The sequence below is a fragment of the Pelmatolapia mariae genome, linkage group LG8 (assembly GCF_036321145.2).
Source record: "Pelmatolapia mariae isolate MD_Pm_ZW linkage group LG8, Pm_UMD_F_2, whole genome shotgun sequence".
Taxonomy (NCBI): domain Eukaryota; kingdom Metazoa; phylum Chordata; class Actinopteri; order Cichliformes; family Cichlidae; genus Pelmatolapia; species Pelmatolapia mariae.
The window spans coordinates 26,133,668-26,205,756 of record NC_086234.1 but is presented as its reverse complement, the minus strand read 5'-3'; the positions used below and the strand labels follow the sequence as shown (position 1 = coordinate 26,205,756).

General features: G+C 41.7%; 2 protein-coding genes across 2 annotated transcripts; both read right to left on the bottom strand.

Moving 5' to 3' along the window:
* Positions 1 to 14,432: 14,432 nt before the first annotated feature.
* Positions 14,433 to 28,935, bottom strand: LOC134633307 (sulfotransferase 2B1-like). The gene is made up of 6 exons (XM_063482182.1): positions 28,741 to 28,935; positions 18,088 to 18,299; positions 17,239 to 17,365; positions 16,943 to 17,037; positions 16,651 to 16,831; positions 14,433 to 16,087 (listed from the first exon to the last, which is right to left on the bottom strand). The coding sequence occupies exons 1-6, from the start codon at positions 28,877 to 28,879 to the stop codon at positions 15,978 to 15,980; spliced, it is 864 nt and encodes a 287-aa protein (XP_063338252.1). The 5' UTR covers positions 28,880 to 28,935; the 3' UTR covers positions 14,433 to 15,977.
* Positions 28,936 to 38,901: 9,966 nt separating this feature from the next.
* On the bottom strand, positions 38,902 to 54,034 carry LOC134633305 (ras-associating and dilute domain-containing protein-like). The gene is made up of 3 exons (XM_063482181.1): positions 53,894 to 54,034; positions 40,004 to 40,143; positions 38,902 to 39,927 (listed from the first exon to the last, which is right to left on the bottom strand). Exons 1-3 carry the CDS (start codon positions 54,023 to 54,025, stop codon positions 39,834 to 39,836), a joined length of 366 nt encoding a protein of 121 aa, XP_063338251.1. The 5' UTR covers positions 54,026 to 54,034; the 3' UTR covers positions 38,902 to 39,833.
* Positions 54,035 to 72,089: the final 18,055 nt, after the last annotated feature.

Sequence of the window (72,089 nt, the reverse complement as noted above, 5' to 3'; positions counted from 1 at the left end):
TACATATGAGCGGGTAGAGGGAGGTTTGGAGTCTTCTCACACCCCCGGTCTCTGCGGCATGCTGGAGCGGGGGGGCTAGGAGGAGGAGTTGGCCGTCCGACTGGGGTCTGGGGTGTGGGGCCTCCCTGCTGCTGCGGAGTCGGGGCAGTCTGCTTCTCCCCACTGCAGGGAAAAGGGTAACACCACCTGGGTCTGGGTGCAGTTTCCCCCTCCAGGGGCAAGGGTACCTAGACCCGGTTCTTAGAGTACGCTTGGGGAGTGTGATTGTGTGTACAGCGTCTCTTTATGTCTGTCTCCACGTTGGTTGAGTGTGGAGTAATTGCCTATGAGAGCATGAGGGTGGGAATGGATGTTTGTATTTGAGTGTGCCTGTATGTCTGTGTCTATATGTCAGGTTGGGTATCAGACGCCACCTCTCTGGGGACATCTCAGGCCCTCCAAGGTTTGGAGGCCTATCTCCCCCCACCACTTCCCCTGCCGGTGGCGGACGCCCTCAGACATCGATGCGTTGGTGGTTCTATGTGTCCGGGGGTGGGCGTCCGGGTACACACCGGCTCACTCCTTGGTGGCTGCTTATCGGGGCCTGGAACCTGGGGCTCGCTCGGGCCACTTCGGGGGTGGGGTGCCCTCGGCCTCTCGGCCTGGGGCTCGGTCACTCAGGCACAGCTGGCTGCCGGCGGAGCTCACGGGCACGTCACTGCAACCCCCCCTGGCTTCTGCTCCGCGGCTGCTGAGTGATCCCTCATCTGGGACTCTCCTCAGCTCTTTCTGGGACAGTGGCGCGGCTGCCCCTCTGTTGGTCTTCCTTGGTCTCTTGTGTTCTGGGGGCCTCTGGATGTCTGGAGTTTTGATCTCCTCCATACCTGCTTCATGCCCTGGAGGATGGGACTGTGGCCCCCCACACCCTCTAGCAGATCATTACATTAAGGAACCTTTTAAATACAAGCGCGCTCATGCTCACAGGTGTACACACAGGTGATCACACACACAAACTACACCCTTTTTGGCTCCTACCTCAAAGCACACTGTGCGCTGTCGATCTTACGTGCTGCACAATAATGTTTAATATTAAGTATGTAGTGTTATATTCCCATATATCATTGTGATGTTGTTTATTCTATTACTCTCGTTTTCTTCTGCTTGTTTTCTTTTTTCTTTCTCAACAGGTGATCCAGGTGATCGATATATGTATTTTTTGTCTGCTTATTTTGTTGGTTTTTGTTTTTTGCCCTTTGTCCCCGTCCCTCTTCTCCGCTGTTTTTTTTTTGTTTTGTTTTGTTTTTTCCCCCCTCTTTCTTTCTCCCTTTTCTTTTCCCCTGTCCCAAAAAAAAAAAAAAAAAAAAAAAAAAAAGAGATTCACCCTATAGCTGTCAGCAATCATGCTCCTGTATCTTTAACACTAATGCACAAGAATAATACTACGCCAAGTAAAAACTTCAGATTTAATAGATCACTGCTTAAAGATGAAGACTTTATTAATTATTTTAAAAAAGAATGGACTCTATATTTAGACTATAATGACACTCCCGGAACATCAGCTTCTGTTCTATGGGAAGCAGGGAAAGCTGTGATGAGAGGTTAAATAATTTCTTTCTCGTCACATAAAAAGAAAAAGGAAAACAAAAATATTCAGGAATTAGAAAAAACCATCAAATCACTAGAAGAACCCTACGCGTCCCACCAAGATCAGGAAACATTGAACAAAATACGCAAAATAAAACTAGAATTAAATGAGATAATTGATAAAAAAACAAAATTCTTAGTACAAAGACTACGCTTACAAAATTATGAACATAGCAATAAATCCGGTCAATTTCTAGCAAACCAGCTAAAAATAAATAAAGAAAAATAAAAAAAATAAAAAAACAACTATATGTGCTGTTCAAGACTCATCTGGGAACACAATATATGACCCGAAACAAATAAACAACATTTTCAGAGATTTCTATAAAACGCTGTATTCACCACAAATAAACCCATCTAAAAAGGAAATTGATCAGTTTTTGGACAACATAACTCTTTCAAAATTATTAGAAACTCAAGCAATGGCACTGGATTCACCACTGATGCCAGGTGAACTCCAGGAAGCCCTGATAAGTATGCCCAATAATAAGGCTCCAGGCCCAGACGGCTTTCCTGCAGAATTCTACAAAGAATTCTGGACGATTCTAGCACCAGTTTTTTTATAGAACGTTGTTGGAAATCAAAGAAAATGGCAGATTTCCACCAAATATGAATTCTGCAAACATTAATCTCCTGCTAAAACCAGGCAAAGACCCTGTATATCCCTCAAGCTATCGTCCAATATCCCTTATAAATGTAGACCTTAAAATAATCTGCAAAGCTCTCTCAAAGAGACTAGAGAAAATAACCCCCCTCTTAATTCATCCTGACCAAACTGGTTTCATAAAAGGTCGGCACTCATCAACAAATACACGTAGATTACTTAATTTGATAGACTACTCATACAGTAAAAACCTTGAAACTACAATATTTTCTTTAGATGCAGAAAAAGGCACTCATCAACAAATACACGTAGATTACTTAATTTGATAGACTACTCATACAGTAAAAACCTTGAAACTACAATATTTTCTTTAGATGCAGAAAAAGCATTTGACAGAGTTAACTGGAAATTTGTATTTGCAACTTTACACAAATTTGGTTTTGGAACCTCTTTCATTAACTGGTTAAAAATATTATACAATTCCCCAACAGCTTGTGTCAAAACAAATGACCAGACATCCTCCAGCTTCTGTCTCCTGAGGTGCACCAGGCAGGGATGCCCACTCTCCCCTTCACTGTTTGCAATTTTTATTGAACCACGAGCAGCAGCAATTAGACAGAATTCAGTAATTAAGGGCATAAAATGCAAGAACGTGGAACATAAAATCAGCCTTTATGTGGATGATGTGTTACTTTTTCTCCAGAACTCACAAACCAATATCTCTGGGGTGATTGAATTGATAAACTCTTTTGCAAGAATATCAGATTTCTCAATTAATTGGTCAAAATCTACAGTCCTTCCGATTAATTGCTCCTTCTATAATTCTTCTTCTACACCACTGCAATCGGGAAATATAAAATATTTAGATCTGCAAGCTTGGGAGAAACATTAATACCTAACTAAATTAAACCATATCCCACTTTTAAAGAAAGTAGAAGGCGATCTGGCTAGGTGGAAATGTCTACCCATATCACTCATGGGTAGGGTTGCCGCTATAAAAATGATGGTCTTACCAAAAATAAATTATTTATTCTCAACGATCCCGACTAAACCACCACAAGATTGGTTCAGATCTCTAGATTCATATATGTCCAAATTCCTTTGAAAAGATAAACCACCACGTATAAGCTTAAAAACACTACAAAAGACCAAGGATAAAGGAGGATTAGAACTACCTAACTTTCAGCACTACTTCTTAGCCAACAGGCTTCAGTTTATCTCAGGATGGCTAAAACATACCCTCTTAGATGAACCTTGGCTAGATGTAGAACAAGCACTTTGCAATAATCTAGAGATTTCAGACCTACCATTTATCAGCTCAAACATCCAACGACATGAATGCTTCAAAAGCGTCAACATCAGCTCTTCTCTGACAGCATGGTGGGAGTTTCTAAAATTGACAGCGTCCTCATTAATCCCATGCAAACGTACACCTATCTGGAACAACCCTGACATATTACAAAACAATAATATGATAAACCTTCCAGATTGGAGTGGTAAAGGAATCAAATACTTAGAACATATATTAGAAGGAACAGAATTTATTCCATTTGACAGACTAGTTACACAATATGGGATCAACAAGAAAAGATTTTTAGAATATCAACAAATTAAATCATAGTAAAAAAGAAATTTAAACCGGGTCAAGTTGAACTACAAACACCACCAAGTGTGGTACAATTTGTTACTCTTAAAACCCCAAAATTACTTTCCAAAATATACAGAATGCTTTCTAAAACAGATGAATCAATATCACTTCCTATTGCAAAATGGGAAGCGGATTTATCAGTTAACTTAGATCAAAACTTCTGGTCTCAGATATGCTTAAAAACCTTTCATTTAATTAGAAATCCCAGTCTTCAATTAATTCAATACAAAATACTACATAGAGTGCACTATACAGGTCATCGGATGTTCAAGATGGGCTTTATGTCTACCAACAACTGCTCACACTGCCAAACCAATTCACCGGACAATTATATCCACGCTCTTTGGTTCTGTCCACCAGCTCAGAAGTTTTGGCGCGAGATATGTGAAGACTTATCGAAGTGTCTGAAATGTAACATTCCAACTTCCCCTTTAGTGTGTTTGTTGGGCAGCTTGCCCAGCCCTGGCGCAGGGTGCCGCCGGTGCATCGAGCCACCTGGGGGGCTCTTCAACTGGTGGGGGAGGCTGTTACATCTTGCAGGAGGTCTCCTCTCTTCAGGAACTCACTCTGCAGGAGGGGGAGATATAGGAGAGGTGGAGGAAGATCTCAGCCTGGGCGTCTATTGTCTTGTGTAGTCTGGAAGATGAGTGGATGACGGGGTGGGTGCAGTTTTCTCTGTGGTGGGGTCGGGTGGGCTGTCCCGGGCTCTGTGGGGCCGGGCTGCGCTGCTGCACTGGGCCCCGGTCCAGATGGGCCTGGGCCCCCTTTCCCTGGCGGGTTGCAGAGTATGGGGGTGCCTAGTGGGGTCAGCAGTGGAGCTGGCCCCAGGGAGGGGTCACTTGCCCCTCCCTTCCTTCCCTCCCCATCTCCAGCTGCCTCCCTCTTCCCGCTCCACCACAATCACCCACACATGCAGGGCCTTGGGGTAAAGGTGTGTCACCAGGGTGCAGGGGAGGCATCCCCCCCCTCTGTCCCCTTCTGGCTGCCTGTGCCTCAATTTTATCTCACAACTTTGACATTCGCATTACTCACACTCTCATAACACATACATATAGGATCTTGGGGGTGGGCACGCTACACGTAATCCAAAAGACCATCAGGGTGTACAGCCTCACCCCTGGCGTCGTTGCCCACCTCTCAATTTTAAATACATGTAGACATTGAGGGCTAGCAGGAGGGGCTATGCGCTTACCTGCTGCTCTCTGGCCTCCATGCCCTCCTGGGTTTTAAATGCACCTTAGAACACACATGCATCAACACTACATATGAGCGGGCGGAGGGAGGTTTGGAGTCTTCACACACCCCCGTTCTCTGCGGCCTGCTGGAGCGGGGGGGCTAGGAGGAGGAGTTGGCCGTCCGATTGGGGTCTGGAATGTGGGGCCTCCCTGCTGCTGTGGAGTCGGGGCGGTCTGCTTCTCCCCACCGCAGGGAAAAGGGTAACACCACCTGGGTCTGGGTGCAGTTTCCCCCTCCAGGGGCAAGGGTACCTAGACCTGGGGCTTAGAGTACGCTTGGGGAGTGTGATTGTGTGTACAGTGTCTCTTTATGTCTGTCTCCACGTTGGTTGAGTGTTGAGTAATTGCATATGAGAGCATGAGGGTGGGAATGGATGTTTGTATCTGTGTGTGCCTGTATGTCTGTGTCTATATGTCAGGTTGGGTATCAAACGCCACCTCTCTAGGGACATCTCAGGCCCTCCAAGGTATGGAGGTCTATCTCCCCCCACCACTTCCCCTGCCAGTGGCAGACACCCTCAGACATCGGTGCGTTGGTGGTTCTTTGTGTCCGGGTGATCCAGGTGATTGATATATGTATTTTTTGTCTGCTTATTTTGTTGGTTTTTGTTTTTTGCCCTTTATCACCGTCCCTCTTCCCCACTGTTTTTCTTTCCCTCTTTCTTTCTCCCCTTTCTTTTCCCCAGTCAAGTCTGTCCTGTATTTAGCAAGTGAAAATAAAATAAAATAAAGAATAAAAGGTGAATCAAATAGACCATTACGGCAAGGCTGGGATGGTCCATTTGGTAAAGTAAATCCGTTGGGCATCTTTCTTCGCCTTTAGACAATAATTCTGATGGCAGAAGAGCCAAACGGGACAGGCAAAAAAAAAAAAAAAAGGAATAATAATCGTAGCATCAGCACAAGGACTCAAAAATGTCAGCAAGTTCCTGAAGCGAGATTGATGAAATTACGGGAATGAATGTACAATGATGTGGAAAAACTTGACGGACAAATATGTTTGCCCCTAAAAAAATCTGACCACAACACATAGTGGGGACCCAGGAGGGAAAAATTCCCAGCATTCCCACAAGCACCCACATAAATCTCCAAAAGTTGAATCTGTTCATCTGGACGTAGCGTTTTGTGGGAGAAACGTTTCGTCACTCATCCAAGTGACTTCTTCAGTCTCAGCTGACTGCAGGTTTCCCCAATCTTATAAACAGTACATTTGCATAATGACTGAAACCAGCCCACTGAAGGAACAATGGGCTGTGAGGTCAGTTCCTTAATCATAATTATGCAAATTCTCATGACCATTGATCAACAACCACTGAGAATTTGCTTAGCAACAGACTCTGGACAAATTCAGTTTCAGTTCAATTTATATAGCAGCAAACCATAACAATAGTTCCCTCAAGGCAACTTTTACTGCAAGTTTAACACCGTACAATAATAGACAATAACAGACTCCAACAATCAAACAGCACCTCATGAGCAAGCCCTTTCAATTCAATTCAATTCAATTTTATTTATACAGCGCCAAATCACAACAAAAGTCACCTCAAGGCGCTTTATATTGTACAGTAGATAGCACAATAATAAATACAGAGAAAAACCCAACAATCATATGACCCCCTATGAGCAAGCACTTTGGTGACACTGGGAAGGAAAAACTCCCTTTTAACAGGAAGAAACCTCCAGCAGAACCTCAGGGAGGGGCGGCCATCTGCTGCGACCGGTTGGGGTGAGAGAAGGAAAACAGGATGAAAGACATGCTGTGGAAGAGAGACAGAGATTAATAACAGATATGATTCGATGCAGAGAGGTCTATTAACACATAGTGAGTGAGAAAGGTGACTGGAAAGGAAAAACTCATCATCATGGGACTCCCCGGCAGCCTACGTCTATTGCAGCATAACTAAGGGAGGATTCAGGGTCACCTGGTCCAGCCCTAACTATATGCTTTAGCAAAAAGGAAAGTTTTAAGCCTAATCTTGAAAGTAGAAATAGTGTCTGTCTCCTGAATCCAAACTGGAAGCTGGTTCCACAGAAGAGGGGCCTGAAAACTGAAGGCTCTCCCTCCCATTCTACTTTTAAATACTCTAGGAACAGCAAGTAGGCCTGCAGAGCGAGAGCGAAGTGCTCTAATAGGGTGATATGGTACTACAAGGTCATTAAGATAAGAAGGGGCCTGATTATTTAAGACCTTGTATGTGAGGAGCAGGATTTTGAATTCAATTCTGGATTTATCAGGAGGCAAATGAAGGGAAGCCAAAACAGGAGAAATATGCTCTCTCTTTCTAGTCCCTGTCAGGACTCTTGTAGTCCAGCCTGGAAGTAATAAATGCATGAACTAGTTTTTCAGCGTCACTCTGAGACAGGATATTTCTAATTTTAGAGATGTTGCGCAAATGGAAGAAAGCAGTCTTACATATTTGTTTAATATGTGCGTTGAAGGACATGTCCTGGTCAAAAATGACTCCAAGGTTCCTCACAGCGTTACTGGAGGCCAAGGTAATGCCATCCAGAGTAAGAATCTGGTTAGATACCATATTTCTAAGATTTTCAGGGCCGAGTACAATAACCTCAGTTTTATCTGAATTAAGAAGCAGAAAGTTAGCGGCCATCCAGGTCTTTATGTCTTTAAGACATTCCTGCAGTTTGACTAATTGGTGTGTGTTACCTGGCTTCATGGATAGATAGAGCTGCGTGTCATCTGCATAGCAGTGAAAATGTATGCTATGTCTTCTAATGATGCTGCCTAGGGGAAGCATGTATAATGTAAATAGAATTGGTCCTAGCACTGAACCCCGTGGAACACCATAATTGACCTTAGTGTGTGAAGAGGACTCTTCATTTACTTGAACAAATTGGAGTCTATTAGATAGATATGATACAAACCACTGCAGCACAGTACCTGTAATACCTACAGCATGTTCTAATCGCTCTAATAGGATATTATGATCAACAGTATCAAACGCAGCACTAAGGTCTAGCAGGACAAGCACAGAGATGAGTCCACTGTCAGAGGCCATAAGAAGATCATTTGTAACCTTCACTAAAGCTGTTTCTGTGCTGTGATGAGCTCTGAAACCTGACTGAAACTCTTGAAATAAGCCATTCCTCTGCAGATGATCTGTTAGCTGTTTGACAACTACTCTTTCAAGGATTTTTGATATGAAAGGAAGGTTGGAGATTGGCCTATAATTAGCTAAGACAGCTGGGTCTAGAGATGGCTTTTTAAGTAAAGGTTTAACTACAGCCACCTTGAAGGCCTGTGGTACATAGCCGATTATTAGAGATAGGTTGATCATATTTAAGATTGAAGAATTAATTAATGGCAGGACTTCTTTGAGCAGTTTTGTAGGAATGGGGTCTAAAAGACACGTTGATGGTTTGGAGGAATTAATTATTGAAGTTAACTCAGAAAGATCAATTGGAGAAAAAGAGTCTAACTTAACATCAATGGTACTAAAAGTAGCTGTAGACGATATTACATCTGTGGGATGATTATTGGTAATTTTTTCTCTAATGATAAAAATTTTATTTGTGAAGAAGTTCATGAAGTCATTACTAGTTAACGTTAAAGGGATTGTTGGCTCAGTAGAGCTCTGACTTTTTGTCAGCCTGGCTACAGTGCTGAAGAGAAACCTGGGGTTGTTCTTATTTTCTTCAATCAGTGACGAATAGTAAGATGTTCTGGCTTTGCGGAGGGCTTTCTTATAAAGCCGCAAACTATTTCTCCAGGCTAAATGATGATCCTCTAAATTTGTGACATGCCATTTCCTCTCCAGCTTACGAGTTATCTGCTTTAGGCTACGTGTTTGAGAATTATACCACGGAGTCAGGTACTTTGGATTTGAGGCCTTAGTTTTCACAGGAGCTACAGTATCCAGAGTCGTACGTAGTGAGGAGGTAAAATTATTAACAAGATAATCGACCTCTGTTGGAGTAGCGTTCAGATAGCTGCTCTGCTCTATGTTGGTACAGGGCATTGAAGATGATAACAGTGGGTGGATTATATTCTTAAACTTAGTTACAGCACTTTCAGAAAGACATCTACTTTGATAAAGTCTACTCTCCACTGCTGTGTAATCAATCATTGTAAATGTAAATGTTATCAGGAAATGATCAGACAGCAGAGGGTTTTCAGGAAACACTGTTAAATGTTCAGTTTCTATGCCATATGTTAAAACAAGATCTAGAGTGTGATTAAAGTGGTGGGTGGGTTCTTTTACATTTTGAGAGAAGCCAATTGAGTCTAATAACAGATTAAATGCAATGTTGAGGCTGTCATTTTTAGCATCTACATGGATGTTAAAATCACCCACAATAATTATTTTATCTGAGCTGAGCACTAAATCAGATAAAAAGTCTGAGAAATCAGAGAGAAACTCTGTGTAAGGCCCAGGTGGACGATAGATGATAACAAATAAGAATGGTTTCTGAGTTTTACAGCTGGGGTGGACGAGGCTAAGCATCAGGCTTTCAAATGAATTAAAAGTCTGTCTTGGTCTTTCGTTGATTAATAGGCTGGTGTGAAAAATTGCTGCCACACCGCCCCCTCGGCCTGTGCTTCGAGATTTCTGGTAGTTAGAATGACTCGGGGGTGTTGATTCATTTAAACTAACATAATCATCCGGCTGCAACCAGGTTTCTGTAAGGCAGAGTAAATCGATTTGTTGATCAATTATTAAGCCATGTACTAACAGAGACTTGGAGGAGAGAGACCTAATATTTAATAATCCACATTTCACTGTTTTACTCTTTGGTTCAGATGTGGATTCTGTATTGTTCTTTCTTTGTGATTTTTTTATGTTTAAGTTGTTTATTGCTGGTTTTTAGTTTGTTTTTTGTCTGTTTGGGAGCTGACACAGTCTCAAAGGAGATGGGTTTTTGGGGGGGTAGCAGGAGGAGAGAAGCTGCAGAGAAGTGTGTAAGACTGCAACTCTGCTTCCTGGTCCCAACTCTGGATAGTCATATTTTGGGGGGTTTAATAAATTGGTCCATATTTCTAGAAATGAGAGCTGCTCCATCCAAAGTGGGATGGATGCCGTCTCTCCTAACAAGACCAGGTTTCCTCCAGAAGGTTTGCCAATTATCTATGAAGCCCACATCGTTTCTGGGACACCACTCAGACAGCCAGCAATTTAAGGAGAACATGCGGCTAAACATGTCACTCCTGGTCTGATTGGGGAGGGGACCAGAGAAAACTACAGAGTCCCACATTGTTTTGGCAAAGTTACACACCGATTCAATATTGATTTTAGTGACCTCCGATTGGCGTAACCGGGTGTCATTACTGCCGACGTGAATTATGATCTTACTGTATTTACGTTTACCCTTAGCCAGCAGTTTTAAATTTCCATCAATGTCGCCTGCTCTGGCCCCTGGAAGACAATTGACTATGGTTGCCGGTGTCTCTAGCTTCACATGTCTGAGAACAGAATCACCAATTACCAGAGTTTGACCCCCGGCGGGTGTGTCGCAGAGTGGGGAAAAACGGTTAGACACATGAACAGGTTGGTGGTGTACCTGGGGCTTCTGTTTAAGACTATGCTTTCTCCTCACCGTCACCCAGCCGCCCTCTTTCCCCAGCTGCTTGGGGTCTGCCGGGGAACAGCTAGCGGGGCCTACGCTATCTTCGGCTGCACCAGCTGCAGGGGCCTGGCTAGCTACGGGTGAATGAAGGGTGCGAAGCCGAGTCTCCAATTCAGTAATCCTGGCCTCCAGAGCTGCAAATATGCTACATTTGTTACAGGTATCATTACTGCTAAAGGAGGCCGAGGAGTAACTAAACATCTGACACAATGAGCAGGAAAGTGCAGGAGGGACAGGTGAAGTAGCCATGGTGCTAACGAGTCGGCTACGAGCTAAGCTAAGCTAGCGAAACAGTACAGAGACAGTGAGTGAATACTTTGGCTATAAATTAGGTAGTGAGCACTAGGGCTGCCACGATTAGTCGACTAGTCACGATTACGTCGACTATCAAAATCGTCGACGACTGATTTAATAGTCGACGCGTCGTTTGAAGCTTTGTAAGATCACAAAAGACGCAGGAATAAGTAGTAGGATTTAAGAGTGTAATAACGGACTGAAACAGGAGATGGCAGCACTGCATGTACAAGGATGCCAGCTGCCGTTAAACCCTGAAGAAGAAGAAGTAGCTCTGTCCCAGAATTCATAGCGCAGCCCTGCACAGTTTCCAAAAATGGCGGCAGCTAGTTAGTTTTAATATTACTCTTATTATTCTTTCTGGGTCACAAAATAAACGTTTAACATATTTTCAGGGGAGAATGTAACTGTGTAAACCTCAAATATCTGCTCAGTTTATCACATATTTTCAAAAGCGCTCCGACATTTTCGGAGATGTCTGTTAACCACTAGCTCGATAGCTAGCCAGGGGCAAGGCTCACTAGAGCCCGTGAGAACACCGGACTCCCGGCAAATCGTTTTCAAACCCACCGCCGTCTTTCGCTACTCAGGTTAAACATACATAAGTCACTAGATAACTTAAAAATGTTATTGTTTGGCTTTTTTTTAGTATTTTATTTGTTCCTGAGTAAATCGGTTTGGCTGAGATTAAAGTTATAGTTTTTACACAGCTGAATAAACGTCAAGCAGACAACTGATTATCAGAAGTGTGAGATGCTCGAGAATATACTCCGGTGTCCTGTTATATTTTAAATAGCAAGGAGTTTATTAAACTTCACCGAAACAATCTGCAAATTTCATTAAAATTTAATAAACTATCATCTTGTCTTTATTTTTAGTTAGCACATACTTTAAACACTTAAAGCTGTAAGCTAATGATAGTTATATAAGAGCAGATGCATGCTGGTGCAATAAGCTGTACGTTTTACGTCCAATGGATGCATGATCTGATTAGTCGACTAATCGCAAAAATAATCGGTGACTAGTCGACTATCAAAATAATCGTTTGTGGCAGCCCTAGTGAGCACACAGAAAGGGTGATTCAGATGAAGCACGTTAAGATTATACTATGAAAAGCGGATGTATCAAAAGATTTAAATTAAATTGCTAAGCAGAAAAGCTACTCAGAAACACCACTGTGTTTGAGCAGGAACAGGGAGTGATACTCTACCACAAAGTGAGCGAACACCAAGTGACAGCGCCACCACTCTGGTTGGCAAGCGGTGGGAAGGAAAAACTCCCCTTTAACAGAAAAAAGCCTCTGGGACACTCAGGGAGGGGCAGCCATAATATAATAAGGATAAAAAATAGGATAAAAGACAGAGTGGAAGAGAGCCAGAGATGAATAATAACTAATGATTAAACACAGACTGCTCTATAAACACATAGTGAGTGAAAAAGAAACACACAGTGCTTCTTGATGTCCCCAGCAGGGGGAGCTTCAGTGTCACCAGATCCAGCCCTAAATATATGCTTTAGCAAAAAGGAAAGTTTTAAACCTTTTTTTGAAGATCGAGAGAGGGTGCCTGTCTCCTGAATCAAAAGTGGGACCTGGTTCCACGGAAGAGGGATCTAACTTCCCTCATTTTTTAATTAAATAAAATCTGTTTGTGCTCTAATTTGTGACCATTTCGTTGTTTGAACAATTATTCAGTAAAATACTGAAATCATAAAGGGATGGCACAGCTGATCTTCTGCTCAGTCCTACAATGATTTCTGTTTCAATTTTACACAACTCAACAATCCTAAAGTATTTCCACAGCCAATGGCAAATTTTTTTTGGGGGGGGGGGATGGAAAAATATATGAATTGCTTATAATTGTATTATTATAAGATAAAGCAATAAATTGAAAGAAAAGCTGCTCTAACTCTAACTCAGTTAAGTTTGTGTACTGTTGGCTAATACAAAGTCTTAACAGTGGAAAACTTATTTTACAATGGGGCACCAAGAAATCGCTAATGTTTTAAAATTTTAGATTGAAACAAATCAAACACTTTAAGTCTTCTACACTTCTGACAACACTCACTGCATTTTTGGGAAATGGAAACCACATCAGTGTCACCCTGAAACGCAAGCAGGATGTGTCATCAGGGATACATATGCATAGGTTACAACATACTCCAATCCAAGGTGTTATGAACTCAAACCCTCCCATACATTACACTGTAATAACTGGTGTGACACAGAATGAGGGGCTAATTGGACAACTGTAGAGACTGTTCACAGTCTTTATGGATGTAAAGATCCATTCATAAAGACTGTAAAGAAAGGTTTGCGTTTGATTTATCTTCATGTTAGATTGTCAAAAATCGCACACCGTTACTGAAGTGAGCTGCTTGGTTGATGAATATCCCCATTTTAAAAGAGCGAGTGCAGGGTGATGTTCTGCTTAATTTATAAAGAAAGTAGAATTTCAAACTGTCTCCATCTGAATTCCAGAAGGTCAACAGCGCGCGTCCTTTCGCAGTGGGACATTATTTATAATTCGACAGCTAAACAGAAACAACAATGAAATGTTGAGTTTATGTAGCACTACACATGCGAGTTTGTTCATTGTTTATCATTTTTGACTATGCTAACCTAAACTTAAAGAATCTGTGAATGAAAATTAAGTTCAAGTTATGCAGTCAAAAAGCACATATGGGAGTATATCTTAATATTTAAACTGTGGAAATATTTGACTAAAAAGAAAACCTCAGGAAAGGTTGGAATACCAGTTCTTTGCAAAGTAGCAAAAGGACTGTTTACTGCAGGACAAAGCACAGTAGTTTTCCTCTGACTTTAAGTGGAGCAGAGGAAAGATTTTGCCAGTGTGAGTAAACGAAAACAGAAAAAATTAAGTCATTAAATAGTTACATATTTACAAAGATTGCAAACTGTTAATGTGTCCAGGAACATTTGAAACAAGAAAAGAAAAGCGGTGGAAACTATGGGGGGGAAAGAGGCATTCCATAATCGTTACTTATGATTAGTTTTAGTAAATTCTTTCCCTATGCACCCACGTGAAAGAGCAAAAGAGTTCATGTTCTGACAAAGAAAGAATTTTACAGATAAAGATTTCCCTCTAAACTCCACCCTGCACTTAGTTATTAGAAAAAAGGATTTGCAGTAGTGATTCAAACAACTACAAACAATTATGGAACAATCTTGCGTTCAGTTACTGCCAGCTTTTACAGCATGACCTTTCAAAGGCTGTCTGTTCAGAACCACACAAGAAAACCCTGCCTAAACCATTTTACTGGTTTATGAGCCAGAATGACTTCATAATGTTTGCTTAGTTAAGGTTTGTAGCTTGCTACTGAAGATTAAATAGCAAGCTAAAGAAGCAGATCATTTTGGGTCTGCTAATTCTTTCTTGACAGTACCATCTTTTCTGTGAGGCTGAGCAATCCCACTGCTGTGAAAGCAAACATGATAATCAGTATGACACCATTAACCGTCACTGGTTTTATCTTCTCATACATTTTGTGTTTTACTCTGTGTCTTTATGGTCACTTCACAGCCTGTCATGGCAGATGACTGAGTCCGGTTCTGCAAGATGTATTTTCATGCTGAAATAGAGTTCTTCCTTCCCACTCTCTCCAAGGGCTTTTTCATAAGGGATATTCTGATTGTTGCTGTTTTCTGTCTTATACTGAATGATCTTTACCTTATAATCTAAAGTGCCTTCAGATGACTGGTGATGTAAAATTGCATTGAACTGAATTATGATTTACACCACTTTATCATTGATGTCCCATACACTGCTAGCTTGTACCTTCTTTCTAACAATATTGTACATGTAGTAACATTTAGCAAACATGACTTAGGCAAGATTTTAGGGCTTTAATCTGGCACAATGAACACTTTAACAGACAACAGGATGTATGATCTGAGCTACAGAGGGTAGCATAACTCCTTGCGACGCTTCGGAGCATTTGACCAGAAAAACACACAGCACAGGAAAACTTCCATACTTGTGCAGACCTGTGTGTGGATGCAAAAGTATTATATGTAAAGTTGCATTGCACCCAAATGTAAAAACTGTTTCATATTGAATAAAGGCATAAATCTACTTAACCTCCTAGGACCTGACATCACATTTTGGGTTATTTAGATCAAAATACTCAGTTTTGCTCTACAAGGGCCTGATATCCACTTACGAGGACATTATACTGCTACTGTTCTATCAAAATTTTAAACAAATATCCTCATATGTGGCTCTTATTTTTCTTAAAAACAAAATTAAGGTTAAAAAAAAAATCTGGTAATTCTTTGTTTTTACATTCATCAGGCCCCAATGTGACCAAATATCAAAGAGAAATTAAAAATGCATGCCGTGGAAGAGTTCAGGTCTTAGGAGGTTAAGTAATGGAACAAATGTTTGAGCATTAGAATATACTTTAATTATGCAGAATATATGCACTATATTACTAGATCATAATTTTTGAATGTTTATATCACATGCTTTTAATTACTTGTGCATGAGGGGGTAGCTTTATCTGTAACAATATAGCTTTTTTATCACATTTTATGCTTTAAAATCTGCAGAATAAGCAACTTAAGAGTTAATATAAATGGTATTGAGTTAAAAGTACATCATTTGAAAGTTTGGAAGCAGAAAACAAAATGGCATAGAATAAACAAATACATGTTACATTTTACTGGTCCTATCGTCACTCTCATTCAGTGACATTGGATATTATAAGTTTCACAGTTCTCTAGCCTAGTGGAAAATTATTTCGCGGGCTCTTTCAACATCACCACTGAAGTGCGCCGACCCTGACAACCCCCTCACTCCACCAGGGTTTCACTTAAACAGAGCTGATTTTGGTTTTGCACCAATCAGAATGCTGTTACCAGTTTTATGTTGATAACTACAAAATTACCTCATGAATACATATCAACAAACCATTTAATGCTCTACTTTGTTTCTCTAATTCTATGATGAAATGACTTTCATTTAGTCTTTTAATCCCAAACAAATTTATATTTGACATCTTTCATTTTGTCTTTGTAAACAGCATCAAAGCATTCTGCTTCTGCCTCTGTTAGCTGATTCTTCCAGTCTCCAGCAATTCCTGAAACACAACACACAGAGAAGAGTTAAACCTAAATTAAAGGAACTGTTGTGTCCATTATTTTAGACTTTAAATCTAAAATTCTGTTACAGTTTTTCTCAGTTCCTTACGTACTATTACCAGGCTTATAAGCTAAAAATCGAAACCCTATCTCAGGTGATCATTTAGAAAGTTGTTGGTTCATTTCTAAAACCTAGGTAGCACGTCCAGGTGCAAACACAGAGTCAAAACTATTTGCGCACCAATTAGAACCTTTAAAAGTCTGATAAAAGAGCGCTGGGTCAGTGATGCAAAGGAGGAACACAATAATCCAAGGTACTCCAACATTTTCCTGCCTGCATACTTTCATTTTAAAACCTATGTCCACATTCACCTCCTCCCAGAGTCCTGTTTAGACATGCCAGTCGAGGCTATAGGGGGGGTAAATAAGAGATATAACTCATGCTATTTCACCATACAGTACAGCTTCAAAACCAACATAATTCGGGGGGGGTTTGACGGGGTGGGGGGGGGGGGGGGGGGGGGGTGCGGTAACCATTCTCAGTAGTATTACAAAAACACACCTTTCCTGAAGAATTCAGACTTGCTCTGGTCCATCAATTCTTTAGGAGCAGCCGAGTAGTTTGACATGCTGTTTTTCTTCATGTTCTTGAACAAGCATCGGTCTGCTATCTTCTCTATTACTTCAGTATCCAGAGATTTCTCCATGAACTGAGCGATTCTGGTCACAGAGTCCTTCAGGTCCTGCACCGTGCAGACAAACACCGTTCAGCTCATGTTCTTACCACGACTCTCAGTGTACGACTCTTTTTTTCATGTTTAAATTATTTGGAAGGCATTTGCAGTTCTTCTCACCTTTAAAAGTTCTTCATAGGAGATGTACATGATGGACTCTTTATCTTTAGCATTGAGCCAACCCTTTACATGGTCAAACCAGGAACCAAATATAACTAAAAGAAAAAGAAAAGATTCCCTTTGAGTTATTATGAATACAATAGCAAACGTCTCTGCACTAATGGTTCAACTTCAGCAATCCTTAATCCTCTTGTTACCAGTTGTAAAATACAACTGAATAAAAGGCTAAATGTCACCTGCTGTTCTAATACAGAGTAAATGAAGATTGTATGTTCCATAAGTGTAACAAGAACAACCTTCTCCATCTAGGAACTTCTGGAGGAATTCGCTCTGTGGGCCTGGTTTCACCAGGAACGAAGTTGACCCGAAATAGTGAAAAGCAGACGTAAACACATCTTTGGGGTTCCTCATGACATAGATGACCTGGAGTAATGACAAATCATTACTTCACTTTAAACATTCAACATTTAAGTTTGTAGCTTTATGACCAAATAAAACTACAATGTATGTTTTACACAGACAAAGCACTTTGAGTTCATAACCTGTCCTTCACATGCAATCACAGACCTTCTCACTGGTGATTTTTTTTGTATGGTTGCTTACTTTGCCATGCCAGACACTTGGACACAGGCACAGCAGAATACAAACCCTGTATTTCTTATAGGAACTACTAAGTAATAGCCTGAGGTCTCATAAGAAGCTGTCAGTGGTGAGTAATGAAAAATCCCCTGTTCTTGCTGTTGTGTCTTTTAAATTGTGTTGTAATGTTCTTTCAGCTACTTCATTTTCTTTCCACATCAGTTCTCTGTGTGGAGGAAACCTGACTAAGACTTTCACATTTTTCTCCGACAAGTTGTATACTCAGTGTTTTATCTTCTTTCAGGCTAATATTAGGGGCTGTTGGTTACATGTCTTATATTTTACAAGTATTCTTATGTTGGTTGCCTGTGCTACATTCATATTTTAAACCACTCAATTTAGATTATGCCTGGATGAATCACAGCATAACTATGCCAATTATTTATTATTGAGGAGGAGAAGCTGCTACTCTATAGCAGGAATTAAAGAGACCCATAAAACATCCCCTTTCACATTTAAATGAACAGCTTTAATGACCCACGAACCAAACTATGTGGCAGACCTACCTTTGGTTTAACTTCAAAGAAGGATGGCGGCATCATGCTGTAGTGGAAGTGAGTTGTAAACATGCGTGGAGACGGCCTCTTTTCAAGGTTGAGGGTGCGGGCTCGATTCTCCTCCAGCCATGGAACACGGTCCCAGTTGTGAAGAGTCTCTACGGAGGCCGGATCCCCTCCGCTGATGATCAGAGGGAGAATCTCCTGCATCCATGTCGTACCTACAAAAAAGAAACAATCTCATGTTTTGATTTAGCTTTTATTTGGGCCTCCCAATATTAGAGCTATTAAAGTGTCATTGTACACCAACTTCCTAAAATACAGTGTCAATTTTGATTAAGCATGCCTCACTGTCCCCTTGGTAACAACTTCAAGTTGTTATTTTGAAGCCTCTATTTCAATAAACAGAAAGAAACCATGGCTGTCACTGTCACGTCTACGCTGGCAGACGTGGAGTGGAGAGAGTGTGAGGACCTAAACGCAAGCATTGGAGAGAGAACAGAATTTGAACTGAAAGTGAGCCTTTATTACAGCAGAGCAGAGTACAAACAAAAGCAAAATGTGACAATGACTAAACTAGTAAAACCTGAAAAAGAAGTACAAAGAAACTAAAGACCTGAGCACCTGAGATGTGGAACATGGAAACCTGGAGCATGTAAAACAAAAGCAATGGCAAAATGTGAAGCAAAAAAACCCAAAAAACAAACAAACCCACAGAGTGGGTTCACAAGACACGACAAGTCTACTCAGGAGGTCAACCGCAAGACAGTTCAGGGGGTCAAATGCATGGGAAGTGGCGGCGGCGGAGACGAAGTAGGTCAGGAGGCCGACTGGGAGGGAAGTGGCGGCAGGTCTGGAGTCCACCTTTCTAGGCTATTAATTGTGAGTCTTCGCCGTCAAAGTGGCTGGTGTTGACATGACTTGGTGGATGGACGTGGACGGGCAGGTGTTAGGAATAAAATGAGTGCAATGAGCACACATTGCGATGTGCTCATTAAAGAGTTGGCACTCAGTTTTGAGGGTCAAATCTTCACTCAGCGCTTTGACTGAATTGAATTATCTTGATTAACATGTAGAGTGCAGAGGGTTTTTGCAACACGCTTACACATCATACTGGGCTGAGGGTGTCCGAACAGAATTTCCCAAACTTAAATAATAAATAGAATCAGTAGCATGCTATTAATAATCAAGGCAAGTCAGGGAGGCGTCTTCTGTTATTCCAGGAAGAGGAGCAGATACGAGGTGAAGTCAGACGTGGACGGAAAGAGGAGAAGATCCGGCAGGGAGACAGCAGGACTGAAGAAGACAGTCATAATAATACATTTTATTGTTGTGGTATAAACTGTATGGCGCGACTTGAGGCAGGCAATGGCTGAGCGGACTCAGCGGACCCCTGCAAGCCTCCAGCTGAAACAGGAGGCTGCAGGGGCTTGGCTGAGGCGAAACAGGGCCAGCAGGGGCAGAAACCTCTGGCTGAAGCAGAGCTATCTGGAGCTGTGCAGGGCACACAGCTGGCTCAGGATGCAGCAGCTGGGGCTGCGCAGCCCATGCAATCTGATCGGGATGGCTGGCTGGATGAACTCGCCTAGCTCCCAGCTGACGGAGGTGGAGAAGAAGGCTGCACTGCCTCCAGGAGTGCAGAGCCAGCTGAGGTCACAGACTCAGCCTCTGGGGGGAGTTTCAGTTTCTGAGGAGCCCTATTCCACAGTCACAGTCTCAGAATAAACAATCTTTGGAATTATTATTCCAGACCAGGGAGGAGCGGGAGTAACACAGTTCTTTAAGTCCTTAGAGCAGATGATTCTGTCTCTGAAAACACAGACTTTAAATTTCCAGGCTCAGGAGAAACGTAATCAAAGGTCGGAGAAAGTCCACTACCAAGAGGAAGCTGGAAACCAGGCTTTGTAGCCGGCTAGCTACAATCTTTATGACCATCACGGTATTCCTTATTGGACCTCTCCAGCCACTGATGGCACAGTAAATCCACTGTGTGAATTAAGTCCTCCCGGAGCTCCTCACAAGGAGCGAGTGTTGGGTCCATGTTGTGGCTAGATTGTTCTGACACTTCTACGCTGGCAGAGTGTGGAAGGGAGAGAGTGAGAGGACCCAAACGCAAGCATTGGAGATGGAACAGAACTTGAACTGAAAGTGAGCCTTTATTATGGCGGAGCAGAATACAAACAAAGCCAAAGGTGAGAATGACTAAACTAGCGAAACCTAAACTGGGAGAAACCTAAAAAACAAGTACAAAGAAACCTGAGACATGGAAACCTGGAGCATGGGGAAACACGAGACGTAGAAACACAAGGGGAGATGCGCAGATAATCCGGCAGCAAACAGAGGAAGACAAATGGCTTAAATACACAAAGGGATAACGAGGGAATGAGACACGGGAGGACAGCACAGCTGGGAGTACTCAAACATAACGAGACAGGGAGGAAGCAAACCTAAACACACTAAGCACTACACAAGGAACTATCAAAATTCTACAGTAAACATTAGGCACAGACTAAGACGCGGATTTGACTCTGAGACCAGGAGATATGACTGACTAGGGAGAAGGAGGGAACATAGTCTGGACACAGGAGCTGCATGAACATAGAGAAAAGGGTGAGTAGATATGAAATGTGGAATACAGCAAAGGCATACAAGCAGAACCTAAATCCTAGAAACTACAGAAAATAACTAAGAAACAAGAAATACAAAGACTATGACATGAATAACACTAAATCAAAGAATATTCAAAAACCAGAAAACGCAAACCCTGCGTCCCCAGACTCAGTACCGTGACAATAACCAAGGTTTAGAAATTAGTGAGTTCCAGAATCTTTCACCTTAATGTACTAGACCAGATATATGTTTCACTTGTTTGCCTTACCTTGTGATTGTGCATAGTATGTTCAGGACAGTCTGTGGGCATTTTATGTTCTACTCACGAGTCTGTTACTGAAGGGTCTTTTGACCGATCTTTCTGTACAAAGCGAGCTTAATGCAGTATTCAAATATTTACTATAGGCCCACAGTTGTCAGCAGAAACTCGCTCACCTCATTTCGTGACACTGGCAAACCTGAGTGAAGTTGGCCGCCCACACATTCTTCAAATTTAAAAAAGTTGATGTCAAACATTTGTGCTGATTTGTGCTGCAAAAAGTTTCGTTTGTGCTGCTCAGATCTGTCTTGCCATTCTAGCAAAACTGAATGCTGGCTTGACAATGAACCAGTTGTACACAGTTCCCTAAATATGCATTCTTCTCTTGTAATAATGAGAAAGCTTAAACTAAAACACAATAAGCCATCCATTTTTCTTCAGTTAGCACTGTATTTATTTAACTTTTTAAATTTTATCCAAGCTAAAGTCCCTGTCTAAGACAGAGCTGATCTATGGGGATCTAGTCCACTTCCTGTCCGTCCTTTTAAATCCATCCATCGCCCGCTGATTGTTTTTGGTATTCACAAATAGTTTGTAGAGAATATGTCCAAACTCTAATAAAACTTCACTTGTATTCCTCCGTTTTTGCAAGTAAAAAACACCATTCTGGTAGTGAATATCACATTTTAAGTTGTAAATACACTGATTCTCATATAGATTCTCTACTCTCCCAGAGTATTCAAAGCACTCCATACAACATACTACACTCGCCAATTCTCACAAGCACTCTAACTACATTCACACTGATGGATGCATCAGAGAGCAACTGGTTAGTTAGTAGGGGTTAATATCTTGCCTATGGATACTTGATATGCAGACTGGAGGAGCCAGGGATCAAACCACCAACCTTCTGATAATTAGGTGACCTGCTCTACTTACTGAGCTACAGCTACCCCCAGCTGCTGGTAGAAATGCTCTGCTGTCTGTGGCTTTATGACTAAAAATCAACCGGATGTGGTGACATGATTCATTGTGCTAAAAGGGCAAGTAGCATGTAAAGTCATATATCTATTGTCACAGCACCTTTAATAAAAACATAAAGAAAAGTGCCAGAAGACATTCTTGAGCCTTAATACTACGCAGCACATTCATATAAGGTATACAGGGTCAGTCTCTTTGGAAAAACCAGCATTGTTCCAAAAAGTGATTCTGTGATTTTTTTTTTTTTATGTTATTGCTCATCTTGATAAATAGAATGTACTGAAAATATTTTACAAGGGGTTTGTATATAAAATGAAGAAAGGATGCAGGTATAATGCACTAATACAGGTACAGTTGCTCTGTGCAACTATACCTGTATTAGAATCAGTCCAGTCCTTTTTGCTCACTTAAAATCTCTTTAAAGACCTGTCATTTCATATTTGTCGCACTTCTGCTGCTCTCTCGATAATATCAAAGTCACTATGCTAAGAAAGGCCTGCAGCTGCTAGCTTGTAACAGGACTGTTTAAAAACTAGTGTTGTGCCAAAAAAGTGACTTCCAGTATTTCCCAGAAAATGATTGTTATAAAAGAATTTCTTCTAATCTGTAAAACATATTGTAACCCGAATCAGATTTGTGGGTTGTGCTGCTGAATAAGGTTGAAGGTGTAATTTCCCTCCCTGCCACTAGGAGGCGAGTATGCCTTGAGATGACTTTCTGTTAGCTAACATTTCCTTTTGTGAAAGCCATTACTGTGCCCCCCCCCCCGACTGGCCACTCCAGGTGCCACCCCGAAGCTAAAACAAGAAAATTCAATGAAATATGAACTGTACGATTATGGGTTCACAGTGAAGCTCAGATATCTGAGTGTATGTGAATGCAGCATGGGCTTCTGCACTATGAGCATCATGTTAGCAAAGGAAGGAGAGCCAAGCACGAAAGACAGCACCGCAGAAAACAATTTTTCGGCGAAAGATTAACAAGTTAACATAGCTGGACTGGCCATCGGGCATACCGGGCATTTGCCCGGTGGGCTGATGACTTATTTATTTATTTATTTTTGTAACGGCATGAACAATGAAAGGTGGTGGGTTGGCCAGATGCTGGCCGATGTGTAAAAATAACTTAGTTGTTTGGTGGTGGCTATGGCGGAGCTTCCACAGAGGCCAGCAGGTGGATGAGGGAAGGGGAGGCAGGAGGAGGAGAGACCCAAGGCGGCCACCGGTCCGAGTATCAGGTGAACTGAACTTCAGGTAAGAAGTTATGACCTGCAGTCTATCTGGGTCAGATATAAACCAAGTTTAGGGGTAGTTTATTTTCGTTGTGCTGACTTTTTACAGTCAGTTACGATAACTCGTACTGCGTGCTAGCTAGCATGATGGAGTTTCTACACAGGTGGGTGCTATGATTTTACTGATAGTGAACTTTATTTTATTCATAAGGTTAGTTAGTAGAGATGCCAACGGCTCCTTAAAAAATGGAATGGTCCCTCATTCAGAGAAAATATTACACGTTTGGTATTGAGCTGAGAAGGGACGCAGTTTGTCCCGTACTTCAGCTATAATGAAAAAAAAGACACAAAGCTGGAGTTATTCTGTCGTTACGCTGCACAGCTGCCTCTTCTCCTCTCATCCTCTCCCCTCCCTCTCCTGTTCCTACTTCAATCGTGAAACTGATCAATGATCAGCTGATCGGCTTTTCTCTCTTGTTTGTTTATCGCCCACTTTGCGCCAGAAAGAGGAAACCAGCGGACGTCGCGTTAAACAACAGCAGCACGTTTAAGCTTGGTCAGCTGTTGTTAGAATTTATTTAATATTAATTTCTAGTATCAGCTGATGTTTGCTGGAGCCACAGCTGTAAAAGCTGCTGGTCATGATGTCGGTTTGGATATGTGGTGAGAGGGAAACATGCAGATGAAACCAGGAGATGTCCTTACTGAATCATCAGAGCTGAACAGGTGATGGAGAAACAGGTTTACCTTTTAAGTGACATGGATGAGTTGAAGGGAAGTTATGAACTGTTTCTGAGAGACAAATAACACCAGGATCCTTTTCTAAGTAGCTGACAGCTGGTAACTGTGCAGGGGCGGGTCTAGCAAAGTTATGCCAGGGGGCCAGGTAGAGCATTAACAGGGAGAGGGGGCACAAAGAAATAATTTTCTTTCTTATTCTCATTTAAAATATCTAGCTTTTATTAAATAATTATCTGAATCTTGCGAACAAAGTTTTTATCTGATGTAAAATGTATAGAAATCATACATATACCAAAAAGACAGTGTACATCACTGTCACAACAGCGTTTGTTTTCATTCAAAGGCTATATGGCTTTAATACCTGGTGGGCCGGTCTGTAGTCAAAATGCCCAATTTTTTGTCCCAGTCCAGCCCTGCAGGTTATTACTGGTGGTGTCACCATGCCAACTGACTGTATTTCATCATCAGCCAGTGTTGTTCTTTATACATCAATATTACCAAAGTTAACCATAAGGCAGCATAGAAAGTATTTACTTGCTTTCAGGTTTCATTCTAATGTTAGTCTTTTCATTTGTTTCCCCACTTTTTTCCTGTTTCAAAATCAAAGTTTGTAAGAAGATTATCTTCTTTTTTTAATAGGCAGATAAAGTTTTGCATTGGTATTGGCTAATTTGCTAATTGTATGTTAAAAATGTTCGTATTTTAATATTCAAAAATGTTTTTGCCCAAAACATATGTGCACTATATGTCAGTAAAAATACTATGCAAATATTGCTGTCCTTGAATGCTGAATAAACACTGACAAAGCACTGATTGTATCTCTTGTACTTTATCAACGCAGTATCTAAAAACTTTGCACCGTAGTGCAAATCTCATTCTAGTTAAAATCTCATTCTAATAAGAGTTAAAAGTGCATTCGATTATTAGGTTTATAGGGTTATTGAATTATGGTTAACGGTTGGTAGGATCTTTTTTTAACATTATCTGCCAATTACATCTGCCACCCTTCTCCAAATCTGTGCCCCTACCTGGCCCCCCCAACAAAAATTTTCTAGACACGCCACTGGGCAACCGCCAAATTAGCTGAAAGATCCCGGTAAGGAAAGCTAAAATAAAAGTTAAATTCGCAATTTATCTTCACATACTAGTAGTTAATAGATGGCTATTAATTAGGATCTGAAATCTGTGAGATACGGCCGTGGGAAGCTGCGTCAACCGGGCGAGCTATCTCACCACGAGCTCCGGTAAGGGATGCCACATGAATGTTAGCGCCATAAAGACATGTCGTTGACTGCTGTTAATCTATTTCCTGTTTAAAAACAACCAGTCGGAGTTGTGATATTTATGTTTAAAGTACTGTAACGTCACTGATTTGCAGATGTTTAATTTTAAGTGCTGAAGAATATATCAAAATGTGCCCACCTAACCGCTAGTATTAAGCTACTGCTTAGCGATTTCTGTGTATTTCTGTGTGTTCTAACATTACTGTGCTCTACCACACCCACCCACACACGCAGGGCTTGGGGTGCAGATATGTCACCAGGGTGCAGGGGAGGCACTCCCCCTCTGTCCCCTTCTGGCCACCTGTGCCTCAATTTTATTCTGCAACCTAGACATCCACATTACTCACACTCTCACATAACACATACATATAGGGCCTTGGGGGTGGGCACGTTTTACAGCATCCAGAGGATGGTCGGTGTATTCCAACCCACCTCTGGCGCTGGTGCCCTACCCTCAATTTTAATGCATATAGACACTGAGGGTTTTCAGTGTCTATATGCATTAAGGGACCTGGGATATAGAGTATGTTTGGGGAGTGTGAATGTCTGTGCAGTGTCTACTTGTGTCTGTCTACACGTTGGGTAAGTGCCGAGTATTTGGTTGTGTATATGGGGGTAGGAATGCACATTTGAGTCTGCGTGCGCCTGTTCGTCTGTGTCTATATGTCAGGTTGGGCCTTAGACTCGACCTCTCTGGGAACATCTCAGGCCCTCCAAAGTACGGAGGCCTATCTCCCCTCACCACACTCCCTGCCGGTGGCTGATACCCTCAGATGTTGGTGTGCTGGTGGTTCTTGTCGACTGGTGCTGGGTGCTCAGGTATGTACCGGCTCACTCCTGGTGGCCAATTGGCGGGGCCTGGCGCCTGTGGCCCAGCTGGGCCCTTTCCGGGGCGTGGGGGGCCCTCAGACCTCTGGTCTCTGGGCCTGAAGCTCAGTCCTCTCTGGCGCGGCTGGCTGCCGGCAGAGCCCGCGGGCACGCCACTGCAACCCCCTCTGGCCTGTGCGCTGTGGCTGCTGGGTGACCTCTCGTTTAGGGCTCTACTCAGCTCTTCCCAGGAGGGTGGCACGGTTCCCCCCCTTTGGTGGTCCTCCTTGGGTCCTCGTACTCTGGGGCCTCTGGATGTCTGGGGCCTGGATCTCCTCCATTCCTGCTTCACGCCCTGGGGGACGGGGCTTTGGCTCCCCACACTCCCTAGCAGATCGTTACATGGAGAAACCTTTGGAATACAAGCATGCTTATCCACACAGGTGTACACACGGGTGTTCACAGACACAAACTACACCTTTCTTGGCTGCTACCTCAAAGCACATTGTGCGCTGTCTATCTTGCGTGCTGCACAATAACATTTAATATTTAGTATCTACTGTTATCTACTGCTAGCTAGTTTATTGTGATGGTGCTGTATTTATTATGTTGCTCTTTTTTGTTTGTTTGTTTTCTCTTCTGTTTTTTTTTCTCCATACAGGTGATCCAGGTGTTTTGTTTGTTTTCTCTTTCTTTCTTCTCCCCTTTCTCACCATCTCTTCTCCCCTCTATTTTTCTTTCTCTCCCTCTCTTTCTTTCATTCTTTCTCCCTGTCCTATCCCCCAGTCATGTGTGTCCCGACTGTAACAACCGAAAATAGAATAAATACATATTTATAATAAAGGTCAGTCAAATGAACCAATATGGCAAGGCCATGATGATCCACTTGGTAAAGTAAATCCGCTTGGCATCTCTCTTGGCCTTAAGACAACAATTCTGATGGCTAAAGATCCAAACGGGACAGGGAAAAAAAAAAAAGTTAATTCATTTGATAAAGATGCAAAAAGTTCATAAAATGTGATTATAAAATGTGAGGGATCTCATTACTCTGTTGAAGTATTAATGTTTTAAGAAGTTGATATATTTTTCTGAGAAATAATTCAAGTTGAAATATCTTAAAAAGAAGAACAGTTAAAAGCGAGCTGTTAAAAGGATAAATATGTGAGAGTGAATCTTATTTATTCTTAAAAGGGTAAATATAAGGTATATTTTCTGTTGCATTAAAACCTTGTGTGATGTAACTCAAGTTATTTCATGATGGTTGAGACATTGTATAACTAAAATAATTTGTTATACCTGAGCAATACTTGACTGAACGATGAGTGATGGAAGAAGCATAGATAAAATAGTAATGTATGCACTGTGCACTGTGTGCATAGATTGTTTTTTGACCAGGACTAGATCATTCGAGATCTGAACCCTGTGGGTTCAGTGGCGAGCCAATCCCAAGAGAGTGACTGTAGACGGACCAGAGTAAGGTGTGGCCAGCCGTGGGATTCATCTTCAGCAAACCTCAGGACTATAACTACATTCCTTGACACAGATAAGACTAACACTTTAAAAATCTACCCGGGTAGTGTTAGAACCAGTGGACCGAAACACACACACACACACACACACACAAGGAACTCTAATTTCTCTTTCCAAAGAGAAGTGGACTGAGAAGCTCTTTAATTGAAACTCTTTGGTGAATTTCCTTAAAGAGGATGTTTGGTTTTGATTTTATTTTTGAGCCCTTTAATGTGCATTTGTGCACTGTAGGAAGCCGGCTTTACACAGGCAGGGTTTGTAAACTTTACAACTTTCAATACAGTTTCTATCCAAATCACATCTTATCTATCATTGTGTGGTTCCTTCTCTGCTGATCCTTTCAAGGCTCCATAGTCTTACCTAGAACTTTCTGATACTGGTCCAAAGTTGTCTAGACGACAATTTAATGCGTATCTCATATTATTTAATTGTAATACCTGTTACAGTATGCCAAACACATCTCTCATGAATGAAATCCAGTCATTTTGAGCTAGAAGGAGCATTCCTATCACGAGGCAGATTCTTCATTTATCCAGCGTTCACTGACATCATTTATTTATTTATTTATTTATTTATTTATTTATTTATTTATTTATTTATTTATAAGAGATCTTGCCAACAGGGCAGCAGAAATTACAAATACAACACTACAGTTCTATAGAGATATTTTAAGTGGACTAAAATGACTGGACTAGTTATACAATAACACAGAGTCATAAATATACTCATGAAACAGGTAATTTATGTGTTTTATAACCCTCATACATTGCTTCTATAGACTGTAGTCAACACAAAGACATTAGGCATAAATACACACGGAAACATCGGCAATAACTTAGTGGCAGACGGTCACTGGTGATCCAGAGAAATGAGGTTCTCAGGTTTGGGGTGAATTGCATAAATATTTAGACGCCGGGCATCTCTTACCTGTTTCTACCGGAAACTCAACGGACAGTCGGGGATGAGAGCTTTCCAAAAAGGTTCCCACATTTAAAATAAACCCCACAATGAAATTTAATGCTAAATACATACCATTAAAATGGTCGCATAAAATGAAGAGCAATCCTTGTTTTAAACGACGTAACGCCAGGACGATTATATAGTGTAATTGCTGCTAATAATAAGAAAACGACAGGTTGAAAAATCCTCTTCCAGCCCACTAAAACAAACCCCTCTTTAGCATAAAAGAAACCATTTGCCGTCGAACTGCAATCACTCACCAGACTTGGGGTACGTTACAATAAGGATGTCATCCGGACGAAAAGTAAACTCCTCGTAGTACCTGAGGCTCTCGGGCGGATGGAGACTTGAAGGCACATAGACGCCTTTGTGCAGCGTGTATAACTCTGTCTCAGTCATGCTTCAACAAGCAGAAGCAGCTCACTGAAAACAGCTCTGAGAGCTTCGAGCTGAAAAACTGTTGGACTTTGTCTCAACTTAACGCACTATCACTGTTTTTGTAGCTCGAGGCTGTAGCGCCACTCCCGCTTCTTCTGTGGTCTCGCGCTCGCTTCTGTTTGCGTCACTTTCCAACAAGTGTGCGATTCTTCGTCAAAGCTCAAGTATTCATGACCAAGTAATCATTGAACGATTCGTGTAAAATTCAAGGACTTAGTAATACACAATATATTATTTATTTATTTTTTCATTGTTTGTTGGGATAATAGAGCTGTTATTAGAGCTGTTAATAGAGCTTATATTGTAATATTCACAATTATAAGTCAGAGAGCCGAAAATAAAACACTGCCACGCAAGCTAAGATCCAAAACTTTATTTCACAGCTGGCACTTTAAAACGAGGATTACAAACAAAGGCTGAAGGGAGGCCACCTATGGAGGGAGGGCAAAAAAACAGCACACTTCAAATGGATCTATACAACCGAATGTAAATGAATGGCACTGCAAACAGTGAAAACCATTCTTTAAAAACCAAAACTAGGTTGGAGCTCCGATTACACCTCCCAGCCTGAACTTGGATCATCTCTCCCCGTCTACGTTCTCTCCGACAATAAAACAACGATACTGATCTTACAGAAACACCAGACCTCCCTTGGGATCTGATCTGGTCTGTGTTTCAGTGTTTTTTTATGTGTAATGTCTTTACTTATATTTGTAAAAAGACTTTAGTGTACATGATTTGCAAAGGGCTTATATATAAAAATAAAAAATTACATGTTTTTTAAATATGTTTGTGTTATTGTACCTAACCAATCCCGTCCTTTTTGGCCACTTAAAATATCTTTATAGATCTATTGTTATATTTCTGCTATCCTTTGGCGGGATTGGTCTTAAAAATACATTTTTAATGTCAATCAGATGTTGTATGGGTTAAATAACGGATATATTAAAGTCACTCTGTCAAAAAACTGATTGTGGCTTCTACCTTGTGACAGGAATGTTGTTTGTGGTTCAAGATAACTTGATATCATTCATGAGGGATACATTTAATGTATGTTTCACATATGCATATACATAGGCCTAAAAGTTATTTATAGCAGTTTAACTTCAATCAATGACTTTTTGGCGCTACAATGGCAACTAAAGTCTGCAATGACTTATAGGTGGCATCTTATTCCCAGCCCTATACTAAGTAAGGAAGGGAACTAGCCTCCCCTCGTCACACTAGAACACCAATCCCCTTTCTATCTATCTTCATCGCCGGCAGCACCCCTCATCTATGAATGCAAAACTACCATGTCTGTCAAATGCGTTTGTTAGGGTTTGTGAGGTCAAAACCTCACAAAACCTAACAAAACCAAAAGAAATTAGCAACTAGGGCTAAAGAGTCAAACTAACATACTGACAACACCCAAGAATATGCATAGCCCCGCATTTTCTGCTCTTCACTCCCATTACTATACTCTTGCAAATCAGATTCCCCCTTAGTAATACAGAACCAAATTGATTTAGGTATAATGGAATGTGATTCCCCTGTAATAACCAATACAAACCCACCTAATTTACCATCGATGCATTCAGAACTTTCTTTAGCACTTTCCGAGCTTCTGACAGATACCAAAAGGGTTGGGATGGACAGGCATTGGGCCCTGTGCACACCTCCTTTAGTTTCCTGGAAATAAGGGCAATTTCACCATATGTGTGGACTACAGCCACACTACCAACACCCTTCTCCTGTTACTGGAACTAGCAGGCTGAGGGAGAAGAGTGGGAATAACTGTGGGAATAGAAGCAAAATGCATGGGCTCCAATTTCAGGCACTGAACCGCTCTCTGCCAGGATTTAACTTCTTGCCTCAGTCCTTCCACTACACCAAATAAAACTTCCAGCTGCTCATCCCTCTTTGACTTTTGTTCTACAACCCCCACACATTATTATCCTGAGCCAAGTGGCCATTTCGCAAACCTCTAATAAGTTCCAATTCTGCAGTCAAATTTATTGCAGCCACTAATGTTGCTGGTTTAGCACTGCTAAGAGTAAAATGCAAAATCCTACATCCCACATGTGTAATAAAATGATCCCTCTCTACATACCAGCCTATGTGAGGTAATGCCAAATCCCTGGACTGTTTCATTATGTAACTTCCTCCATGTAGAATAATTCACACAGTTCCAATCTTCACTTTCACAAGGATCCAAACACCTCCCCATAGCATCTTTCAGGAGAGTATAATTAGTTTTAGATTAACCGGACAAACCACTATAAACTTCATGAGCTTGTTCCAATTTTAACTTCATCATCTCATCCCAACCATTTACCTCCACTGCCATCTCAAACTGTTCCGCCCTTCCTCAGTCTCCAGCATAAAAACTCTCTAGGGCATACAGTTGTTACTTGAAATACTTTGGGAGAGTACTTAATCAAGACCGAAGCAACGGGGTGCAGCAAATCATTGTCATCCTCTGACATCTTCACAGTGAATATCCCATACGTTAATGCAACATCTGCATGCATGTCCATTTCATGTTTCAGAGTTAAAATGTGAAATTGACACGGTGGATGCGATGGACTTGGCATGTCTATTATACGTTTTGCTGTGATATATATCCTACAGGAGTTTCTATAAAATGTTTTTGTTCACAGTAAAAAATATTTCAAATTGTTGCTTAACACTCGAAGAACATTCCCGAATGATGACTACACACGCATTCCTATTGGTGGAAAACACTGAGCTGAACAGATCTGTTTCGTTTGTGTGTTTGCCTGTCTTAATACGTGTGCCTGCACTGTAAAAACTGTGACTAGAGGTTACTTAAAAAACCTATGGCAACAAAGTGACACTTAATTTACTTAAGTAGATTTTAATTTCAAGCGATTTATGTAAAATTTATATAAAATGTTAATTAAATTTCAACAAAAAACAAAAATAGATATTAATAACATTCACTTGTAAATATGTGTTGGATTTAGGGACAAAATCTCAAATTGAAGGTTAAAATTGCCTAATTGTAACAAAAAATTGATTCATTTGAAATGAATCTCTGAGTAAAATTACTTTGAATTTACTAACAATCTGGCAAAGGTTTAGTAAAAAATGACTAAAATATGCATTACAAAGAAATGAAAACTTTTTGTTTTTAAGTAAAACTCAAATTGGATTCAATAATTTTCCAATTAAACTTTATAAATAATGACTGAATAGTAAGAGAAAATCAAATTAATTTAACTTCTTTTCTGAGTAAAATGAATCAATTTCACAAAGAGAACATTCAAACAGTAATTGTTTTTATTGTGGAATATAAAACGTATACAAAATTTATAATATAACATTTTTCTGATTAATTTAGATTGTATGCACTGAAATTCTTCACTAGTGCTTGGAATAATAATATAATATTATAATAATAATAATATAATAGGAAGAATAGGCCATAATTGAAAATACAGTTTCAGCCAACTTCTCGAGAATGTCAGTCTTTACTTTGGAGGTGGGCAGAAGATTTCCATTCTTTTTATACTCCTCAGTGGCTCTGTCCAGTTACATTTCAGTTTCGTATGCTGACTGTGGAATGGGGAACAGCTTCGGCCAGGGCTCACAACGTTCTGTGAAGTTCTGCCTTTTGAGAATAATGGTGTCCTGAGAAGTGGTTGCAGCAGAGTCTGCATTGGATACAACTGGATTGGATGATGAGTCATAGTCAGCTGACAGTTGATCAGAGGGGCTGCCGAAAACTGGCAGGATGACCAGGGTGATGCCAACAACCTTCACAGTGTCTTTGTCTTTTATCTGGTCACTTCTGCGAATAGTGAAGTAGTCCTGAAATTTTGGTTTAAAATACTGAAGACTGAAGTCATTTGAAATCCCAAAGGTATCCTTCACAACACTTTGCAGCTCCTCTACTGTTGGTGGGATCCCTGATGGAAGAACCAACTTCTCGATTTGGTCATCAGTGATTACATGGAGCTCTATCTCGTTCAACCTAGAATAAAATGTAAATGGGCAGAGTTAACTTATATTAAGCAGGGTCAACTTAGTCATTTTCTTCTGCTTCAATTTCAAAACTAGTAGTTTAATTCAATACAATCATCCATAGACCCTATTTTCTGTACCGATTTGGTGATAGATCATGACATGAAATAACACTATTTATGTATTTATATACTGTATATATCTTCCTATATTTGAAAAGACGTCCTTTTAATCAACACAATATCATCTCTGTATCCAAACACCATTGGGTGTTAAACATAGAAATGATGAAAGACTTATGTCAGATTAAACACATATTACTATATTATTTCCTGAATGTACCTTTGTCTTGAAGATCGTTCTACAGAAACATAAACATCGTGACTGAGCATGGGTCTCACTGATACACCGACCAAGTTTAACTGGAAACTCGCGTCATCCTTCTATGTGAGCTATGCCTGCACTAAAGTCACAGGGCTCCGGCAGCATGAAAATGAAAACCAGTTATGTTGCTGGACTGAGCCACTTTAGCTTAATTACCACAACTGAAAAACACTGCGTGGAGACAGTGACAAAATCCTGCACAAATGATTTTAACTACATCACTCACCACTGAGTGCAAAACTTTTTCATAAAATTTTAAAAGTAAATGAGGGAGGTTACAGCCCATCGAAATACATCATTGATATATTTTTTTAATGTGGTAAAACATGTGGTTAGTCAAAGCTCTGAAGTAACACAGCCGGGAAGGCTTGGAAAGTGACCTTATGCTAACAGTCCACTTCGTGCCATTTTGCGTAAAAATACAATACTGTCATTACAGTGGTCATTATTAATCTAATTTTGACGTATCATACTGTTTAGAACTTTTACTCAAAACTGCTATACGTTATTGTTTAAAACGTGTCGTATATTCGTACAAATTAAGATAAGCTTACCTCGGACAAAATGGAGATCATCCACTTCTGAAGCGTGTGTCCTGCACGTGGCACAACTGACTACGGACGGAAGTGTAGAATGATTGAAATGAAAATGCTTTCATTAGTTAAATCTATTAGATTTCTTAATTTTTCATGGTACTCATACATTTTTGTTAAATCTGCTCAACAAACTATTGCTTAATTTACCCCAAACAAAATTGTGTAAATTTAAATGACTGAACATCTCAAAAATGTTTAATTTTGCTTAGATTTAATTAAAACAACACATACATGTTTTTACTGAGTAATAGTTACTATTACTTTCCTATTAGATACTAATTAACCCAAATCACAGTTTTTACAGTGAATGTATTTACATTGATGTTGCTGTGCATAGTATAGACAGGATATAGCATGTGGCCATTTTATTTGTTTATTTATTTACTTTACTGATAGGTACTTTGACTTATACTTTATTGGGTATTCAAATATTTACTAAAGGTATTCAGTAGTCATGAGAAGGTCCTCAGTTTTAGGTCAAAGTACCCTGTGCCCATATACCTCATTTCAGGGTTACTGGCAACTGTGTTCACCCTTGTCCTTTGCTCTTTTCAGCTTCATCCGTGCCTTCTTTATTAAATTTCCATCTCTTCAAGTGCTCTCTGAAATTCCATTAATTCCCTCTTTGCACAGATGAATACATATACAGTGTTAGGGATGTCGCTGATGAACTAAACAGAAGCATTTGTTTTACAGTAGCCACAGCATTCCATACATTTCTCTTGCAGTGCACTGACAGAAAACTTTTCAGTAGAGCGCACAGCCCTATCTGATCCGGTGGGGGGATGCCTGATCTGGCATCCCCCCACCGGCTCTCCTCTCTCCTGTCTTGTCTCAGTTGACTTACTTCTGTCTATCACCTTTTCTATCCCTTTGAAGAAGTGAGGCTCCTTAAATATTAAAGGGTAAGTATTAATTTTCATTTTGAACTGATAGAAGAAAATAAATTGTAGTTAACTAAATAGAAGAAAGTAGAAGAGAAATAACAATCTAACGTAAATCAGTGACACACTCTTGGGCCTGATCAACTTTGGCAGGGCCTTCCTGGATGAGGGTGTCTAGTGATAATGGCTGAAACACCCAATGAATCCAAGGTCCACTACTGATGATGTGTCCCAAATTTAATATTATAATAAGTGCTGTCAGCGTTAATATGACATTAACGGCATAACTGCATTAACATGGCAAATCTCTGTTAGCGAGTTAGCGCAGATCGCCCCGTGTGTGGGGCTGCGTGGCGCTAATGTGGACCGTGTGTCAAAATGACAGATGCTACACTGGTTTACAAAGGAATTCCAAATTTACGTTTAATTTTGTAATTCTTATGTTTTGCGTGACTAGCAATCTCCGTACAGGAATTCAGAATGTATTCTCCTGGATAAGACTTTTGATAATCTACAACCATTTTTTATTAAACTATGTGAGGTCAAAAGTATTGCTTGGCGACTGTCAACATGTTCTCAAAATGAGTACTTTTTTTCTTCTAGCAAACAAGATGCAGGTTGTAAGGAAAAGTGAGGGGTAAAAATCGCCCTCCTCCAACAAGACAAGCTCCAAGTAAATGACGTACAGAGTGAGACTTTGTGTTGCTTACAAGGGATCAAGATAGCTGTCTCTATGAGACTGGCTCTGTGGGAGGTTTCCTCCTGTTAAAAGGAAGTTTTTCCTTCCCACTGTCACCAAGTGCTTTGTCAAAGGGAGTCATTTGATTGTTGGGGTTTTCTCTGTACAATTACAGGGTCTCTAAATTACAAATAAAGTGTCATGAGGTGACTGCTGTTGTGATTTGTAGGTAGTACAAAGTAGTAGGACATATGCATCCTTTGGCCATAAGGATGCATATTCCATTATACCTAAATCAATGTCCTACTAAACAACTAATGTTATTTCATATTTCCAGCTTGTGGTGTGTTCACTCAAACACCAGTTCTGTAAGCTCTGATATTTTTGGACACTTTTATTTGGGGTGGCTGTAGCTCATTTAGCAGAGCAGGTCAGCTGCTAATCAGAAGGTCAGTGGTTTGATCCCAGGCTGCCTGCTGGCTGCATGCCAAATATCCTTGGGCAAGATACTAACCTCATGTTTGCCTACTGGTGGTGGTCAGAGGGCCTGGTGGCGCCAGTGTCCGGCAGCCTCGCCTCTGTCAGTGCGCCCCAGGGCAGCTGTGGCTACAACGTAGCTCGCCATCACCAGTGTGTGAATGGGTGGATGACTGAATGTGGTGTAAAGCGCTTTGGGGTCCTTAGGGACTAAGTAAAGTGCTATACAAATGCAGGCCGTTTACCATTTATTTTTATTGTTCCAACTTACAAATTGTATGCTATTATAGTGACAAAGTTAGGACATAGAGTGGAAATGTAATGGGAAATTTGTGTTTCAACTCGTCAAACCTCTGTGTACTAGTGGTATGGAATTGTGACTTTCTTGTACAAAGAATGAGTATGCAAACATGAAACATGCTGCAAACATGCTGTGGCCAAGGTCATGGCACACTATATGTGTCCTCATTATCAGGCTGGTGCCTACATGACTGTGGAGACTGAGCTATCTATAGCTGGATAGACAAATTTTGTATTCCCACACAGACTCTTCTCTTCCTTTGATAAGTCAGACCACCGTTGTGTCTTCCACACACTTCATGTTGGAGTTGCTCTGGTGGATGATGATGCAACGTGTATGTACAGAGTGTACAGTAGGTGACTCGGCACAAATCATGTTGGGAGCTGATGTTGTTGGGAATGTTGGGAAGACTCTCTGTGGGCAGTCGCTGAGAAAGTCCTTAATCCAGAGGCAGATGGAGTGTGGGAAGCAAATTTTGTTGCCAGTCTGTTAGGAATAATTGTTTTAAATGGCGAGTTAAAGTCAATGAAAATAAGCCTGGCATAACTCTCCTTCAGTTCCAGATGGGTCAGGGTTGTGTAGAGTGCTGTGGCTATGGGATCCCCTGTCAACTGGTTATCCCTTGTAATGGAAAGTTTTAGCTCGGAATGTCAATTAACCTCAAGTCTTTTGTTTATGAAGTCGTGCTTTGCCTCGTGTTCTACATGTCAACAGTATAACCTCCTTATAACTTTTGCCCTTAAAGAGACCAGGATGTAATGCAGAACACGTCATAACATAACCTGATTAACATGTTATCTGCTGACTGTGAGGGGCAATGAGCAGAGCAAGCTCCTGGCACACAACCCCCTACTGTTTCATAGATAATGCAAAAGTGGCATAGTGTGCTATGAGTGCGTCATGATACCAGAGCTTATGTGAGATGTTTGTGTGATGCTATAAAAGAGGCGCATGACTATGCAACCATCGTGTTGGCTGTTTGCTCTCCCATCCACATGGTAACAAAAGTATTGATTGCAACTGACTGTGTCTGCAGACTTTGTTAACAGAAAATTCCACAACACCCACACAGGCAAACCAGTGTGGGTAAAATGTGGGTGGAATTCTTTAAATGATGTGTGATGTTACAAGTTTCTCAACTATAACATAACTAGCAAAGCAGCAACGTGTAACTGGACTGGTTCTTATATAGCGCTTTTCTACCGTATCCTGGCACTCAAAGCATTTTACACAACTTGTACATTCACCCATTCGCACAAGCATGTTTTTCTACTGTTTCTAAGTGCTTCCTACCTAACATCCACACACATTCATACTCCGATGGATGCATCGGAGAGCAACATGGGGTTAGTATCTTGCCTAGGGATACTTTGCATGCAGACTGGACCAGACTGGGATCAAACCACCAACCTTCCAGTTAGTAGGTGACCTGTTCTACCAATTTTATCCAATTCAGGGTATCAGTTGGGCTGGAGCCTATCCCCACTGTGGCCATGTAGCCAATTACCAAAGGGATAACAGAGAGACAACCCTCCACACTAACATTCATACCTTTAGCCAATTTGGAGTTACCACTTAAACTAATGTCATGTCTTTGGATTACACAGTTGGAGTACACAGAAATGAGGGAATCTTGTAAATTTGATTTTGACTTGCTTTGAGGTGATGGCTCAAAATGTTTAATTACAATGAGGGCTCTCGGATCTCTGGGACCAGGACTCGGTCTGCTCTGGCTGGCCGGCTGCCGGCGGAGCCTGCATGGTCATCGCTGAAGGCCCACTGTGGCTGTTGGGTGACCCCTGTCTGGGGCTTTCCTCAGTTCTTTTCTAGGTGCCCCTGTGGTGGTCCCCCTTTGGGCTCTTGTCTGCTTCATGTCCGGGGGGGGGGGGGGACTATGGAGAAACCTTTTGAACCTTTTGAATACAAACACGCTCACAAACACAGCTGTGCCCACGGTTACTCACAGACACACACTGTCTGGGTTGGCTGCTGCCTCTAAACATATCGTGCATTATTAGTACTGTGTGCTGCTCAGTAACATGCAGTATTTATTATTTACTATTACTTATGCATATGTTGGTTGTTGCTATGATTTCAGCGTCTTTTCTCTCTCTATCCCTCTTCTCCTCTATTTTTCTTTTCCCTCTCCTTCTGTAAACTCACTTCCCAGCTTCTCTTTCCTTCTTTCTCTTTCCCGTCTCTTGGTCCTGTCCATTCTCATTTAAAATTTAAAAAAAAAAGTATATATAAACATGTGAAGGAGAAATTTCCAATTATGATTGAAGAAAAATAAACAACTTTCTCTTAAGTTGAGTTTGATCTTTCTTTTTACAAGTTATTGATATGCAGCCATAGACAATATAAAAAATAGACAGTCTGAAAAAGTGAAGGCACTGCAGAAGTGGCTTTTAATCTGCATATTTTATTTTAAAAAAGGGGTTTTCTGCTTTTGTTTTTTTCTCCACTTTTGCTGCAGTGATATAATCCTAACTGTTTATAGACACATTAGCCAGTCAGAAACCTACAAACATTAGCACAATTTGTCATCAAAAAGGTGTACAACTTTGACATTGCATGACAAAATCTTTGTTTTTCTTGTCCATATATAAATGCAAAAAAAAGAATGTCTGAAAATCTAAACACTGACATGTGAATGAAGGGCCAAGACATATACAATTAGAAAAAACCTTTGTTTCCAAAGTATTCAGGACTTGTTCATGGTAAAAAATCCAGACCATCCAGTAACATAATGTTGTAGATGGTCTCATTTCAGATGTTCTCTTGACTGAAGTTTTGTCCATTTTCAAAGCCTTCTCTTTAACATGTACAAAAAGAACAACTGAATCCACATCCTACATCTTCACTGAGTTGATATGTTTATATGTGCTTTATTGTCATAAGTAGCAAATGATCATATGTCAACAAGCCTCACTTCACTAACCCTCCAAACATTGCTGGAATTGAGATTTCTGTCTTCATTTACCTTTACAGTTGTTGCAGTGGGCTACATGTTAATTTTTTGTTCGTTGTGTTTTTAAAAATATATTTGAATCAGAGTATGGTATATCAACTATCAACATGTAAACTATCTAGCTAACTTACTTCTGGTTACGACCTCATAAATCGTCTTTGTCATGGATGTCTGAATGTTAAATGTTATTGCAAAACCGGGGAGAACAGCCACAGTTTTTACTCCCAGTAGTGCCTCAGTGCTCGTTTGCTTCTTTTGAAGTGAAGAAATACTTGGATCCAGAAATGTCTAATGATGCCAGACTAAACAAGGGAGTGGAACTTTGATAACACTGTGAAAAATGTTCCTTGTGTGTTATTGCATCAGCTTTCTTATTCCTGGGGTGACGGTGTTGTATTTGGAGAGAGCATGGAGAGAAAAGGTCTTGTCTTCTACCAATGGAAATGATAACACTAATGTAACCTTGACCACACACAAAAAAGGACTATGATGCCACTGTGATGTAAATTAAAAAGCTGCAAAACATCTAAAACCTGATAGAAGATTGAAGATTTTCTTTAAATTGTCCATATCCTTTAACTTGAAAATTCCAAAAGCTCTCAGAATCATCTTTAAGTGCTGATGGTTGTCACAAGTCTCTCAGCAAATGTAGCGTCAGCACTCATTCTGTATAATCTTAGCCATCCAGTTTGATCTGGACACGAGTAACCTCAGTCTGGCCCCTGATGACTGGATCAGCTCCCTCCCGCTGAAAGAGGGAAAGATATGAAAACAAAGTAGGTCATGCCAAATTCTTAAAATATGAGATATGATAGATTTCTTACTTTTGGTAGTCCAGTCCAAGAAGGCTGATTCCATTAACAGCCAAGATCCTGTCTCCTGGTAACAGCTTCTCACACCGGGCAGCTGGAGAGTCTGGGACCACTGCACGAATAAAGATGCCCTTCGCCTTCAAAGAAGTGTCCTGAAACATGAGGTGTCGAGTTCTCGATTAAACCAAAGATTTCACAGTTTCTGACTGTGAGGTTTTAAAAATGGTCCTTATTTTTACCTGCATTATATTTTTTATATATAAATGGCATGAAGTAATATAATTCATGCCACAATACATAATAATATATAGTTATTATGTATTATACATATATTTTTAGTGTTACACATCTGCTGTTAACAACTCAAGTACAGTTGTCACACAGTGGAACTTTGTATTTATCTTTTATATTGGTTTTATTTTGATTTTAGTGTTTATTTGCGAGTGTAGTTTTTATTGCATGATTTTATTATAATGTTTAAATTGCATGGTTTTTAGTGTTTTATTTGACATTGTTTTAATCCACTGTGGATTGGCCAGGACAACTAGCTGATAGGGACGGACTCCGGTGCAAAATGCGAGGTGGGCTGGGATATGACGGGCCCAGTGAAGGGACGAGAGGGGGACAGGAGGCTCCTCCTCGTCATTCTGGGACGAGGCTGGCGTGGACCCCGCTCTGGAGAAGGAATTTCTGGCCTGCTGGTATATACACATCAGGGGATTTTAGTGCATGTAGAAAATGGTATTTTTAAGGGTTTTAGAATTGTTTTATCTAGTCTCCGTGGGAATTTTAGCATATGGAGAACATTTTATTGTATACTTTTTTCTTAGTATTTGGGTTGTTTTATTTCTACTGTCTGCTTCGGGAAATAAACTGTTGTTGATCAGACCTGCTTCATCTTTGTGCCCTTGGTATCTGACTCCCTTCTCACCCTTGTATTTAAGGAATCGTTCGTATGACATTCTGGCGCATCAGCTTTAGTGTCTGCGTTACACAGTACTGTACTCTGCTTCAAAGAAGCCAAACTTTAAGTGTTTTTGAGTAATAGCTGTTCAGACTTTCAGAAGTTCTTTCAAAGTTTTTCAGAGGATATTGGGTACATTTTCACTCATTTTCATACTTAGCAAAGAGTCATTTTAAATTGTATTTTTAGGCACTTCATTATTAGGTTGGTTGGTGGCTCAATGCTTACTCAAAACGTATTTCTTTTCATTGTAATAGCTGTAAAGGTTTACAGCTATGTTAGCAGAGATAAGATAAGATAAACCTTTATTAGTCTCACAGCTCGGAAATTAGTTGTGTCACAGCAGAAAGTGGACTGTGCAAAGTAACAGCAGCAAAAAAGAAAAATAATGGAATAGAATAAGATAAGAGAATAACATTTTTTATTGTGTTTTACCATTTTTTATTTAAATGGTAAAACACAGTTTTTTAAATAATTATAATGTTGCAAATGTTTAAACAAGTTTAACATATTACTAATAAAAAGAAAAACAAAACATGAAGCTGATTATTAACTCAGACAAAATGATAATCAGTAGCATGTTTGCTAGCTATTTGTCCTTATCCAGCAACAACGGCTAAATTCAATCCTTTTTATTCACAAGATTTTTTTCCTGTGTTGGAAAATACAAATATTTAAGCAGTGAAAATTGAATTCTAAGACGAGACGGAGGTAAGTGACGGAAGTGACGGGGTAAGGTAAGCGACCCATGTTGTAGGTGACGTCAGACGCCGGAGATTTGACGGGAAAAAAAAACGAATGGTAGCCTAGAATTTAACAAAGTTTCTTTTATCTTCAGTACTGCCAAATAAACTAACCAACTGTCATATAACTAACAACATCTGTCCTATCATCTCTAACACCCTGGAGGACAACGAGGAGAGTTTAGACGCTCTCCAAGAATACATCGACCGGTGCTTCGAAGACTTAGTAATGAAGAAGGCCCAGAGCATGTCTTCCCAGGCCAAAACTGAGACGCCGTCATCTAAAAGATATCGCCCGGCAGACTCCCCCGGCACAACATCGCCTGCCGGCAAAGATATCGTCGACATCCTGGAGTCAATCGATAAGCGATTGTCCAGTTTTGATGCGAGGCTGTCCCTGGTAGAGATTTTACACCGGGAATTTCAATCTCTAAAAGAATCCCTGGAGTTCAGCCAGAAGCAGGTGGAAACACTTGCTGCAGAAAACGCCACGCTACGGGACTCGGTCAAATCTCTAACCGAAAATGTGACCCAATTAAACATAGAAAATAAAAAAATAAAAGAGACCGTTATGGATTTACAAGCCCGTAGCATGAGAGATAATCTTGTGTTTTCTGGCATTCCAGAGTCTGCCGGAGAGGACCCGGAAACGACCGTGAGAAGCTTCATTAAAATCCACCTGAAGCTGCCGGAGGACACGGTGAAAAACATAGGGTTTGAAAGAGTGCATCGCATCGGGGCTCCGAAGACAGGAAGTGGGAGACCGCGTCCTATTGTGGCCAAATTCGGCCACTTTAAGCAGAAGGAGCAGGTGAAGAGTCGCGGCAGAGAGCTGAAAGGAACGGACTTCAGCGTGAACGACCAGTTCCCCAGAGAGATCCTGGAACGACGCAGGGTCCTGTTCCCAGTCCGACGTAGTTTTATTCAGAAAGGCTCCCGGGCTGTCATCGCCGTGGACCGGCTCTACGTGGACGGACAGCTCTACCGCGACCCCGGCATCACTCCATGGCTGTATTGACGGCACACCAGATAAGAATCCGCTACGCTATTCTCTTCACTCACACTCTCTTGTATTAACTTTTGCTTAACTATGTAATATCAGTTTGCTAATTTAGTATAACGTCACCGTCACTCTCCGCCAATGCTTTAATTGGAATGTTTCCGTTTTTATTTCTTTTTCCCCTTTTTCTCTCTCTTGTCGCTCACCTTGCTGTTTGGTTTCCTTGCTTCTCTTTTCTTTCACTATGTCGATCACCTGTTTCCCTATCCATCCACAAACGACACTGTCTATTTCTACATGCTCACTCTGCACGATCACGCACACACATGCGTTTAAAGGCAACACATTTACAACAGCCACACAGTGCACACAGATATAGGACACACACGCACACATTTGCTCATTTTAGTTATTATGCACACACATAGTCAGACCTATGGAGCTTCTCGCTGCGCATTTTCTTCGCTTTATTTACAAAAAAAAAAAAAAAAATGATGTGTTTCCATTTTCCTCACCCGTCTAAGCAAGACACACAGCGTATGTCATTAGCCACAAACACACAACTATGGGCACGCTAAGGTTTGTCTCATGGAATGTGCATGGAGCTGGCTCTAGGGAAAAAAGGTTAAAAATATTTAACCAACTTAAAAAACTACAGGCAGACGTTTTATTACAAGAAACCCACATGCCTGTCACAGGTTTGAATAAACTTAAAACACCTGAGTTTCCTAATGTGTTCTCAACCTGTTATAATTCTAGACAAAGAGGAGTAGCAATTCTAATACATAAAAATATTAATTTCACAGTACTCGATACAGTTATAGATCCAGAGGGCAGATTCCTAATAGTCAAACTATCTATACTTAACCAAAAGCTATGTATTGTAAGTATATATGGTCCGAATGTTGATGACCCCTCATTCTTCCACGGTTTTTTTAGTACACTCTCTGAACACCTAGATTGCACAATTGTTCTTGGGGGAGACCTCAACCTGGGACTAAATGAAGAAATGGATAGGCTCAATACAGCAGGAACTCAGCGTAATTGGCAGTCCACAAATATAATCAAACAGTATATGAGCGACTTTGGTCTTTGCGATGCATGGCGCTCCCTCCACCCCAACAGTAAGGAATATTCTTTCTTCTCACATGTTCATCACTCCTACTCTCGTCTGGATTATTTTTTGGTCAGCAGCTCACTGCTGAGGGACATTTCAGACACTGAGATTCATCCTATAGCTGTCAGCGATCATGCTCCTGTATCTTTAACACTAATGCACAAGAATAATACCACGCCAAGTAAAAACTGGAGATTTAATACATCGCTGCTCAAAGATGAAGAGTTTATCAAATACTTTAAAAAAGAATGGACTTCATATTTAGACCTTAATGACATTCCTGGAACATCAGCATCTGTCCTCTGGGAAGCAGGGAAAGCCGTGATGAGAGGTAAAATAATCTCTTTCTCATCACATAAGAAGAAAGAAGAAAACAAAAATATTCAAGAACTAGAAAAAAACATTAAATCCTTAGAAAAAGCTTATGTATCACACCAAGATCAAGAAATATTAAACAACATTTGCAAAACAAAACTAGAATTAAATGAAATTATTAATAAAAAGACTAAATTCTTAGTACAAAGACTTCGCCTGCAAAATTATGAACACGGTAACAAATCCGGACAATTTCTTGCTAACCAGTTAAAAATCAATAAAGAAAAAACAACTATATGTGCTGTTAAAGATTTATCTGGGAATACAATATATGATCTTAAAAAAATAAACAAAATTTTTAGGGATTTCTATGAAACTTTATATACACCACAAATAAACCCATCTAAAAACGAAATTGATCAGTTTTTGGACAACATAACTCTTCCAAAATTATTAGACACTCAAGCAATGGCACTGGATTCGCCACTGACGCCAGGTGAACTCCAGGAAGCCCTGATAAGTATGCCCAATAATAAGGCTCCAGGTCCAGACGGCTTTCCTGCAGAATTCTACAAAGAATTCTGGACGATTCTAGCACCAGTTTTTTACAGAACGTTGTTGGAAATCAAAGAAAAGGGCAGACTCCCATCAAATATGAATTCTGCAAACATTAATCTCCTGCTAAAACCAGGCAAAGACCCTGTATATCCCCCAAGCTATCGTCCAATATCCCTTATAAATGTAGACCTTAAAATAATCTGCAAAGCTTTCTCAAAGAGATTAGAGAAAATAACCCCCCTCTTAATTCATCCTGACCAAACTGGTTTCATAAAAGGTAGGCACTCATCAACAAATACACGTAGATTACTTAATTTAACAGACTACTCATGCAGTAAAAACATTGAAACCATAATATTGTCTCTTGATGCAGAAAAAGCGTTTGACAGAGTTAACTGGAAATTTCTATTTGCAACTTTACACAAATTTGGTTTTGGAACCTCTTTCATAAACTGGTTAAAAATATTATATAATTCCCCAACAGCTTGTGTCAGAACAAATGACCAAACATCCTCCAGCTTCTGTCTCCTGAGGGGCACCAGGCAGGGATGCCCACTCTCCCCTTCACTGTTTGCAATTTTTATTGAGCCACTAGCAGCAGCAATTAGACAGGCTACAACAATTAAGGGCATAAAATGTAAGAATGTAGAACATAAAATCAGCCTTTATGCGGATGATGTGTTACTTTTTCTCCAGAACTCACAAACCAATATCTCTGGGGTGATTGCATTGATAAATTCTTTCTCAAGAGTCTCAGATTATTCAATTAACTGGTCAAAATCTACAGTTCTTCCGATTAATTGCTCCTTCCATAATTCTTCTCCTACACCACTGCAATCTGGAAATATAAGATATTTAGGTATTAATGTCTCTCCTAAGCTCTCAGAATTAACTAAAATAAACCACATCCCGCTTTTAAAGACAGTAGAAAGCGATCTGGCTAGATGGAAATCTCTACCCATATCACTCATGGGAAGGGTCGCCGCTATAAAAATGATGGTCTTGCCAAAAATAAACTATTTGTTTTCAATGATCCCAAATAAGCCATCACAAGATTGGTTCAGATCTCTAGACTCATGTATTTCTAAATTCCTTTGGCAAGACAAACCCCCACGTATCAGCTTAAAAACATTACAAAGGACCAAGGATAAAGGAGGATTAGATCTGCCTAATTTTAATCACTATTTTTTAGCCAACAGGCTTCAGTTCATCTCTAGATGGTTTAAACACACCCTCTTAGATGAGCCCTGGCTAGATGTAGAACAGGCACTATGTAATAATCTAGAAATTTCAGACCTACTATTTATCAGCTCAAACATCAAAAGACATGAATGCTTTAAAAGCATCAACATCAGCTCTTCTCTGACAGCATGGTGGGAGTTTCTAAAAATGACAGTCCTCATTAATCCCATGCAAACGTACACCTATCTGGAATAACCCTGACATATTACAAAACAATAATATGATTAATTTTCCAGAATGGAGTTGTAAAGGAATTAAATACTTAGAACATATATTAGAGGGAACAGAATTTATTCCATTTGACAGACTAGTTACACAATATGGGATCAACAAGAAAAGATTTTTTAGAATATCAACAAATTAAATCCATAGTAAAAAAGAAATTTTACCTCAGTCAAGCTGAATTACAAACACCACCAAGTGCGGTACACTTTCTTACTCTTAAATCCCCCAAATTATTGTCTAAAATATATAGAACACTTTCTAAAATAGATGAATCAATATCCCTTCCTATTGCAAAGTGGGAAGCAGATTTATCAGTAAGCTTAGACCAAAACTTCTGGTCTCAGATATGCTTAAAAACCTTTAAATTGATTAAAAATCCCAGTCTGCAATTAATACAATACAAATTACTACATAGAGTACACTATACTGGTCATCGGATGTTCAAGATGGGCTTTACATCTTCCAACAACTGCTCACACTGTCAAGGCAATACACCAGACAATTACATCCACGCTCTTTGGTTCTGTCCACCAGAAGTTTTGGCGTGAGATATGTGAAGACTTATCAAAGTGTCTGAAATGTAACATTCCAGCCTCCCCTTTAGTATGCTTGTTGGGAAAATTGGATGATGTCACTACAGAAACTAATACAGTCCACATGGTTTTCACTGCCCTATGCATCGCCAAGAAAACGGTCCTCATTAACTGGAAAAATAAAAATAATCTTAATTCTAATCAATATAAAAACCATCTAATAGATCACATTAGTCTTGATACAGCCTCTGCCACCACATTAGATCAATCCCTCTGGGCTCCTTTGATCGGCTTCATCACCTAGTGGGGGTGGGGGGTCATGGTTTGGTCCTGCCTTCGCTATTGTGGTTGATGTGGAGGTTGGGACGGGCTTAGGGCGCCAGGAGAACCCCTAGAGACGTTATCCCTGGAGGGCTCAACCCGGGGGGTTGTGGTCATAACCTGGTTAGTGGCTCTGGTCGCTCTTAGAGGGTGTTCTCCTCGTGGCTGCGTGCAGCGGGGCTGGGGGATGGTCTGTACTGGCGGACGTAGGTTACTGGCCTGGTAGCCTGGCTGCCCCTGAGTGGATCCGGGGCAGGCGTGGGGGCTTGGGGTTCGGGGGTGCTTCGTCTCCGTGATGGGGCTCTGGCTGGGCCTTGGGGGCTTCGGTCCTCGTCGGTGTGTCGCCGAGGTTGTGGGCGGGTGGGTGCAAGGGGGCTCAGCCCTGGCGCAGGGGGCCTCTGGTGCATCGGCCTAACTGGGGGGCTCTTCAACTGGCAGGGAGGTTGTTCCATCCTTGCAGAAGTCCACTCTGCAGGTGGGGGAGAGACATAGGAGAGGTGGAGAATAAACCTAACCTGGGTGTCTGTTGTCTTGTGTAGTCTGGAGATGATTGAATGTTGGGGTGGGTACAGTTTCCTCTGCGGTGGGGTGGGGTGGGCTGCCCCAGGTCCTGTGGGGCTTGGCGGTGCTGCTGCCGTAGGCCCCGGTCTGGATGGGCCTGGGCTCCCTTGCCTTGGTGGGTACCAGAGGACGGGGGTGCCTACTGGGGTCAGCGGGGGAGCTGGCCCTAAGGAGGAGCATCTTGCCCCTCCCTTCTTTTCCTCCCCATCCCCGGCTGCCTCCCTCTTCCCGCTCCACCACACCCACCCACACAGGTAGGGCCTTGGGGTGCGGGTGTGTCACCAGGGTGCAGGGGAGGCATTCCCCCCCCCCTCTGTCCCCTTCTGGCCACCTGTGCCTCAATTTTATTCCACAACTTAGACATCCACATTATTCACACTCTCATAACACACACATATATATAGGGCCTTGAGGATGACCACGTTAACGGCGTCCAGTGGACGGTCTGTGTATTCAACCCTACCTCTGGCGCCGGTGCCCACCTCTCAATTTTAAATCCATGTAGACATTGAGGGTTCTCGGGAGGGGCCGTGCTAACACCTGCTGCTCTCTGGCAGCAGCACCATGCCCTCCCTTGTTTTAAATGCACTTTAGAACAACACGCAGCAACACTACACATGAGCGGGAGGAGGGAGGTATGGGGTCTTCACACACCCCCGTTCTCTACTAGCCATCGGGGCGGGGGTCTGGGAGCAGGTGTTGGCTGTCCGATTGGCCTCCCTGCTGCCGTGGAGCCTGGGGCGGTCTGCTTGCCTCCACCCCGGTGGAAAGGGTCACATCTCTTGGGTCTGGGTGCCTTTTCCCCCTCTGGGGGCGAGGGTACCTGGACCCGGGGTATAGAGTATGTTTGGGGAGTATGATTGTGTGTACATGTCCATGTATGTCTATCCCTACGTTGGATGAGTGCTGAGTGTTTGTATATGTGTGCATGAGGGTGGGAATGCATGTTTGTGTCTGTGTATGCCTGTTTGTCTGTGTCTATATGTCAGGTCAGGTCTTAGACTCCACCTCTCTGGGAACACCCAGGCCCTCCAAAGTGTGGAGGCCTATCTCCCCTCACCACACTCCCTGCCGGTAACTGATGCCCTCAGGGGTCGGTGCATTGGTGGTTCTTGGTGTCCGGGGCTGGGCGCTCAGGTATACACCAGCTCACTCCCGGTGGCTACTTGGCGGGGCCTGGTGCCTGTCGCTCGGTCAGGCCTCTTCCGGTGCAAAGGGGGCCCTCAGGTCTCCGGCCTCGGGGCCTGCGACTCGGTTCACTCTGGCACAGCTGGCTGCCGGCAGAGCCGGCGGGCACGCCGGTGCAGCCCCCTCTGGCTTCTGCTCCATGGCTACTGGGTGACCCCTCGTCTGGGGATCTCCTCAGCCCTTCCCAGGAGGGTGGCACGGATGCCCCTCCGGTGGTTCTCCTTGGGCTCTCGCACTCTGGGGCCTCTGGATGTCTGGAGCCTGGATCTCCTCCATGCCTGCTTCATGCCCTGGGGGACGGGGCTATGGCCCTCCACACCCTCTAGCAGACCGTTACATGGGGAAACCTTTTGTATACAAGCGCGCTGATCCACACAGGTTTGCACACGGGTGTTCACTGTTCGTAGACTAAACTACACCTTTCTTAGCTGCTACTTTAAAGCACATTGTGCGCTGTCTGTCCTGCGTGCTGCACAACCACATTCAATATTTAGTTTTTACTGCTGTTCACACTTAGCTAGATTAACGTGATGGTGTTGTGTTTAGTATGTTGCTTTGTTTGTTTGTTTTTTTGCTTGTTTTCTCTTCTTTTTCTCTCAACAGGTGATCCAGGAGATTTTTTTTTCTCTTTGTCTTTGTAAGTGCCCTTTCTCACTGTCCCTTTTCCCTTCTGTTTTTCTTTTCCTTCCTCTCTTTCTTTCTCCCTTTCCTATCCCCCAGTCATGTCTGTCCCATCTGTAACAACTGAAAATAAAATAAATAATAACAACAAAGTTTGATCAAATGGACCAATACGGCAATGCCATGATGATCCATTTGGCAAAATAAATCCATTTGGTATCCTTGTTGGTCTTCAGACAACAATTCTGACGGCTAAAGAACCAAATGGGACAGACAAGAAAAAAAAAAAGAAAAAAAGAAAAAAAAAGAAAATTGAATTCTATTCTCTCTTTCTGAACCTTTTATTATTATATATTTTTTAAAATCAAAATGTTTCTCTTTCCACTTCCAAAAACATAAAAATGTTATTTATCTCTTTTTATTATAATGACCGCTGTGACGGAGTATTGGGCCACAAGATACATCGTCTTTATTGCACAATGGCATAACCATCAATAACCTAGCATCTGTTCTTTACCAGCATTTTGTACAAAGCTTGACCAGACACAGCTTACTCCATACTCCTCACCACACTGACTCTGTATCCTAAAAGAGAAATCACTTCCTTCCTTGTTGCTAAAACCAATTCTGATGTACGATTTCAGTAACTCAGAGGGTATAGCAGCTGTGGCACAACTGTAATCTCCACATTTCGACTTTTTTCTCGAAATAGATCTTCAACTTTACTCTTGGAATTTCATCGTTGGAGTTGGCCGTCCGACTGGGGTCTGGAATATGGGGCCTCCCTGCTGCTGCGGAGTCGGGGCGGTCTGCTTCTCCCCACTGCAGGGAAAAGGGTAACACCACCTGGGTCTGGGTGCAGTTTCCCCCTCCAGGGGCAAGGGTACCTAGACCTGGTTCTTAGAGTACGCTTGGGGAGTGTGATTGTGTGTACAGTGTCTCTTTATGTCTGTCTCCACGTTGGTTGAGTGTGGAGTAATTGCCTATGAGAGCATGAGGGTGGGAATGGATGTTTGTATCTGTGTGTGCCTGTATGTCTGTGTCTATATGTCAGGTTGGGTATCAGACGCCACCTCTCTAGGGACATCTCAGGCCCTCCAAGGTTTGGAGGCCTATCTCCCCCCACCACTTCCCCTGCCGGTGGCGGACGCCCTCAGACATCGGTGCGTTGGTGGTTCTTTGTGTCCGGGGATGGGCGTCCAGGTACACACCGGCTCACTCCTTGGTGGCTGCTTATCGGGGCCTGGAACCTGGGGCTCACTCGGGCCACTTCGGGGGTGGGGTGCCCTTGGCCTCTCGGCCTGGGGCTCGGTCACTCAGGCACAGCTGGCTGACGGCGGAGCTCACGGGCACGTCACTGCAACCCCCCCTGGCTTCTGCTCCGCGGCTGCTGAGTGACCCCTCATCTGGGACTCTCCTCAGCTCTTTCTGGGATAGTGGCGCGGCTGCCCCTCTGTTGGTCTTCCTTGGTCTCTTGTGTTCTGGGGGCCTCTGGATGTCTGGAGTTTTGATCTCCTCCATACCTGCTTCATGCCCTGGAGGACGGGGCAGTGGCCCCCCACACCCTCTAGCAGATCATTACATGAAGGAACCTTTTAAAAACAAGCGCGCTCATGCTCACAGGTGTGCACACGGGTACTCACACACACAAACTACACCCTTTTTGGCTCCTACCTCAAAGCACACTGTGCGCTGTCGATCTTACGTGCTGCACAATAAGGTTTAATATTTAGTATTTACTGTCATATTCCCATATATCATTGTGATGTTGTTTATTACTCTCGTTTTCTTCTGCTTGTTTTCTTTTTTCTTTCTCAACAGGTGATCCAGGTGATTGATATATGTATTTTTTGTCTGCTTATTCTGTTGGTTTTTGTTTTTTGCCCTTTTTCCCCCGTCCCTCTTCTCAGCTGTCTTTCTTTCCCTCTTTCTTTCTCCCCTTTCTTTCCCCCAGTCAAGTCTGTCCCGTATTCAGCAAGTGAAAATAAAATAAACAATAAAAGGTAAATCAAATGGACCATTACGGCAAGGCTGGGATGGTCCATTTGGTAAAGTAAATCCGTTGGGCATCTTTCTTCGCCTTTAGACAATAATTCTGATGGCAAAAGAGCCAAATGGGACAGGCAAAAAAAAAAGAAAAAAAAAAAGAAGTCATATGTTGTTCTCTCAGCAAATGTCATGTGGACTGACAGAAAAGATTCTCCTGGTGCTGCAGAGGTTTCTCAAAAATAGTGCTCTTATGCTTTTTCTTTTAAATATACAGTGAAAACTGTTACATAGGTATGTTTTTATACCTTCTGTAATAAGAACCACGTGAGGAGGACCTAAATGTGGGTCAAATTTTCAGGTGATAATCATAATTAAGAATGGACTAAATAAATAAATAAAAACACTTCAAAAATCATAAGGAAATAAACACATGAGTATGTCAGCATCATGACATCATCGAAATGTGTGCAGTGTTTCCCATTAAGAACATACCAAGCAGACAGTTAGACCCAAATGTTTCAGTTCGATTTCATAACACATTTATTACTTGATAGCCAGACTGCCAGGTTAAAGTACCATTCTTATGTTCTGCTTGGTCTTTCACAATAAAATGCAGAGAAAATGTTGGTAGAAATCCAACAAGAAAAAATAGACTTAGACGGTATTTACTGCTTATAGTCCTTTTCAGCAAGCAATAAACAATCGGGTTGTAATTTAAAAGTTTTCAGAATCTGCTTCTAAATGTTAAACATTTCTCATGGAGATTTATTGCCACGCTGTCCAGCAGAGTCAACAAGCATGAAGAACAACCAAAAACAAACCACTGACAGTGTTTATGCCAACAGCAGGCCTTGCACACACTTTTCCAAATCTGCACGTTGTTCATCAGTGTTATACAATTGTGGAGGTTTGTTTTGATTCTGATGTTTCTAATCAGCTGCTGAGATTAGTCATCAGAATAAGTCCTTGAATCATTGGGAAAACATATTACTGGAGGAAATAAGGGGTGAGTTTCAATGACAGGCTGCAAACTGTACTTGGTGATTGAATGGATGAGAAGCAGAGACACTTCACCGCTTAGGGAAGTTAATTCTAGGATGTGAAGCCAAAGGACTAAACAGAAAAAGGATCAAAAATCCAAAATGTTTTCAGTTTCCTGGCTGAGTTGTCTCATTTATTTCCGATGAAGCTGCCTTTGCACTGCAGCATTTCCTTTGCAACTTCTGCTAAGATTTATCCTCAAAGGTCACTGTGCAGGGTTACAATTTCTACCACAGTGACAGTGGGTCCAAAATGAAAGGCCAAGGTTTTGCTCAACAGCTCATGCTGAGAGTATAAGTGCAGTCCGTGTACTCCCATGGAGCATATGGATTGGACAGGCAGCCAGATTTGACAGGGGGCATTTGCCTTATTTCACGTTACTCCTTCTTTAATAAATAAGGATATAAATGATGAATAACAGAAATAAAAGAAAGAAAGGTGAAGTTACTTAAGAGAGGATATGAACTAAGGTGCAGAGTAAAGAATAAATAAATAAAATGAATTGTTAATATAATATGTAACCTAAACAGTGGCCCAGCTTTATAGGCTACACAACAAATTCATGTAATAACAACCTAGTTTAAAACACATCATATATGCACAGTATGGTCATAGGAAAATGTAGAAAGAGTTTGCAATTTTGATTGAGATCATGTTTTAAAGCCAGCCTCACATGCTGATGATGACCAGTTATTACAGTAGTTCTAAAGGGACAAATGAAATGTGCTTCCCAAAATCGGACTTGCATAGACAGATGCTCTCTAAAATCAGTGCAATCCTTAGTCAAGCTGGTGACAGCAATGGCTACATGCTCACTAACCAAATTGTGTTAAGTTTTTTCATTAACAAATTGTATCATTTTAATCACAGTTGTAAAAGTTAGTCAGACCGTATCGTGATGCTGCTGAAAACATTAGCAAACAGTTGTTTGCTGTCTTAACTCAGAGACTGTCCTCTATGCTATAGCTGCATTACATGTTCACTCCCTAACCATAAATTAGCAACAATCAATAGGCTTTATGTAAAATGGATATTACTTAACTGTTAATAAGATTTTAAAAAACAAACCCAGAGAAGTTCTTCTACTAAGCACTTTAGAATTTCACAGCTAAAAGTTTTCATTTTGCTAACTACAAGCTACCTTTTAAATGTAGTCGTGTCGTTCTTATCAACCTTGATCCTCGTGACAGCAGAGCCTGTCTCACTATATTTAGATTCCTAAAATTCTACGAGGGACAAATTAGCTCTGTGTTAATTGTCAGAAAAAAGAAAAGAAAAAAAAGAAAAAGAAAAAAAAAAGGAATTTCATCGTTGCAGAGAGCTGTATGTGTGCCACCTTTCATAATTGTTTCCAGTTTTCCAGTGGTCGCCAAAAATAAAAATGAAAAAAAAATAATCCCCAGCAGCCATAAACTGGTAGCTGTGCCATAGACTCTGCTAGCCCTGTGACAAACTGTCTACAGGTTAAATTCTCGTTAACTTACCCTTGTGTCTATTAGAGCAAGACCAATCCCTCTTTCACCTCGCTCCAGCTCCAGGCTAAAAACCTCTTCATCTGCTTCTTCTTCATCTCCCTGCTCCTCCTCTTCTTCTTTTAGTTCTACGAGTGTTTTCATATTGCTGCAATCGGACTTTAAGCGGTCTACTTTGAGAGCAGCTAAGCACTGATACACTAATCCACCTGGAGAGTAAAACAAATGATATGTTCAGTTTTATTAAAAAAAAAAAAAAAGACGCAGAGAAGAAACTAGGAATAGAAATGCTTTTCTATACCTTCATCATGTGCATCTGCACCAGAGAGCCAGGGAAGTGTCTCATCATCAGACTTCACCCATTTGTCTTGGTCTTCCTTCACCTGATCAGTTCGACCTACTATGAGGGGACTGTTAGGTGGGGTAAGGAGGCAGGAGGGGTCCAGGACTGACCTCCTCGACTCGCTGGTCTCAGTCTCTCTTGTCTGCAGCTCTAGATTTCTTAGCTTTTGGGACAAAATATTGGCACCAGAGGAGCTGAACTCATCCAGGTAGCTGGTGAAGAGAGGAAAGGGTGATGGTGTTGACGGTGATGATGGTGATGGCGGTGAAGGTGGTAAGGGAGCAAAGGTACTTGAAGGGGACTGGTGATTTTGGTCACTAGGCTCCAATAAGTTCAAATCAGCTTGTAATGTATTCAAAGTTTCTAGACTGCCGTTTTGAAGATTAGCCACATTAGTCAGGTTAGCCTCCATTTGAACCTCATCACCCTGCTGGACAAATAACATTAGAACAGCATGAATAGATACACCAATGAGCAGAAAAATAGCCACCATAGTATAGTTCATTGTAACATGATGTAAACGGTAAAAAGGGTGTCACCAGATTTATTTTTTATTGCATTATTGTCTGATGAAGAACTTGTGACTGTGAAATGTGCAACAAATATGCTTGCAGTGTTTGAGCGGTTGATTTTTCACTTTTAATGGTCACTTTCAGGCCTAACATCTGCCCTTGCTCTGGTATAGATATGTGATTAGCTTTCTAGTCTAAGCAGCTTGGAAAGAAAAAACGTCTGGACTTCTTTAAGTTGCTTGAAGACATTTCACCTCTCATCCGAGAAGCTTCTTCAGTTCTAAGGTCGAATGGTGGAGAGACCCAGATTTAAACCCTGTGGGAGTGTCCCCTGTAGAGGGTCAACGAACCCCCTAATGATCCTCTACCTAATCACAGGGGCCAAGGTGTGAAAACGGGTGTAGGTCACAATCAGCCAAGGTTTCGGGTGAACTCACTGTGAAGCCTAGCCCCACCCTATCATGTGATTTCCTGAGGTCAGAAGACCCAGGATTTGAGTGGGCGTTAAGGCGTCTGGGATCTCAAAACTGGATTATAGATGGCAGACAGTTGGTGTTGTAAGCTGCCGCCTCTGTTCAAAGATGGTTGCTCACAGTGGACATAGATGGCTTCTTTCACTCCTCTTTCAAACCATCTGTCTTCTCTGTCCAAAATGTGAACATTGGTGTCCTCGAAGGAGTGACCTTTGTCCTTTAGATGTCTTTAGAGTCTTGTCCTGTCGAGATGGCTCTTCTATGTTGTGTCATGTGTTTATGTTTGGTCTCTCCAATGTAGAGGTCTGAGCATTCCTGAGTATTCTTCGCACATACACTACATTGTTAAGTTTGTGTTTAGGAGTTCTGTCTTTGGGATGAACCAGTTTTTGTCTGGGTCTGAAGTATACTGGGCGGTCCTATTTGGAGAAGACTCTCCTGAGTTTTTCTGATAAACCTGCTACATAGGGGATGACAATGTTGTTGCGTTTGTCTTTCTGATCCTCCCTAGTTGTTATCTGGTCATCTTTTCGGTGCCTCTTTGCTGACTTGATGAAAGCCCAATTAGGATAACCACATGTTTTAAAACTCAGGAGAGTTTTTCTTTCCAAGCTCCTTAGACTACGATAACCTGGATGACTGACAACCTTCACAGATGATTAACTTTCTAGTCTTTCATACATGGAAATCATCTACAGATGTTTTAACGTTTAAACGGGCCCAGGCTAGCTGGACTACTTCCAATCTCTATGCTAACTGACTGTTACTCTCAGTGACTTAGTGTATAGCTATTAAATACTGGAATTTGAATATTAAAGACAAGCTGAAAGCTGAACAAGAAGTTTTTCTTGAAAAAGGACTGAGTGGTACTAGACTTTTTTTGTTGTTTTTCAGTTGAAAGCGACATTTTTTTAAATAACATTCTTCATTTGAAACCGATAATGTGGCTACCTGTTGAACATCACTTCTATGTGCAATCTGTTTTTAGCTCTAGTTTGAATTTGTACTTGCTAAATACCCCATTATATATTCTAGTTACTGGAAAGAAACACTCAGTAGAGCTAAGAAACCGGTCAGATCGACTAAGAACTGCTGAACTTTATTAATTAGCAGTTATTACTCCTAATTAGCAAGTGTCATCAGACTAACACTACAGACTAAGAAGGTAAACGCAGTAAGAATCAACATGGTTGGTTTTACACTGTTTGCTTAGTGGTGCTAGCGCTTAAGCTAAAGCTAATGCTGCTATAGCCTCACAAGGCCGCTAGCATGGCGAGAAAGTTTTCTGATATATATGTTTTTTCAGCAAAGGTTTCCAATCTGACTTTATGTGCAAACTTTATACTTTTATGCTTTATATAAAATATTATTTCTTTTTCTAATTTTCTTACCTTGTGGTCTTCAGCAGTTGAGCGATTTAAGGTGGAAATAAACTCTTTGAGCTTGTCCAGTTCTCTCCTCAGGGCTGAATCTGTTACTGCTCTTCTCAGTTGAAGCTGGTAGCCCACGTCTGGCAGCACCAGTGGATGGTGGGTGTCAAAGCTCTCAAGAATGTCAGCTAAGCAAGAAGACGGAGTGTATTAAAATGAAAAAAATGAAAGGTAAGATTATTGTGTTCACAGTACACTCACTTCTTCTTGTTCCTGCACCGAAGGAGTCCAGGTGTGTCTACAAGGCGATGCTGGGCTATATAGACTCAAAAGATGGTTCAGCTGGGCTGGACTCAGGGCAGGATAGTCTAAGCGAAGAGAAACCCAAGTTTTCTGTGTACACACACACACACACACACACACACACACACACACACACACACACACACACACACACACACAGTGCATTAGAATGATTCTTCTACTACATTTTCATCTGTTAAGTTAAATAAAAACTTTCTTAAGAAAAAGAAAAGCGCTATATAGGAAGCTCTACAAGTCAGTTGTCTTTTTTTAATACAGTTACAGCTGCTCAACGGAAAGGTTTGTATGCTGTTGTGAAAAGCAGCCATTTAAAGGTGAGTACCTAAAAACTGGGACCAACGACCTTAAGCCAGTGTCCCTCAAACCTGACAGGGGTGACCCTGATGTCTCGGTCAGCTTGAGCTTATGAACTACCCACATTCATCCACAGGTTTAAACAGAACTAGGCAATTTATCAACTGCACACAGACTGTTGAATCAGGGTTTAGTATACTCCCCAAGGACACTTCAATATATAGACAGGAATGACCTTCCAAATATCAGACCACCCACTCTACCTCCTGAGCAGCAGTTGAGCTGTCTGTCCATCAAGAAAGACTTTGGTCTGAAATGCTTTCGGTAGGGGAACGTGATTTTCACAACAAACAAATCTTCAGCAACTGTGGGATGCTATCACATCGCTATGGACCAAAATTTCTAAGAAATGTTTCCAGCACTTTGTTGAATTCATTCATGTTTAAATATGACGTTAAGCAAACACAGGGCAAGCAAGTAGATGCCTTTAGGCTAAGTGCAGTACGCCAATTAAATACTGGAACGAGAAACATCATCAAACCATCCATCCATCCCTTCTCTTTCACTTATCTGGGCCGGGCAACAGCCTAAGCAGAGGAGCCCAGACCTCCCTCCCTCTAGCCACCTCCTGTAGCTCATTTCCAGGGAAACACAGAGGCATTCCCAGGCCAGCTGAGACATATCATAATTCCATGGTGTCCTGGGTCTGCCCAGGGCCTACTGCCGGTAGGACATTTCCAGAACACCTCACCAAGGAGGTGCCCAAGAAGCATGTTAACCCGAACCACCTCAACTGGTTCATTTTGATGTGGAGGAGTAACATCTCTACTCTAAGCCCCTTCTGGATGCGTGTGCTCCTCACCCTATCTCTAAGGGAGATGCCAGCCACCCTTCAGAGATAGCTCATTTCTGACGCTTGCATCTCATGGGTCCTACCCCGAGCTTGTGACTAAAGGTGAGAGTAGGGACGTAGAACGACCAGTAAATCGAGAACTTGTACGCCCAGCTCTCTTTTCACCTCGATGGACCAGTACAGCACTACAGCCGCAGCACTCCAATCCTTCTGTTAATCTCCCTCTCCCCTCAGTCGTGAACAAGAGCCCGAGATACTTAAACTCATCCACTTGGGGCAGCAACGTGTCCCTGACCGAGAGTGGGCACTCCACCCTTTTCCAGCTGAGGACCATGGCTTTAGACCTGGATGTGCTGATTTTCATTCCTACCGTTTCACACATGGCTGCAAGGCACTCCAGTGCGAGCTGGAGGCCGCCACCTGTTGGCCACCAGCCAACAGAACCACATCATCTGCGAAAAGCAGAGACGAGGTTCTGAGACCACCAAAGGCTGTAATGTTCGATCACACGACCGGCAAGGGAATACGCTTGAGAATGGTGTATCTTTTTATTCTTCAGAGGCGGACGCATCTTTCACCCTCTCCCTCCCTTATCTGCTCTGCTGCTGCTTCTATGTCTTTGTCTAGTCTCGTCTAACTCTAACCCTCAAAGAGTTTCTCAGTCTTGTTCTCTAAAACCTAAAGAATTATGGATTTGATCAACTGGTCCCGTAACGGAATTGGGAGAGCCCGATTGTCCTGCGGAGACGTTTGCTGCTGGATACTCGATGGTCAGTTGCGTCGTGTGTCTGGCGACACCCTTGATGGAGGACATTGAACGACATCTACCAATTCTGAACCACGATAACAGAGTTCTGGCTGATTGGACCTGGCTTATCGAAGAACAAGAAGCGGCTACAGCTTTTCAAAATCCCATAAGGCTGGCCGACATGATAGACAATGGGCTGGGCTGTGAGTAAGACTGTGTTATTGAACGCAATATGGATAACATCTTGGAGAAGAAGAACGGGAATTGAGAGAATTGGTGACCAGTGATGGACATTAGACCAACTGTAAAAACTGGATGCAGTTGTTCGCACTAAACCCAAACATTCACCATCTTCACTCATGCGGCTATCCCACTGGCGCCAGCTGAAGGCCTGCCAAGGTTGAAGTTGACTGGAACAACAAAAATTCTCCATGATAACAGGACTGTTGTCAGAACTCTTTGTCCCTCCTTCAAGGCCACCTGGGTCCACTGGAGACTGTTGACCTTTGCTTAACCGGCGTGGTGACACTTTCTCTCAGCTGAACACGGGATACACACACACACACGCACACGCAGGAAACATGTACACTGATACCGATATGCACTATCACCCTCGCTCCCTCGAACCCAACGCCTCCTCCCATGCTTACCTCCCATCCGATGTGGACAGCAGATCAGCTGGAGGCGCAATCGAAGATTGCAGCGGTCCCAGATCCAGCTGTACACACTGGAATACTCTCCCATGTTGCTTGTCTGTGTTTTATTGTGTTATGGTGTGTTGATATCTGTGCATTCCTGGATTATCCTTTTGTGTTACACATTTCGATGTTTTTTTTCCCTTGCTACCTAGCCTGACCTGTTTCCCCAATGTGATGTTTGTGTATTGTATGTACGGTCGGCAAGGTCTGTCATCTCGGTTGTGGGCAACTGCAACTGACAAATAAAGGCTATCTCATCTTTCATCATCTCATCTCTCAAATTCTGTCCATAAAAATTATGAACAGAAAAAAAATTAGTATTCTCATTTTCCTTCCAATTTCTTAGTAAGAGTTTCCCCTGCAGCTGGCCACGAGACACACGAGATTTAGAGGGAGGATTAGGATTCTACATTTTCAGCTTCTGAATCGATTGATTTATTACTGAAATGAGAGTCAACATCAGGTACTGTATACTGTAATGCAAACTATTTGAAGAAATAACACAATAACATTTTCAAGGTAGACTGTCATGCTGTCTACATCATAGCTCCCCTTTCCCGTTCTGAGAAACTCTTTGCTATTTGTGTGTCTGGAGATTATTAACAGCTGAATAATTATAACTCTGCAGGATGCGGGTTTGTGTGTGTGTGTTTTTACCTGCAGTAAATTCTTTCTAGGCGTTGCCAGCAGATTGACAGCCGATGAGAGAGTGTGTGTGTGCTCCAAGGCTAATTCTCCCAGTCCGGCTGCATGGGCCCAGTCAAGGAGCAGGTCAAGATTGGCTCATATTCGCACACCTCTGGACCACTGATAGAACCCTGGCTCAGATCCTGTGTGCACAACAGTATTAAACACATTTATGTACTAATGTATAATGTACAGTAAGTTTAGATATTAGTCTCCCAACTATATATGCACAGCTAAGAATTGGGGCATCCTCCTAATGAGCTGAAGATGGTGTCCTGGGAGATCTCCTCCCAGATCTGGACTTGGGCATCACTGAGCCCCTGGACAGTGTGAGATGCAACATGGTGGAGGTCATTTTGTAGTTCTTGCAGTGCTCCTGCTGTTCCTCCTTCCACAAAGGAGCAGGTATCGGTCCTGCTGATAGTTTAAGGACCTTTGACATCCCTTTCAACCTCTCCCAATTTTTATTATTTTTTTTTGGGGGGGGGGGGGGGGGGGGGGGGGGTTATTTAGAAGGTTTAATGAGCTTCTTATATGATTTTTTTTTAATGTTTTTTTAAACTCTTGTATTAATTACTTACACACATGGTTATATTTTAGCCAATATGATAACTGAAAATGTAGAAATCTCAACTTATCTTTATGTTGGTAAAAACCTGCTGTAGCCTATTGATTTATGGTTATTACAGCTGGGTGTGTTTAGATCTTTCATTTGTTTGTTGAATTATAAGAAACAGACGACTGCTATGTCCTTTAACCTATCTTTATTGCATATTGTTAATTTCCCACAGTAGAAGCACTTAGGTTTAAGTAGGCACCTTCATACTTCAGAAGAAATATAAAGGAGACAAATGAACAAGTTCTGCAGCCACTGCTAAATCTCTTGATGGCCACTAGAGGGCAGGGCAGTTACAGCTAAATGTAACTTCAATTTTACCCAGTACCAAGGGCGTAGGTTTGGCATGGACGGAAGGGACATGTCCCCACCAATATTCAGCGATTATTGAATTGTCCCCACCAATAATTTGATCTCTTCGAGTAAAGAAAATCAAACCCGATAGAAAGAAGAAAAAAAAACGATCTGTCAACGTCTCATTCACCCAGCGGTGTGGAAAGAGTTAAATTACGTTCTCTCCTACATCATGTGACAAATATGGCCAATGTGATTGGCTGTGCCTTTCAGGGAGCTCTGTTTAGTTTTAGCAGCGGCAAGCCTGCGCTGGGAGGAGGAGAGGATGGCAGCACAAAGGAAGAACCTGGATATAAGTATTTTTTCAATGAAACCTGTAAGTCACTTAAAGCCAAATTAACTCATAAAATGTGTCCGTCATAATAATGTTACAGGCTATGATAGGCTTTGGCCCACATCAGTCTAAAATTGTATGTAACCATAAATAACGTGTTTTGGAAACTAACTGCACAACAGGCAGCACTGTTAGTTCTCTCAGTCTCAGAGCAGCATTTCTAATTTTGATTGAAACTGTCAGAGAAAACGGCAGCCTCGAGCAAGCCAGGATATTCGTTTACAGAGGCTGTTAAAATTATATGTCTAACATTAAAATGCTGGTGACACAATAATTTCATCCTAATGGCACTGACATATTCATAGGGTTAATTTTTGAGACAAAATGTCATGAGGAGGTAGTCATGATTTTGCAAATATTCCACCTTGTAGTACAGTTTGCACAAATTGTTTTAAAAATGCACTCACCCTACAAACATTACTGATGCGTCAAGATCTGCACAAATTGACAGAAACACTGAAGCAGCTACACATTTTATTCGTATTGTCATGTATGTCCTATTTGTCAGGTGACAGAAGAACCAACACAAAGCTCAGAGAGTAACGGTGATACAAGATCACAGGTGAAATTGGATGATGACTTGTTGGTTCATTACTGTATTTGAAGCACATGTGTGACTGCATGTATTTGGAGTGTCTCGCTGTTATTTATCAGGTGACAGAGTCAGCTCTGCTATGTTGTAGCTCAGACAGAGGGGAAGAGGCGAGGTCACAGGTGACTGACTGATGTTTTGGGGCTATAGATTAACTAGTATTTATTATCATGACAACTGTTAGGCGGCTGATGTAAATTGATTCATTAGTGTATATTTGACAAAGAATCTGAATTGACATGTCTCACTTTTTATATGGCATGAATCAATGTGTTATTTTATCAGGTGGCAATATGTCCTAGTGCAGTCAGAGGGGAGGAGCCAGGGCCAAAGGTGAGGCACATCAAGCACAGAATAATAATTTTTAATCTGAGGATAAAACGCATGTACTGAGGCTGAAAGAAGCTTCAGTGCTCTCAGAAGACTAAAAACATGGCTAAGGTTAACAATGACTCAAATGAGATTAAACAATGCTGCTGTATGCCATGTTCACCAGGAGAGACTGGACAGTATAGATGTAAAACAAATATGCCAGCAGTTTATCTCAGTTAACGAGAGGAGAAGACATGTGTTTGGCTGCTTCACATAGTGGACATTGAGTTGTTGTGTGGGACACCAGTAGTCCATGTCTGTTGCTGTAACAGTAGTTCATGTTTAGAATAAAAAATCCCAGCTCACTGATTTGATACGGGCAATCGTGTGCCTAAACTGTTGCATAATTTTGCTGAGAGATCTTTTACTTTGTGGTAATCTTAGATGAGTAGTTTTATGGACAAAAACCACGAGGTCATTCAGTGTTCCCTTAGTGCCAAAATATAACAGATGTTGGTGTACTATAACTGAAGTAATGTTGTTAAGTCCTTAAAGTCATATTCTTTTATTGTCATGACTGTATTTGAAGCTATTTTTATTTTTGTATGATACCTGATTTATATGGAATATGGCTGCAGTAAACTAAAGCCTAAAATTCTTAGTCAGTCATTTGTTTAATAGTAATTTAACATTATATAATTCACATATAAAACTATGAATTGTGATTTTAAATGGTTTAAAAGCATGTAGAATAGCATATCTACATATGCTATTCTACATGCTTTTAAACCATTTAAAATCACAATTCATAGTTGTGTATATTTCTCTTCATTTTATTAAGAAGCAAAAACAAAAAGGGAAAAAAAAAGAAACAGGGCAGGGTTCGGTGGTTGAATCATCCGTCCCCACCAATGCCAAAACCAAATCTACGCCCTTGCCCAGTACACAAACTTTCAGGCCTTAAGAACTTAATTATGAGCCAAGAGATATACGGGAAAAGATGCCAAACACGCTGTAGGTTTAAGCCATACATGATGCATCACAATCTCTGTGCCAGTATAGAAGAAAAGATGAAGTGCAAAGAAATTCATGACAAATGTGACTCAGTGTAAATGTTATTACAAAGTTGGGGCAGAACATTCACACGGTTTTCCCATTTAATAGTAACAATCTGATCTTCTTGTGACTGATGAGGATAATTCACTAGTAGACGAAAGACTGAGAAGTAGTCGTGGCATAAACTGTGAAGACCTGAAAAAGTGAAATGATTCTGCTGACCTATAAAATTATCCACCTCACTTTTTACTACTTGTCAGCTGAGACTATCAGGAAAGATGACGCTCGAACCAGCAAAAATGTGTTGACAGAGCTTGAAGGCAACTATGCCAAACTACTAAAAGATTTTGAGATTTGGATAAAAAGTGAAAGCTACTGAGATTTCTGTAAGGTCATTTAATGCATGTCAAGAAAAAAATGTTCCAGACTTTAACACTCTACATGTATAAAGGCTAATTTACACTATGGAGCCCTGCTTTTAAAAGCTGTCATATGTTTAACACTGTCTGTGAGGCTGGATTTAAGAAATAAGCCTTAATAGTTTTTAGAACATGTTTAGCGCCATCTTGTGCCAGTACAGAACATAACGTCACCGGGTTGGTTGGTTGCAGCTCATAGACATTTTTAAGTTTATGTTAACTAACTAGTGACAGAACCAATAACCCAGTGAAAATCAAGGAGAAAAGGCAGTCTAAGGGGGGTTACTTTTGTGCTGCCTTTGTCTACAACAATGAGTTTTATTCTAAGCAACCAAAGATATAGTGTCCACTTTCAGTCTCTGTCTCTTAAGCAGTAAGTGGATTTCCTTGTTTAGCTACCTGTACTGAAATGGGAAAATCCACCTGCTAGCTATAACGTTTGGGGGCCAAGCACTTTATAAATGAGGACTGTGTGGAGGAAAGCCTGCTTGAGTTACCAGACTGAAAAGCTGGTGTCCGAAACCAAGCAATCAGCTGGCAAAGCAGAGGTCCGCAAGTTGCGATATTTTATGCAGTAAATTTGTCTTTCTTTTCCAAGCACAGCCAAACAGTTTACAACATAACAGGTTACTACATGTGCATCACACCACAAACCAAATTGTGCTTCTTACCGAAGCACAATCGGGGACTTTGACATCCATCAGCATGGATGTTATGTTAATGCTAAACTGGTGTGATGTCTGTGGTGTGACGTGCTTGTAGTAAACAGTTTTTTCGTAAAACATAGTTTTTGGTCTGTGTCGGTTGGAATAATTGGTTCCCTGAAAGCAGAGACTTTGCAGAGTAAATAAATAAAAACATAATGACATACTCTGATTGCCAAGAGTTAGTGTTAGGCTTGGGATTGTCACCAGTGATGACTTACTGGAGATTTATGCTTGAATGGGAATTCTACGCCATAGCTATGTTGTAGTTAGATAGTGCTCTACTGTTAACACACCTTACTGATGACTAAGGTGTGTTCATTTTGACCTTGTTTTTAATATCTCTGCAAAGTAATTTGTGACCTGTTTTTGTCTAAAAAAAAAAAAAAAAGTACTCTGTAAGTAAACTTTACTTACTTACATAATTATTAACTACAAACCCCTGTGAAACACTGCAGGCAGCTTACGGCGTAATTGGACGTGCACTTCTCTATAAATTTAGCAACAAGTTGCGTTAAGGCAACCCGCAGCGACTGTGATTGGCCTGTTCAGTATCATCGATTCGACCTATGCTACTGTTTCACTGCAGATTTTGAATTTATCAGTGCAAGGCTAACAATCATTGTCAATAAAAGGAATAATAATCCTTTTATTGGCTTTTCCCAGTCATTCTGCTAAGCTCAACTAAGGAGGACGGAAGTGACGGACAAGGTAAGCGACTTATGTTGTAACTGACGTCAGACGCCGGAGATTTTGGCGGAAAATTAAAGCGAATGGTAGTTTAGAATTGAACAAATTCCTTTAAGCTTCAGTATTACCAAATACACTTTGTATATACTTTTTCTAAATCATGTCCAACACCCTGGAGAACAACGGGGAGAGTTTAGAGGTTCTCCAAGATTACATCGATCAGTGCTTCCAGGATCTCGTGATGAAGAAGGCCCAGAGTGCAGCTTCCCCGGCCAAACCTGAGACGCCGTCGTCGAAAAGACTTCGCCCGGCAGATTCCCCCGGCACAACATCGCCAGCCGGCAAAGATATTGCCGACATACTGGAGTCAATCGACAAGCGATTGTCCTGTTTCGACGCAAGGCTGTCCTTGGTGGAGATTCTTCACCGGGAATTTAAATCCTTGCGAGAGTCCCTGGAGTTCAGCCAGCAGCAGGTGGAAACGCTCGCTGCTGAAAATGCCACGCTAAGGGAGTCGGTGAAATGTCTCACAGACAATGTTTCCCAGCTCAATAGAGAAAATAAAAAAAATAAAAGAAACAGTTATTGATCTACAAGCTCGTGGCATGCGTGATAATCTTGTATTTTCTGGTATTCCAGAAGACGCGGAGACTATGGTAAAAAGCTTCATCAAAACCCACCTGAAGCTGCCGGAGGACACGGTGAAGAACATCGCCTTTGATAGGGTGCATCGCCTCGGCCCCATGCGGGCTGCGACCGGGAGACCACGTCCTATTGTGGCCAAATTCGGCCACTTCAAACAAAAGGAAAGGGTGAAAAGTCGCGGCAGGGAATTAAAAGGAACGGACTTCAGCGTGAACGACCAGTTCCCCAAAGAGATCCTGGAACGACGCAGGGTCCTCTTCCCAATCCGACGGGGCTTCATCCAGAAGGGCCCCCGTGCTGTCATCGCTGTTGACCGGCTCTACGTGGATGGACAGCTTTACCGCGACCCCGGCATCACTCCGTGGCTGTATTAACTTCACACCAGATAAGAATCCGCTACACCCTTTCCCTATCCACTCACACTAACTCGCATTAACATCTGTTTAACTTACCAGTATCAAATCGCATCTTAAGTGTGATGTGATATAGCAGAATTAACTCCGTCACTCTCCGTCAATGGTTTGATTGGAATGTTTCCGTTTTTTTTTCTCTTCTTCTCGTTTTTTGTTCTCTTTTTTCCCCCTCTTGTTTTTATGCTGCTCACCCTTGTCCTTGGTTTCTTTCTTTCTTTTTTCTTTCTTTCACTGCTTCGATCACCTGCTTCCACACTCATCCACAAACAACATCCTTTATTTGGACACATACGCACAGCACGATCACGCACAGCCATGCGCTCAACGGCAGCACATTTACATCAGACAGCGCACACAGTCGTATAGGATACACACACTTAAACCAAGCGTACTCATATTAGTAAATATGCACACACATATTCAGACTCAGGGAGCATCTCACCACACATTTTTTCTCTCTCCCCCTCTTTTTATTTACGAACAAGTGATGTATTCTCTCCACCTGTCTAAGCGACACACACAGCGCACACCCCTAGTTATACACAGACATCTATGGGTGCACTAAGATTCGTTACATGGAATGTAAATGGAGCAGGCTCCAGAGAAAAGAGGTTAAAAATATTTAACCAACTCAAAAAACTACAGGCAGATGTTGTCCTTTTACAAGAGACCCACAGACCTCTTAGAGGTTCGAATGAACTTAAAACACCTGAGTTTCCTAATGTGTTCTCAGCTTGTTATAATTCTAGACAAAGGGGAGTAGCAATTTTAATCCATAAAAAAATTAATTTCACAGTACTCGATACAGTTATAGATCCAGAGGGCAGATTCTTAATCATTAAACTATCTATACTTGATAAAAAGTTATGTATTGTAAGTGTATATGGTCCAAATGTTGATGATCCCTCATTCTTTCACGGTTTTTTCAGTGCACTCTCCGAACACTTAGATGGCACACTTGTTCTTGGAGGCGACCTCAACCTTGGACTAAATGAAGAAATGGATAGGCTCAATACAGCAGGAACTCAGCGTAATTGGCAGTCCATAAATATAATCAAACAGTATATGAGCGACTTTGGTCTTTGCGATGCATGGCGCTCCCTTCACCCCACCAGTAAGGAATATACTTTTTTCTCACATGTCCATCACTCCTATTCTCGTCTGGATTATTTTTTGGTCAGCAGCTCACTGCTGAGGGACATTTCAGACACTGAGATTCACCCTATAGCTGTCAGCGATCATGCTCCTGTATCTTTAACACTAATGCACAAGAATAATACTACGCCTAGTAAAAACTGGAGATTTAATACATCACTGCTTAAAGATGAAGACTTTATTAAATATTTTAAAAAAGAGTGGACTTCATATTTAGACTTTAATGACACTCCCGGAACATCAGCTTCTGTTCTATGGGAAGCAGGGAAAGCTGTGATGAGAGGTAAAATAATTTCTTTCTCATCACATAAAAAGAAAAAAGAAAACAAAAATATCCAGGAATTAGAAAAAACCATCAAATCACTAGAAGAAGCCTATGCATCCGACCAAGATCAGGAAACATTGAACAAAATACACAAAACAAAACTAGAATTAAATGAGATAATTGATAAAAAAACAAAATTCTTAGTACAAAGACTACGCTTACAAAATTATGAACATGGTAATAAATCCGGTCAATTTCTAGCAAACCAGCTAAAAATAAATAAAGAAAAAACAACTCTATGTGCTGTTCAAGACTCATCTGGGAATACAGTATATGACCCGAAACAAATAAACAACATCTTCAGGGATTTCTATAAAACGTTGTATTCACCACAAATAAACCCATCTAAAAAGGAAATTGATCAGTTTTTAGACAACATAACTCTCCCAAAATTATTAGACTCTCAAGCAATGGCATTGGATTCGCCACTGACACCAGGTGAACTCCAGGAAGCCCTGATAAGTATGCCCAATAATAAGGCTCCAGGTCCAGACGGCTTTCCTGCAGAATTCTACAAAGAATTCTGGACGATTTTAGCCCCAATTTTTTACAGAACGCTGTTGGAAATCAAAGAAAATGGCAGACTCCCATCAAATATGAATTCTGCAAACATTAATCTCCTGCTAAAACCAGGCAAAGACCCTGTATATCCCTCAAGCTATCGTCCAATATCCCTTATAAATGTAGACCTTAAAATAATCTGCAAAGCTCTCTCGAAGAGACTAGAGAAAATAACCCCCCTCTTAATTCATCCTGACCAAACTGGTTTCATAAAAGGTAGGCACTCATCAACAAATACACGTAGATTACTTAATTTGATAGACTACTCATACAGTAAAAACCTTGAAACTACAATATTTTCTTTAGATGCAGAAAAAGCGTTTGACAGAGTTAACTGGAAATTTCTATTTGCAACTTTACACAAATTTGGTTTTGGATCTTCTTTCATCAGCTGGTTAAAAATATTATATAATTCCCCAACAGCTTGTGTCAGAACAAATGACCAGACATCCTCCAGCTTCTGTCTCCTGAGGGGCACCAGGCAGGGATGCCCACTCTCCCCTTCACTGTTTGCAATTTTTATTGAGCCACTAGCAGCAGCAATTAGACAGAATTCAGTAATTAAGGGCATAAAATGCAAGAACGTGGAACATAAAATCAGCCTTTATGCGGATGATGTGCTACTCTTTCTCCAAAATTCACAAACCAATATCTCTGGGGTGATTGAATTGATAAACTCTTTTGCAAGAATATCAGATTACTCAATTAACTGGTCAAAATCTACAGTCCTTCCGATTAATTGCTCCTTCCATAATTCCTCTTCTACTCTTCTACTGCAATCGGGAAATATAAAATATTTAGGTATTAATGTTTCTCCCAAGCTTGCAGATCTAACTAAATTAAACTATATCCCACTTTTAAAGAAAGTAGAAGGCGATCTGGCTAGGTGGAAATGTCTACCCATATCACTCATGGGAAGGGTTGCCGCTATAAAAATGATGGTCTTACCAAAAATAAATTATTTATTCTCAATGATCCCAACTAAACCGCCACAAGATTGGTTCAGATCTCTAGATTCATATATGTCCAAATTCCTTTGGAAAAATAAGCCCCCACGTATAAGCTTAAAAACACTACAAAAGACCAAGGATAAAGGAGGATTAGAACTACCTAACTTTCAGCACTACTTCTTAGCCAACAGGCTCCAATTTATCTCAGGATGGCTAAAACATACCCTCTTAGATGAACCTTGGCTAGATGTAGAACAAGCACTTTGCAATAATCTAGAGATTTCAGATCTACCATTTATCAGCTCAAACATTCAACGACATGAATGCTTCAAAAGCGTCAACATTAGCTCCTCTCTGACAGCATGGTGGGAGTTTCTGAAGTTGACAGAGTCTTCATTAATCCCATGCAAACGTAAACCTATCTGGAACAACCCTGACATATTACAAAACAATAATATGATAAACTTTTCAGATTGGAGTGGTAAAGGAATCAAATATTTAGAACATATACTAGAAGGAACAGAATTTATTTCATTTGACAGACTAGTTACACAATATGGGATCAACAAGAAAAGATTTTTAGAATATCAACAAATTAAATCCATAGTAAAAAAGAAATTTAAACCGGGTCAAGTTGAACTACAAACACCACCAAGTGTGGTTCAATTTCTTACTCTTAAAACCCCCAAATTACTATCCAAAATATACAGAATGCTTTCTAAAATAGATGAATCAATATCACTTCCTATTGCAAAATGGGAAGCGGATTTATCAGTTAACTTAGACCAAAACTTCTGGTCTCAGATTTGCTTAAAAACCTTTCATCTAATTAGAAATCCCAGTCTTCAATTAATTCAATACAAAATACTACATAGAGTGCACTATACAGGTCATCGGATGTTCAAGATGGGCTTTACGTCTACCAACAACTGCTCACACTGCCAAACCAATTCACTGGACAATTATATCCACGCTCTTTGGTTCTGTCCACCAGTTCAGAAGTTTTGGCGTGAGATATGTGAAGACTTATCGAAGTGTCTGAAATGTAACATTCCAACTTCTCCTTTAGTGTGTTTGTTGGGCAGCTTAGATAATGTCACTTCAGAAAAGAATATAGCCCACATGGTTTTCACTGCCCTATGCATAGCCAAGAAAACAGTCCTCATGAACTGGAAAAATAAAAATAATCTTAATTCTAACCAGTATAGAAATTATCTATTAGATTACATTAGTCTTGATACAGCCTCTGCCACCACATCAGATCAATTGCTCTGGGCTCCTTTGATCAGCTCCATCACCTAGTGGGGGTGGGGGGTCATAGTTTGGTCCCACCTTTACTGTTGTGATTGGTGTGGGGGTAGGGACAGGCTTAGGGCGTCGGGGGGTTCCCCAGGAGCATCTTCCTTGGGGGGCTCAACCCGGGGTAGCGGTCATGGCCAATTAAGGGCTCTGTTGGCTCTTAGGTGACGGTTTCCTCGTGGCTGCGTGCAGCGGGGCTAGGGGAGGGTCTGTGCTGACGGACGTGGGTTACTGACCTGGTAGCCTGGCTGCCCCTGGGTGGGTCCGGGACGGGCGTGAGGTTCTGGGGGCGCTCCGTCTCTGGGCTGGGGCCCTGGCCGGGCCTCGGGGGCTCGGGTCCTGGTTGGTGTGTTGCTGGGGTTGTGGGCGGGTGGGTATATGGGGGCCCAGTCCTGGCGCAGGGCGCCGCCAGTGCATCGAGCCACCTGGGGGACTTTTAACTGGTGGGGGAGGTTGTCACATCTTGCAGGAGCTTTCCTCTCCTCAGGAATTCTCTCTGCAGGAGGGGGAGATATAGGAGAGGTGGAGGAAGATCTCAGCCTGGGCGTCTATTGTCTTGTGTAGTCTGGAAGATGAGTGGATGATGGGGTGGGTGCAGTTTTCTCTGTAGTGGGGTCGTGTGGGCTGTCCCAGGCTCTGTGGGGCCGGGCGGCGCTGCTGCACTGGGCCCTGGTCCGGATGGGCCTGGGCCCCCTTTCCCTGGCGGGTTGCAGAGCATGGGGGTGCCTAGTGGGGTCAGCGGGGGAGCTGGCCCCAGGGAGGGGTCACTTGCCCCTCCCTTTCTTCCCTCCCCATCTCCAGCTGCCTCCCTCTTCCCGCTCCACCACAATCACCCACACATGCAGGGCCTTGGGGTAGGGGTGTGTCACCAGGGTGCAGAGGAGGCATCCCCCCCCTCTGTCCCCTTCTGGCTGCCTCTGCCTCAATTTTATCTCACAACTTAGACATTCACATTACTCACACTCTCATAACACATACATATAGGATCTTGGGGGTGGGCTCACAACACGGACTCCAAATTACCATCAGGGTGTACACCTCACCCCTGGCGTCGTTGCCCACCTCTCAATTTTAAATACACGTAGACATTGAGGGCTATCAGGAGGGGCTATGCGCTTACCTGCTGCTCTCTGGCAGGTAGCTCCATGCCCTCCTGGGTTTTAATTGCACCTTAGAACACATATACATCAACACTACATATGAGCGGGTAGAGGGAGGTTTGGAGTCTTCTCACACCCCCGGTCTCTGCGGCATGCTGGAGCGGGGGGGCTAGGAGGAGGAGTTGGCCGTCCGACTGGGGTCTGGGGTGTGGGGCCTCCCTGCTGCTGCGGAGTCGGGGCAGTCTGCTTCTCCCCACTGCAGGGAAAAGGGTAACACCACCTGGGTCTGGGTGCAGTTTCCCCCTCCAGGGGCAAGGGTACCTAGACCCGGTTCTTAGAGTACGCTTGGGGAGTGTGATTGTGTGTACAGCGTCTCTTTAT

Bases quoted from the DNA above. Each gene is read 5' to 3' on its own strand.
- LOC134633307 (XM_063482182.1), bottom strand. From the start codon at position 28,879: ATGACTGAGACAGAGTTATACACGCTGCACAAAGGCGTCTATGTGCCT. The intron at 18,300-28,740 runs GTGAGTGATTGC...TCTTTTTTGTAG, and splicing joins TGTAACGTACCCCAAGTCTG to GTACGACATGGATGCAGGAG. The intron at 16,832-16,942 runs GTGAGAAGAACT...TGCACGGTGCAG, and splicing joins CCTATGAAGAACTTTTAAAG to GACCTGAAGGACTCTGTGAC.
- LOC134633305 (XM_063482181.1), bottom strand. From the start codon at position 54,025: ATGAAAACACTCGTAGAACTAAAAGAAGAAGAGGAGGAGCAGGGAGAT. The intron at 40,144-53,893 runs GTAAGTTAACGA...CTCATGTTTCAG, and splicing joins TTGCTCTAATAGACACAAGG to GACACTTCTTTGAAGGCGAA. The intron at 39,928-40,003 runs GTAAGAAATCTA...TCCCTCTTTCAG, and splicing joins CTTGGACTGGACTACCAAAA to CGGGAGGGAGCTGATCCAGT.